We start from the raw sequence: 72,089 nt of genomic DNA, 5'->3' as shown, positions 1-72,089 counted from the left end.
TCTACTCTTGACACTGAATGGTACCATTCCATTACCAATTTAAATATCATTTAAAAATAGAGATGAATCTCCAGTGAGAGCACATTGCCAAATGAGATGCTTGCCAGTGCATGGCTTGTCAGATAGGAGCAGTTGAGAATGGGAGTAGAGGAAGCCAGATACCCCCAGAGAGGCAAAAGCAGAAGATAGCTCTAACAGAATGATTGTGTTTTTTTCTGTCAGACACAAACCCATGAGGCTTTCACTCTGTGATAAAACAAAACATATTGTGCTGTAGCTGTTCCAGACAGAGATGCTACAAGCTCATTATTTTGTATGCAAACACACAAAAAAGAATTCTCCAGGAAGACTCACTAATAGACTGCATGGAAAGATAATAAGGTAATGGATAGGTTGATAAATTAAAGGGAATTATCTTAAGATTGTTACATATCAGAGCTGTTACTTTGGTTCCTGCAGCAGTGCAATTTCCAAATAAGCCTGGTTAACTGTTCTGTGTCCTTTCCATCCTTGTTAACAGGCTGAAGTTTGGTGGTGAGTTTCTCCCATGAGGCAGGCAGACTGATGGTAGACCCAGGCTTTTCAGATGTGAGCAAAGATCTTTAGCTGCAAAGAAAGTGCTAAGGCCTGTTTTCTCAGGCCACAGCACAATCAGACGAGCTCTCTGCTCCAAGTCTCCCACGGAAATAATCCTTTTCTTCATCTTCTGTCCCCTACTGCAAGCACTTCTGTTAATATACCTTGTACTTTTTGCCACTATTTTCTTCATTGTTGAGCTCTTCCTCTCTGTCACAGATCACAGGTAATCACAGCTTCAGCAATCAATTCTTACATGCCTGCATTGTCTATCCAAATCATTCAGCCTTTGTGGAGTGCAAGTCAGTGCTTGTGACAGTTTTTCTGTATTTTTTTGCAACCTGCTTGCACAGAGCAGCTGAAATGTCCCCTTTACACTGATCTTGAAAGAAAGGCAGTTGTTACACTAAGCAACTTCAGCTACATTTGGCTCAGCAAAGAAGATTCCTTATTTCACAGTTAAAGGTTACGCAGGCAGTCCCTAACATCTCTGCCACTTCAATGAGCTGCTAGATGCCTTTGCTTTTGATGGGGACAGAATTAAATATTAATAAAAGAAAGTTCTCCTCTGAGGTGAGCTCAGCTGTTCTAAAGTAACTTTTAAAGCTGCCTTTTTAATCAAGGAGTATACTTGAATTCTGTTGCTGTCATTTTCCACTGTCAAATTCTGAACCTATTGCATAAGTCTGTTATTAGACTGCTTTGTCAACTACTGAACCCCAGAAAACACCAGAATAAATGCTCACATTGAGCTGCAAGGAATAAATGTTATTGTAATTATTACATAAATTTTAAATTACACATGCTATTATAGTATTATAATGGACAATTGTCTGCTGAGGATTTTGACCAAAAATGGTGTCTCAAACAGGATTGCCTTTTTCAGTAACACAGAGGAGTATTTGTGATAAATAGTAAGATCTTCAGTGATTTTTAAAATTTGAATCTGCTTTCTATTTTTTATTACTCTGCGTTGCCTATTCAGCTCTAGTCACACCAGAAGTAACAAGCTAATTTAAACTGGCAGTGGCAGAGAAAGCCATTTTTCATTTGTTTTATTTTCATCTCCATTACACATCTCTAGATGTGTAAAGAAACTGCACTCCTAAATTATATCTTGCATACAACTAAAAGTTCTTATAAAGCAGATGAATGCTAAGGAGAAGCTGGGTACTAGAGCCCATGCAACCTGGTGTGTAGTGTTTGTTTATCATAAAGAAAAAATTGGATTTATAAACTAATTTTACATGGATGAAATTGCCAGCACTGAAATTAGTTTTTAATAAATGGGAAGATCAAGTCCCTATTCAGAAGAGGTAGTTTCATAAGTAGATGCGCTTATAACCTTACACAAAGCTGATCTATTGTCTTGCTTTTCAGTATCAAAAGTACCGTTGCTAGTGACATTCACATCACTATGAAAGAGTGCCCCATTTGGCAAAATGATAGGAGGCAATTGAATGCAAGCTTGTTTATACCCAACAAATACAGATTTGTTCATATTGCTGAAAGAACTCTATTTTTCCTCCCATTAAATCTTGCTGAACACCCTGCATTATTGAGCTCAAAGTGCACAGCTCTACAAGCTTTTTCTTTTTCTTTTTTTTTTTTTTTAGGTGAACCAAAGCACTTTAGCTAGTCTGTGGTAACTAGCTTATGGGTCCCAGTCTGTTGTCTTCCACTGCTGCTAAATGCTCAGTGAAACAAGATAAGCTATTTTGGACATAGCCCTGTTCACAGGCAGTGAATGCAGAGTACCAGATGCTATAAAACGTATCCATTCCTCCCCTCACTCTATTGTTTGGATTGTTGTGCTCTAAAACTGGATGTAATGGTTGGAAAAATAACTGCCTCTTTTCCTTTTCTTTTTTATTTTTCTTTTTTACTTTTGCACAGCAACCAGGACATTGTTTGATTATTAGCACAGATACAAAGAGATGGAAGATTCACACATTTCTTCCCAATTCTTCTTCCCTAACAACACGTTCTTCCTTTAAGCTGAGTATCTGCCTCTATGTAAGGATATTTTTGAAGCTCATGCACCTGCAGAACATGAATCTTCATATACCTGCAAAGTTCTGAAAAAAATTGTCTCTTCTTTATGTTTCCTGTGGTACTAGTTTCACTCTCTCTCTCTCCTTTTCTTTTTTTTTTTTTTGATTCACATTTAAACTGATGGCAGCTGCTGTCCACTTGTAAAAGTTATTGCCAATATACCTGCTGCAATGTGTTCCCTGGCAGTGATGGGTGATGAAGTCATTCTCCCCAGTGGCAGCCCTGTCAAGGCCAGTCTCTCTCTGCAGCTCTGCTTGCGCTGCTGTTACAGAGCCTGAATGTTCACAGCCTTTCTGACAGCAAGACAGGTTGACAAATAGCCCCATGGTATTCTCATTGAAGCATTAATGCTCAGGTCACCAATTCCCACCAGTACACCTCCCAAATGCTTCAGCTACAGGTGCTAGTATGTGAGTTAAGTATATTAATTTTGCAGTGATGCTTATTTTCCAGTAAATAAGGGAATGGTGTTAATTTGTTTCCTCTGCTTACTTCACTTCTGAACCACTTGTCACGAGGTCAAATAAAAAAGAATAAAAATAGGAATTTTATTTCTAGGTTTCAGTGGTTTGGGGCTATTTGAGGAGGAGACCGAAGTCTGATTCATAGAATCTTATAAAATCTTATAAAAAAGAGTCGTAGAATCATAGAATGACTTGGAATGGAAGGGATTTTAAAGATGATCTAGTTCCAGCCTCCTTGCTGTGAACTGGGTTTCCGGCCACTAAATCAAGTAGTACATCAGGCTGACCAGGGCCCCATTCAATCCATACTTGAATGCCTCCAGGGATGGGGCATTCACAGCTTCTCTGGACAGCCTGTGCCAGTGCCTTGTCACCCTCTTCTCCCATTCTGTACTCATATGTGTGATTGCTACAACCCAAGTGCAACACCTTTCACTTGTCCATGTTGAACCTCATTAAGTTCACACTGGCCCACTTTTCAAGCTTTTCCAAGTCCCTCTGGAGGTCATCCCTTCCTTCTGTTGTATCAACTGCATCACTCAACTTGATGTTGTTTGCAGACTTGCTGAGGGTACACTCAAGCCCACTGTCTATCATAGAAACAGCGAATTACAAGGTTGGAGAGGACCTACAGGATCATTTAGTCCAACCATCCTCCCACTACCATTGTTTCTATGTATCTGACAAAGATGTTGAAGAGCACCAGTCCCAAGACAGACCCCTGGGGGACACCACTCATTACTGATATCCATCTGGACATAGAGTCGTTGACCACAATCCTCTGTCTGTGACCATCTAACCAATACTTTATCCATTGAATAGCCCATACTTGAAATTCCTCTCTCTCCATTTTAGAGATAAGAATGTGATGTGGGACCATTTCAAAGATCTTGCATAACTCCAGACAGACATACATTGTTCTTCCTTTGTCCACCAATGCCATCACTCCATCACAGAAGGCCATCAGCTTGGTCAGATACAGTATGCCCCAGGTGAAGCCATTCTGGCTGTCATGGATCACCTCCTTGTCTTGCATATGCCTTAACATACCTTCTAGCAGTATTTGCTCCATCATCTTCCCAGATACAAATATGAGGTTCACCGCTCTATACTTCCTTTCTCCATTTCTTGAAAATAGGAGTGATGTTTCCCATTCTCCAGTAACTGGGCACTTCACCTGACAGCTATGACTTTTCAAACATGATAGAGAATGGCATAGCAGCCACATTACACAGTTCCATTAAAAATCTGAGGTGCATATCATCTGGCCTCAGACTCATACACAATCAGTCTCACTTGCTCTTCTGTAATAGAATGAGGAATTCCACTTCCCTGACCCTTGCCCAAAGGTTTAGGGACATGAGAGACATAGGAAGCCTGACTGACAGTGAATATTGAAGCAAAGAACTCATGGAGTGCTTCAGCTGTATCTGCTGTAGCCAGTTCTCCTTTCCCATTTACCAGAGGGGGTACAGTCTCCTTGGCCTGTGTCTTCTGACCAATGCATTTATAAAATCCCTTGTTATTTTTTACATCCCTCATCATGTTATACTGTTTTAGATTTCTGTGGCTTTGGCCAGATATCAGAGCCAAATAAGTTTATTTTCCAATCCTGAAATTCACTGCAAATATTTCCTTTTCCATCCTGGTGAGTCAGTTGACTTGGAACCAGCTCCTATCATTTGATACATGTAACCAGTCCAGAAACAAACAAGGAACTTTTGCCTTAAAATGTATACATTCCACCCATCACGCTGCCATAATTAGATGTCCAAAAGATGAAAAAGTCACACTAACTCAAATAGCTGTCAGTTCTTAATTTATTTGAGACACATGCTGCCTGAGGTGTGTGCAGCTTTGTTGCATCTTTATCTCTTCAGGCACGAGTGATGGACTGACTTTGTCTGCAACTGCTGTGTCCATCACAACATATAGCCATTGCCTCTGAAAACTTGTAATCAACTTGATTTGTAGTTTCACTGAGAGACTGATTTTTCAACAGTCACAAATTAAATTAACTGATTCTTGAATAAGCTTTATATGAGACTTGTGGCAAAACTACATTTCAATATATCAAGCAAGACACCTCTGAATACTTTCATCCTCTGCCTCACATTTTTGAAAATCTCATTCTGTACATTCATATTCAGAATTGTTAGATTTTAAATATAAAATGCACCACATAAAGGAGATAAATTAGAATTATTATCCCAATGCTGAAAACTTTTTATATGTATGTAATATTACTTATTTTACTTGTGTCATTGCTTCAGTATTAGCAGGACATAAGCTTGCATTTTTATCAAGAAGACACAGCAATAATTCTTCAGTTTTGACACAGAAAGTGAATACTAAAAATGTCCTATTGTGCAGAAAGCATTTAAAGTTACAGGAGAAAATCTGGCTAATAGCAAGACAACAGTCACTTGGGAAGCCCTAGAGATCCATGGAAGAAAAAAAGAGCACAGTGTTAGAGAGCATATCGCGCCACATCATTCTCTACTAAGGTGTGTACATTGGTATATAGGATACACAAGCTTCACAAGGGTAATCTCTGGATTTTCCTGTTTTGGGTTACTTGTTTCTTGATTGAGAGAGGATGTGAAGGTCTCAGTCTGCATAGAGAAGCTCTGTTAAGCATTGTCTCAGTAGTGCAGACGTTAGGAATATGATGCATGATGAGCTGATTAACCAGGCACATAGTTTACATGCAGAAGACCCACTGCAGCACAGCTAAGAACAGCTTCCCTTAGCTTGTTCTTTACTATAAAGTATTGATTTGAAACTCATACAAGGAAAACTCTGGTGAGACTTCTCTGCTGCCTTCAATTATTTATTCTTCTGTAATTGTAGGAGAGAGAGTGAAAAACAGTTTATTCACAGGACAAGGACAGTATTGTCAAGATTCTCCAGTGTTCATTGACAACTACAAGTTATATTTCTTTTTGTCTTAATGTCCTTAATACTTAGTGCCATAATGTCTCATGAACTTGCTAATTAATAGGTACTCATTTGCATTTATATTCTACCAGTTTGGCTCAGATTTAAGCATTATTTTAAGCACAGTTGCTGCCGGGGCTAAATTCCATACAGTTCAAGCACACAGTGTTGCCCATACAGTAGTAAAGTGAGAAAACATGATGAGCAGGAGGTGTTACAGCAAACTCAAAACCTCATTAATATAAACCTGCTGCTGCCTTCCCCCACCTAAAAGCAGAATCAAGATCTAAGTGAAGTATACATAGCTTACTTACCATGCTAGAGTGACTTAGGAGGCATGGGAGATTATTCATAAAGGCTGACTTCAGCCAGTCCTGATTTCCCTAGGTTCTCTCAAAAGCTGCTTGATGTTGGTATCTGAGAAGAGAATAAATCTAACTGTAGGAACTTTCAACCTCCATTTAGTTCAGCAAGTCATTCTCCCTATGTAAGTTACAAGGAAATCTTAAGAGGGCTACTTATCTGTTTAGCTCTCAAAAATGTAAGCACCATCCTCACCCAAGGCAGTACTCCCATTTTACTTTTAGCATTTCTAAATGAACAAGAAGGTAAGGGTCTTGAGGCTGTTTGCTTCTCAATATAAGTGCTACATTACTGTGAAATTTTCAGATTTGCTTTACATAATTTGAACATTGTTTTCCAATGAGTTTTGACTTAGTTACAAATTCTTTGTGCAGTCTGGACAGTTATGGTCTTGCTGCTGACCATGAGCATTACACAGAAGAATAGAGCACTGCAGACAGAAAGAATAACTTATATCCTAAGGCAAATATTCAGGATGCATAAGAAATAAACTTGCACAATCGGTTTCTTACACTGTCTCAGGAGTTAGTCCATCTTCATGTGTAAATATATGTACTTAATAAGTATCCAAATCTAATTTTACAGATTTATCCAGACAGTAGGACCTGTTTCTGACTCCACGTTTGTCTCTTGAGCCATACTTGACAGCTACATTCTCTTGAGTTCATGTCAGGCAGTGCCTAGCCCTAGAGAAACAAAACCCTTGTGAGGATCTGTAGAGTGGATCTTTTTCAGAGAATATTGTTTAGTAATACTTAGGTGAAAATCACCAAAGCCTGATTAAAACCATAGAAAATAATTACCAGTGAACTAAATATGCCATCAATAACATCCAAACAGTTCTGTATTAAAAACACCCTCTGTAATCCAGTAAGATTGTCTTTAAGACAGGTATACAGGAGAGTGGTCAAAGTTCAGGCTTTGGCAGAGAGGTCTGCAATGTGCTCAGGGCTATTCAGCTATTCTGAATATGCAATTCATATTGACTATAATATTGCTTGTAGTAATTTGTCCCTTGGTCCTCAGCCATGGACAATAGTCCCATTGTGCTATTTGCTGGAGGAACACAAAACAAAATCAGCCTCTGCCCCAGAATGCTCATAGTGCTAGCACTGGGCAAGGTTGCACTATCAGGCAGATAGGATGCACAAGGAAATCAGACAGTGCTCAGCTGCAAAATGGCCAGCAGAATCCATGGGGCAGCAGCTTCACTTTTACCAGAAAATTCCTGGGATCCACAACAGTAATCTGGAGGAAAGGGTCAGCCCTCTGGGTGTTCACAGAAGATACAATTTGAGATTACATTTAACAGGTTATTACTGTCTATTATGCCTTCGTTTTTAACTCTGCAAAAAGTAGGTAAAGTTAGAGCCCTTTTTCAAAGACTGTTGTGGAGCCTCATTTCTTAGTGTTTGGATGATTGCAGAGTAGAAAACTACAGAAGTTTCTGAACCAACTACGCATCTCATTTTTCAGAAGCAGGTAGCTAGGAATAAGTTACTTAGAGCTGGCTTTGCAAACAGAAAGAGCATAGCAAACCAATAACCATCCACTCCTCACATAGGTTTTGAGGGCACTCTGGATTATTTCAGCCATTACGTCTGGTCAGAAATGTGAGTAATTAGGGAACATAATCTCCTACACTAAATTATTTGAAATTTTCACCTATCTTGGAAATGTGTGAGATTTGGTGAACTTTGGCTATCACAGACGCACATAATTTTATCAGAAAATCACATTTTTTCAACTTCTTGGGCTTTTCGAGCAGAGAAAACATCTTTTGAGTTGCTTTTTTTTAAGTTAGCCATCTTTTACTCTAGATGGCTAAAAGCCACTTAACTAAAACTGAACACATCCGGGATGCTGTAATGTAATACAGACAATATTAGGTGCCTATGTTTATGCACCTGAGTTGAGCCCTTACTGAAGTGTCCAACACATCCCCACTTACCATAAATTTCATCTGTTATACTGGATTGCTCATTTTCTCTTACACTGTAAACAGATTGTACTATGTTCTTCTGCTCACAGTATGACCTATCTACTTACTTACATTGCCCACACAAGTGAAAATGAAACTTGTTGATACTTCATCTTGATTCCATAAATTGTTCATATTTTTCTTTTTCCTATGAAACCTTCTAGAAGATATTCTGTTCTGATTTTAATAAATGTTAATTGAAAGCAAAATGCGAATTACTACTCTTTCAGAATTGAGCAGAAAAAGAAGAGCAGAAAACCAAATCCAATCACTCATGATGACCATGAACACGAGTATTTAAGACTTTCCAGACAGCTGGCATTATTTTCTCTGCAAATCTATCTTTGTTATAACACACATGACAGCATTATTTAGTTTTAAATCATTGTACGGATGGAGGCAGCTGTGGTGCAGAGAAGTAAATAATGTAATAACCAGTCCACAAATAACACAGCTTGCCAAATACTGGTGACAAACCTTAGAAATTGGAAATGTGTTTCACAACAGCATGCAGGATCACTTTTTCTCTGAAGGTTATCTAAGTACTTCTGCAGCTCTGCTCTGGAAATCATGACGATGAAATTCCTTTCCAGATGGTCGGTGCTTCTTAATATCAGCTCTGGAGAAAAGGCAGAAACAGTGCTATCTTAAAACTTCTGGATGAAGCCAAAGCACAGTCAAAAGTTAAATGCAGTAACAAAGATCAATATTTGTATTTATTTATTTATTTAATTTTCTGATTAAATGTCAGGCAGACTTTATTTGAAATGAAGGATATCCAGAGCTGAGACAATCCTTTTCCTCCTGGACATTGCCCAGTACAAAGGCACTGCTCCATAATTAGGATGTAAAATAAGACCAAGAACCCACAGCCAAGGTCATAGAATCATAGAATCATAGAATCACCAAGGTTGGAAAAGACCTAAAAGATCACCCAGTCCAACCGTTCACCTATTCCCAATAGCTCCTACTAAACCATGTCCCTCAACACAACATCCAGCCTTTCCTTGAACACCCCCAGGGTCGGTGACTCCCCCACCTCCCTGGGCAGTCCATTCCAGTACCATTCAAGGTCATTTTAATGTATGCAAACCCATTCCTAACTAGCTGTCAACAGATAAACACAGAAGAAAATATGGTAGCACTTACTTCAGTGGTTTCTAACTTCCTTTCCCTTTACGTCTGTAAAATGTCATGCAGATTGTAGAAGCCACTAAATTCTCCTTTCATGAATCTGCTCTTGTTTCCATAGCAGTTAAGTTTCCCTGCTGTGTGGAAGGAGGCTGTTAATATTCTCTGCTTCCTTACTCTTGCCTTGAGATCTTGAGAACTTATAAAGATGTTGACGTGAGGCACATTTAGAATTGAATCAAGTTTTACCATCTCTGAATGGAGTCTGGCTGTCACACTGGCTATTGCTCACAAGGTGCTATTTCTTTCCTTAAAATTAGGTGACATATTTGAAGCTTAAATGATATCAAGGCACCTAATCTCCATCACTTTCAGACAAAGTTAATGACAGCAACCAAATCGTAACACAGCTCTGAATACTTCCTCTTTAACGAACTGATGTAAAGTCCTGTGCCTGTGTGCCCTCCCTGCAGAGTGCTGAGGGCTTGGTTTCACTTGAGTCTGTTTAAAAAATTAAAAAATAAAAAAGAAAAAAGAAAAAAAGAATAAAAAAAAAAAGAATCCAAGAGGATTAGTGAGAAGATAACTCATCTTCATCCATAATCATTCATCTTATTGGCAGCAACTACAGTTTTAGAAAATGACACAGAGCCAAGAGCCAACAACTTTCATTTTGAAGATCTCCCTCATATTTAAAATATTAGTATTTTAACAGAAGTATTCAACACAGTTGGATAGTTCTTAGCTTGATTGCATTTACATTAAAATATAACATGGTCTTTGTAAAGTAACCAGATGGCCTAAGGGGAGGGAAAGAATTCCAGAATTGGCAGATTATTTGGTGTCCAGCTTCCTCACCAAACAGAGGAGAAAGTGGCATAACACTTCCTTTCTTCCTTATCCTCAGAAAGCTTAAAACTAGAAGATAAGGGGAAGATACATATTTTTCTCTCTGATGCATGAACAGACCAGTTTATTATTTTTGCAGCTCATGAGTACTGAGTGCTAGATGGCAAATAACAGGAAATTCAAAACTATTTCTGCACTGAAGAAAAGGAAAGGAATTAACAATGTAATGAGTTTGAGTACAAGACTAAACATAATAATGCCAAAGTTTATTTTTCAAAATATTCTTAATCTACAATGTAACTTTCAAGACAATTCTTTAAAGTGCATTGATCTTGTTTACAGGTAACTTTATTCACATTACAGTTTGCTTTTGTGATTAGAAGCTGGGCAGATAACTGCACACAAGTAAACACAGTTTGTATACATGCAGTAGGAATTAGATGTCTGCCAGCAGGGTTTCTGACCACTTCTGTTTGCTGTTTAACTATTTTAGGTGACCATTTCAAAACAAAAAGCAGCTGTAAAAAAGGACTCCAACAGACTATAAAGACATCCCATCAAACTCTGTGATTTCATTCCTGTTTGCACCAACTGAAGATCAATCTGTTGATTTCAACGTTTCAAACTCAGAAAGATCCTGTTAGTTTTTAACTTTTTGGCCACAAGCCTAGCATTACCTTTAGGGCAGTTAGGTTATTTTCTACTCTCCAGCACAGTAGTTGCAACAGAGCTTGGATATGGAACAGCGTGGCACTTGCTGTGCTTCTGAAACAGTGAGAGGAGCTCTCAAACACATTTGTCATGAAATCATGGTTCTGCTCCCCCATCCCAAAGTCCCCTTCCACATAAATTCTGCCAAAGGCTTTGCTTTTAGCCCTTATAGAAGGCTTTGATAAAATAGAGTGCATTTTCTCTCCTCCCCACGGGACTTTTCTTTACTGGTGCAAACTTACCAAGACAGAATCAGAGCTAACAATGCAACTCATTGGACTGTGCAAAACAACAACTGAGTCAGGGCAGGAGTAGCAGGTAAATATGGGCTTTTCTGTTAAAATTGGGACTCACTTCATTCAGTCTGGAATTAGTAGACAGGCTTGCGCAGGGCTCTCTCAAGTCTGGCTGACATGGAGACTTGCTATTGACTCAATATGCACTGAAGATTTAAATGATAAATGGCAAACTTGTCACTTGAATTTTGATTTTCTTAGGAAACATTCTTCATGTGTCATATTTTTAATTAGTGAATTCACACCCTGGATGATAATGGCGAAAAATCATAAATCGTTCCTTATATTAAACCTCAAAATATACTTTGAGCATTTTTTCAAGAAAAAAAAAAAAAAGAGACAGTTCGTTTTCTATATCTTTTGGACCACAGAAAATGTTTCTGCAATACAAATGAAAGTCTCAAAAATGTCTAGGAAAGCTAGAAGCATGAAATAGGAAGTCATGGGAAAACTTCACGTCACTTTGCTTTCATTGGAAGAAACTAATTTGTTGGCACAAAGACATGTGAGTGAAAAACATCAAGTATTGAGAATACATTGTCTAGTAAAAAGTTAAATGTATGCATTTGCTTTCTCATTTCATTTCAACAACGCCATTGTGTAGCTAACAGGTGAAAATATTTCTTCAAAAGGATCATTTCATCAGCTCCATGTAAATGATAATTTTTGCATGCATTATTAGGTATTTTATTTTTATAGTTGTTTTCTATTAACTGTGTCTGTGCTACTTTAGTGGTTGTATCAATAAATGTTCCACAGTTTCCCCAACAACTGATAGACCATGACTTAGCCTTAGATACTACCATCAGCAGGAGCTGTACCTTAACATCAAGTTTATTCTCTTATCTATCTGCACAAAATTTGCTATCCATGCCTGGCTTACCTGCATTTTCTCTGTGGGCAGTCAAGAGACAACAAAGAAGTGCCCACTGATATTCTCATTAGAATAGTTAATCTTAGTATCCTAATGTGACCTATTTATTTTCATTTTGATGATTTGGACCTTGGGTCTGAAGAGATTGCAGGTAGTTTGAGTTATAAACAATGAGCAAACATCAGATCTTAAAATTACTGGGTGCAATGTCTGTTATTTGATTAGTTGTGCAGTTTTACCTAAAAAATTCAGTCTTTTTAACATAGAAGGTACTTCAAGACACTGCAGAAAAAATTAGTAAGGAGACAAATCTGAAAAGTTATCCTGAAATCTGTTTGGTGCCTTAATGCTAAAATTAGCATATTTAAATATCCTAACCCTAAATTCAGTGCATTGGTATCTTTAAAGACCTCCTTTGTCCATATATTTATTTAGAATTTTCTTTTTGTGATAATGCTAGTTTGCATTTGGTGGATATTCTGTCTTTCTACAAATGACACGAAAGAAACAGAAGTTTAGGGGGAACTACAATGAGGATTTTAGATGATGCCATAAATGAAATGCATTCACATTATGCTTAAGTAACACAGAAATTCAGCCAGTTCCTGGTATGGATGTATGATAATATTTTTTTGCTCTTCTAAACAATTTCACTTATACAGCTTGCACTCCTGATTTTTACTCTGTGAAACGGCAGAAATGTTACCTGCAGATCGGAAAAGCCTATCATCAAGGAAAACTTCACTTTAGGAGAGCTGATGCATGCATACAAAAGACTTCTGATTATATTGAAGATATTGGATCAGAGACTATGAGGCAACTATCCTTTAAAGTGCTTGTATATTTGTAAACATGAATGCGTATTGCCTGGGTGCAGGCTGCCCACTGGGGCAAGACCAAAGGTCACCCAATGGCAGTGCCAGAGCCCGCACGGCTTTGACAGATAACTTAATCTATTCTGGGAAATAAACTGTGGGTATAATTGATATCATCGTGTTCTGGCATTGTATAGTTATTTATCATTAAACAAATGTATAAAAAGAGTTTCCATGACATTTCATTTGGAGTAAATATAAGGATATAATTCTTTATATCTTGGTTGAAATAAACATTTCATATAAAGTGGAAAATGATATTAAGAAAGGACTGCCTGTTCCCACAGAATTAATGTTAAAACAAATTTTCCTCCCTTACCTGAATTCTCATGGGAAAGATAGTGTCAAAGAAAGTTTCGGAGTCCATCCTCTCACCTCATCATTTCAGAGGGAAGCCCAATGTTCTCCTGGGCACTGGATCCTCCTCAGTTAGTGAGTCAGTTAGTTCTTCTCAGAGAAAATTTATCTGGCTTTTTTTCTCTTCTGGTTATCACTTGAAAGTGTAGGCTGAGAGCTCCCTTCAGCTCTGTACTGCAATCTTTGCTCTCAATCACTTTGCAGGCAGTTTGGTAGAAGAGATGTGCAGTAGATTCAAGCAGGAGATTGCACTCACCCCGCAGATCTGGGTGCCTGCAGGTGTTCCTGCACACTCAGAATATGCTGCACCAAACTTGAACACTGAGTTGTGTCATCTAAAACATATAAAATATAGATTGTCATTGTATTTCTGAGACAAAGTTGGAAAAGGCTTTGGTTTGGGTGAACAGCATGAACAATACAATTCTTACAGGGAGAAGATTGGATCTCACAGACATTTCTCTACAGTTTCAGAAGAGTGAAGTAAGAAAAGTTCTTTAAATTCAGCTTTTTGCTTTCTACGCAACTGCCTAATGTACAATGCTGAGGACAAAATGAGTTCCATATCTGCTGCAGGATGCTCTGTTGGCTCAGTCTTTGTGCAGTGCCCACACACCAGGAAGGAGCACAGGAACAGCTGCCACTTTCTGATGAGGATAACATGAAAGTATGGGACATGGTGTGACCATATTCATTGACTCAGAGTATTATTTTGAGAGAAAAAGATTGTGATGATAGCAAAAGGAGAGCTGATATGCCTGTCACCTATTGAAAATGGTAAGTTCTCTAATAAATTAAGGGGATAAACTTGTATCTTCCTTCGCCCTACTGCTCCCTCCTGCAGCATCTCTGAATTGTTCACAGGCATAGCGTGCTGCTCCAGCTGGTGTTCCCCACTGTCTCCATCTCCACGTCTTCCTCTGTCAAGCAGAAACTTTCACCCAGGCACACCAGTCAAACTCACTGGAGTGCCTCCCATTTCCAGGCCCCTGCGGATGCAGCTGGCACAAAAATACTCACAGACAGCAGGAAGATGATTCCTGATAGCTGTAGATGATTAAGTTTTGATCACATCACCTCCTTGTGTACTTCCTGCTGTTCCTCTGCTTGAGATTAATGCCTCAGTAACAGAGCTGCTTCACTCTGTGTAGCTCAGTGGGAGAGTTAATACCTGCAGCATATTGCTGCAGTGAAGACAACATAGCCCATAGCCTCACACCTGAAAAACTGTTTTGTCTTCTGGGCTTGTGCTAGAGGAGGTGGGATTGGAAACTCCAGTCAGCCTTCAAGGTTACATCATTTTCTTTGAGACCATGAAGGCATTTAAAGATGGGGTTTTCTGTTTGTTAGTTTCCTCTAGAAGTGAATAATTATCCTATATGCAATTACAGTGCAGATTCACTGCTATCATACTCAGCTTTGGCAGGTTTGCCTCTGCAGCTGTTTTCCATTAACTCAGGAAACACTCTGTAACCAAGACTCCCACCATGCAAATGACCTGTTAAGGCTTATCTGATAAGAAGTAGCAGTGTCACTTATCAGTGGGTGCCAGAGCCTTTCTGTTCATAAATTTACAAGGAAAACGTATCCCATTCAGGCAGAGAGAAGATTGCAGAAGTGGGTGTTTCTTGAACTCTTCATTTACATGGGCCATCTGATTTCCCTAAAATCCCACAATGAGATTTGGAGACTTGATCCAAGTTTTGCTTCCATCACTGGTCTCCCATGGCAGTGGGTTTCTCATTAATATTGAGGAGGAGAAGGTGTTCGGGAGGGGAAAGAGATAATATGGTGTCAGAGAAGATTTTAGCCTGTTTTTTCCACTTTCAAACCTGCATACCTAATTTGTTCTGTTAATTGCATATTAGAAGTGTTGGCACACTGAAACAGCTTTTTCCACGTGATCACTCTGCATATTCAGTGCCTACAATCTCAATGACACTTGAAATCACATGCCCTTAGCTTTAGATATTTGTTATCAAGTCACTGCGCAGACTGGGAAAGCCTCTAATCATACCTGCTTCTTTGATATCAACATTTATCCCTAGCACACTGAGAGCTCAGCTGGCAATATGGAGCAGATCAGGTGTGCAAGATGAGGCAGCCAGGGCCTTCAGTCTCAGAAACGAGGAGGGTAAGTAGGCCTGGCATCTGAAAAGGCCACTTCTGTGCTTTTTGCTGGGCAGTGTCCCTGCAGCAAGGTGTCATATGTTTCAGGACCCTCAGGAAGGAGGGCTGTGAGGAGGAGGAAGGTAGAGAGACACAGCCTGCAGACCTTGGCACGGTGGATTTTTCTGTGTTGACTGGGCAGGTTGCTGCAGCCTGCTGGGGTAGATTGCAGTGCCCTCTCTGCCCTCAGAAACATTTTAGATCAAATTGGCATTGCGAGTGAAAAAAAAGGTCCTGGGGGCTGCTGTGCTGGGTAAAAATAACATTTGGGGCTTACTGTGTTGGAGAGGGCCTGACCTGGTTGTGCAGCTCGGAGCCCCCAGGTGGCACAGTGCTGCCTTTTTACCATCCCGAGGAGACAAAGCAAACAGAAGCAAAGACTGTCATAGCTTGTGAGAAAGTGACCAATTTCTCCCTATTTGTTTTCATCCTGCAGCGACAGCACAAGTCAAAGGATCCACATTAGTGCTTCCTACTGGTAATGCTGACAGAAAGCAGCTACATGAGCCTCTTGAAGATACTGCGCCATTATTGTTGTGCCGCAGGGTGTTGCATGCCTCAGCATGCAGCTGAAGGAAGGGCCATTTTTAGACATTTCAACACGGTGGGGCTGCCACAGCTCCCATACCATCCAGCAACAGCCTCCCTGATCCATCTGGATAAGAACATGCCAGGTGTGCACGTTCGCCAGCAGCGTGTTAATTAAGTATCAAGGGGCAGCGATGGTTGATCAGTGAATGGAGAACACTAGAAGCCAAGCCACAAATCCAAAGCACTGCTTAAAAAAACATTGCCTGAGTAAAAAGCTAAGGTTGTGACTCTTCAGAGTTTGAATTTCATCTCTCCTCAGAAACCATGTCAGGCCAGCTGGGAAAGCAGAAAAGAGGCAGCTAGCCCTGTAGGATCCCAAACATCTGACATGAGTACTCGCCAGGTAGAGCTTTTCAAACACTGAAAAGTGTGTGGCTAGTTTCCTGAAGTGGACATATAATCTGTTTATTTTTTGCAACATGATCAAATGATCCTGTGATTAAACAGCATGTCCAAAATATCCATTTTATTCTACATACAATTTTAAGAAGGATTCTGAGAGGATTTTTTTAAAGCTATAAACCTAGGAATTTTTCCTCTTGTTATTTATTAGCAGTTATATAAATCAACATAAAAGTATAAATTATCTCAAAGTTATTCCATCCATATGCAGCAATACAGATTAGAGGCTGACCAGCTGGAAAGGAGATCTGCAGAGAAGGACTGGGGTTTCCTGGTGGTCAGCAGGGTGACCATGAGCCAGCAGTGTGCCCTTGTGGTCAAGAAGGCCAGTAGTATCCTGCAGTGCATTAAAAAGAGTGCAACAAGCAGAGTGAGGGAGGTGAGGCCACATCTGGGATAATGTGTCCAGTTTTGGGCTCTTCAGTTTAAGAACATCTCCTAGACAGTGTCCATTGGAGGGCCACAAATGTGATTAGAGGCCCTGCACATCTCTCTTACGAGAAAGGCTGAGAGACCTGGGGCTGTTCAGCCTGGACAAGAGAAGGCTGAGGGAAAATCTTATCAATGTTTATAAATTTCTAAAGGGGGAATGGATATCAAAAGGATTAGGCCAGGCTCTTTTCAGTAGTGTTCGAGTGACAGGACAAGGAGCATTGGGCAATGGGCACAAAGTAGGACACAGGAAGTTCCAGATGAACATGAAGAAAAGCTTTACTTTCAGGGTGACAGAGCACTGGAACGGGCTGCCCAGAGATGCTGTATAGAGTCTCCTCCTCTGAGGATGCTCCATTGCCTCCTGGACACTTTCCTGTGTTCCTAGGAAGCTGCTTTAGCAAAGGATTGGACTAGATGATCTCTGAAGGTCTCTTCCTATCCCTTCAATTCCGTGCTTCTGAACTGATGCAATATCCTTAGATATTGTGGGAACATCAAAGTTGTCACTGACAATTTTCGCTGCAGAACTCACACAAGGTTCAAAATTCATTAAACTATGTAAACTAGGTAAAACTAAAACTCTACTTAGAACAGAGGCATACCTGCTCCTGATTTGGGTACTTCAGGTGTCATCCTAGCCTTGTGGTCTGAAAAGCCAAGAAAGGCTCCAGTCCTTGGTATATCTACCTCAGTTATGCACTTCTTATAATTACTTAAACTAATGCTTTCCAGCCAGAAAACTGCAGAGAATGCATTAGGAAAATGAGAAAGCTATTCCAAATGATACAGAATAAAATACTCACTTTTGCAGAGGTTTTTTTTTGTTTGTTTTTTTGTTTGTTTGTTTTTTGAGTGACAAATGTGAAAATTCAAACTTTTTTTTTTCTCTTTTCTTTTTTTAAACTAAATTATGAGCACATACAGTTGGCTGACATAGCTCTTTGCTTCTGCTACTCTATCAGCTCTTTCCCAGACCCTTTTTTTGTGGCAGTGTAACATGGTGGGTGAAGTTAATCTCATGTATGTGATGCTGATAAGCACAGCTAAGCACCCTTTTCTCCTTTTAAAGTCAATAGAAAGCAAACAGTTCCTATTTCTCCCTGTTGATTCTTAAAGCAGCCTAATGTGGCTGTCTCAGAGGCAGGCATTTATGCTTGCTGATATCAAGAGCTAAAATGTACTAATAATACAATTACAGTGAAGTCACATGCAATGACTGTTCAGAGTCAGCAGTGACTTTGTGCTTTAAAAGTTTCTAGATTGCTGGTTGAAAAGATTTTGTGGTACTAATCATCATTGTCATTTTGCAATATTGAACACGCTACCAGGAAACTGTGACACAGAAAATGGCTTTTTGGGACAGTGGCCTGAAACCCATTTCTAAGCAGGTACACAGGTAAACAGAACAACACAAAATATTGGATCCTACAATAATAGGTTAAGCAATTGGTTGAAAGGCCTCAGACAGAGGGTGGTGGTCAATGGCTCTATGTCCAGGTGGAGGCCGGTAACAAGTGGTGTCCCCCAAGGGTCTGTCTTGGGACCGGTGCTCTTTAGCATCTTTATTAATGACATCGATGAGGGAATTGAGTGCACCCTCAGCAAGTTTGCTGACGACACCAAGCTGAGTGGTGCGGTTGATACGGTGGAAGGAAGGGATGCCATTCAGAGGGACCTCGACAGGCTGGAGGGCTGGGCTCGGGTGAACCTAATGAGGTTCAACACGGCTAAGTGCAAGGTTTTGCATTTGGGCCGGAAGAACCCCAGGCACCCGTACAGGCTGGGAGGAGTGGTCCTTGAGAGCAGCTCGGCAGAGAAGGACCTGGGGGTCCTGATGGACGAGAGACTTAACATGAGCCAGCAGTGCGCTCTGGCAGCTCGAAAGGCAAATGGGATCCTGGGCTCCATCAGGAGAGGGGTGGTCAGCAGGGACAGGGAGGTGATTGTCCCTCTCTACTCGGCTCTTGTGAGGCCCCATCTGGAGTACTGTGTCCAGGTGTGGAGCCCTCATTACAAGAAAGAGATAGAGATTTTGGAAAGGGTCCAGAGGAGGGCGACTAAGATGATCAGGGGGCTGGAGCACCTCCCCTATCACGACAGGCTGAGGGAGTTGGGCTTGTTCAGCCTGGAGAAGAGAAGGCTGCGGGGTGACCTCATTGCAGCCTACCAATACCTGAAGGGAACCTACACCCAGGAGGGGAGTAAACTCTTCAAAAGGGCTGACAACAGCAGGACTAGGGGAAATGGATCCAAGTTGAAGGAGAGAAGATTTAGGTTGGATGTTAGGGGGAAGTTCTTTACAAGGAGAGTGGTTAGGCCCTGGAACGGGCTGCCCAGGGAGGTTGTGGATGCCCCGTCCTTGGACGTGTTCAAGGCCAGGTTGGACGGGGTCCTGGGCAACCTGATCTGAATGTGTACGTTTGGTGGCCCTGCTAGGCAGGGGGGTTGGAACTACATGATCCTTGAGGTCCCTTCCAACCCGGGTGATTCTGTGATTCTGTGATTCTGTTTGCATTCAATTCCCTGGAAAGATATTACCCTATTTCAAGCTCTGTTTCTTAGCAGTAAGGATAGAGTGCAGTACTGCGCTGCAACACCAGGCAATTCTGAACTAATAGGAAAAATCAGATATTTAGCTGTGTTATCCACGATTTCATGCTTGGTCAGAGGTAGATGAGAAAGGAATCCCAAAGACTACTAGTCTTGTTTTGAGATACTAATGTTATTAGTTTGGTGGAGACGTAGTGAGGTTCAGCTATTCCCTATTTTCTCTCTGTCCTAGGTGTTACATTACCATTTGAGCTGTAGATGCTGTTTATCCTGATGTAGGCTAAGATGTCTAAGGGAATTTGAGAGACCCTGTCATATTTATCCAAAGGAGCAGCTGCTAATGTGAGTCTACTAGAAATCTAGAAGCATAAGTCACTCATGAGCTTGTAAACACCTCATTTCTCCCAGCACGGTGTCAGAGCACTATACCTTTAACCCTTGTCTCTTAAAGCAGGATGTCACACTAGCTCAGCTAAATGCACAGTAAGTTCATTCCCTGTTCCTTCTCTGTCAACAACTAATGTTTATTCCATTCTGTGCTTCTTTTCACAGGAGGAACATCTCGCAGACGTCAATAAAATATTGATCATGGTAACTTTTAGAGTGAGGAAGGTATATTTTCCTGAGCCTTAAAGTGACACAACTGAGACACAAAGTAAATGGGCACTAGACATGAGTTCACTCTTTGAGATTAGGAAAGAACATAAATCTCTAAACTTTTATTTCTGTAACTTTGTACATCTATTTTTTTACTCACATCACCTAACTGCAAGGTATTATCTAAAAGTTGAGAATCTTTAGGGACAATAGTCCATCAATCCATAAGTCCTGAGTGCTTTGTGTTTGCTGTATCGCATGAGGTACAAGGAGGTGGGCAGTTCATCTGCTCCTTCCTTCAGTGTCATTTCTGCACACACAACATTTGCAAAGCTCCTGGACTTCTAAGTGTTTGCAGAGTCAAAAGTTTATCCTGCTTATAAGTAATGCGCTGTTTACGTACTAAGTTCTGTGAGTAGGAATAAATTGAGAGGGATGGTATTTGTGTGTTCTGCAGCTGAGAGGCTGAAAATTACGGACACGTTCACCAGAAAGACAAAGTCATGTGTCTGCAACTGAAGAGGCAATTCTCTTCTGTGGTTGTCATGACAACACTAGCTATGTAAGGAGACATATCAGAAGAAAGATCATTTGCACTGTGCTCTGTGTTTCAGAGTAGCAATATATCCTCTCTACAACAAAACTGCTTTGTTATAGGCAAAGCTTATGTTTCTGAAGCAATAAGTAATGCTCAGAAAGCTGCTCGCTAGAAAGAAACAGTTTATGGTGAAAAAAAAGCTGCAAAACAAATAAAACACCTCATCTGAAAACTATTCATAATCTGAGGATCGTTGGGACCAAGTTCTAGTGAATGTGGAGATGATTTAAAATGTTCAAATAAATTCTCACTGCATATGTATCATCTAGTTTTGTAAACAAAGACAAACTCAGGCTCAGTAACATCACAGTATGTAATAAAGTACAAATAAATTGCTAGTCTCAAAATAACAAACAAACTACATCACCTTAAAAATTTCAGCACATGGCTGAAAGACAAAAAAGACCATATCTACTACTCAGCTAAAAACTGAAAGAAAATCATCCTGTGATTCTTCAACCTATTCACCTGGACAAAAGATAAAATTAGCAAAACAGTTTTGTGGTTGCATCTGATCTTGTTTTAGATCTAAGATCCTTTTAAAGGAAAGAGGCCTGAGGGAAAGGGGGGGGGGGGGGCGGGGGGGGAAAGCAGTAAGCAACCATACTAAATCAGTAATTCCTTCTCCTTCCAAGATTATAATCTTCATTAATGGAGAAACCTTTCACTGCAACCAAATAGTAATGCAGTATGAGGAATGACAAATATGTTAATCTCCATACGAGCCAACAAGATTGCAAATGAATTGAAAGAAGTCCATATCTGCCCAGATAGCTGGAACCATACATCTTGGAAAAAGTTTTTCCAGATGTGCACTGTTCTTCTGAAATTCATCTAGCCAACTTTTGTAGCAAAAAATATTTAATTACATTTTCTGATGGTAAAAAAATGCCTATAGTAGTTTAACCTGTACAATTTCTCTGCCATTATAAATCAGAGGGAAGGTATCTGCGACTCCAGTGTGTTCTGAATTAAACGTTTATGCCTACTATCTACTACTGTTGGTTGAAATAATTTCATCCATCAACAGAAATAGAGTTCCTGGACTGTGTTCAGGCCTGGAGCCACCATTACAAGAAAGAAGCAAAGCTGTTACAGTGGATTTGTAGCTGCTGGAGAAGGACTACAAAGATAATCAGAGGGTTGGAGCACCTCTCATGAAAAAAGGCTGAAGGAGCTGGGCTTGTTCAGTCTAAAGAAGGGAAGGCTCCAGGGCAACCCTACTGCAGCCTTCTAGTACTTGAGAGAAGATCATAAACAAGACAGATTTTTTTTACCGGTACATAATGATAGGACAAGGGGAATGGCTTTAAACTAAAAGAGGGGACATTTAGGCTAGACATTAGGAGGAAATCCTTTACTGAGAGGGCAGTGAGACGCTGGCACAGCCATCCAGGGCTAGTTGGATGGGGCCCTGGGCAGCTGGTGGGGGGCAGCTCTGCCCACGGTAGGGGTTGGAGCTGGGTGGGCTTTGAGGTCCCTTCCAACCTAAGCCATTCTATGTATGTTGCTCCAAAAGTAATGCCTCTTGTTTTTTGGGTGGAAAATACAACAGATGCAAAGAGCACAATAGCCCTACTTGATAAAACAAATTCTGAGCCACAAAGTATTTTTCAACATAGTCACCACAATTAGCTGTTCATGCTTTCCAGTAACATACTAAAGCCTGCATGCTGCACTTGTAAAAATCTGCTTGGCCATCTAGAACTTGGCTTTCATGTTGTTGTCACTGCTGAAATACACCACCCCCCCTCACTGTGCTCACTCCCACTATTTGGTCTCCATCCAGGTTCAGCAAGTGTCAGTGTCAATGGGTGCATTTCTTTCCACGTGGAGGAATTTATTGACACACACACTTAATCTGCATTCCATGTCAGACGCCATTTTGTCAGACTCTCCGTCTGCTGCCATCTGTCACATGACAACAACGTGTAACAAAATACTTGTGGTAAGGTTCAACCTCTACTGCCATATCACCAGCATTTGCCTCTGATGTCATGGATCAACATAATAAAATAGGAGGCATTACTTTTGGAGCATCCCTCATGTGATTCAATGATATGATGATTCTCCTTCAAACCCTGTTTTTCATGTAACAACTGACTTTTTGCACTCAGGATCTTCGACCATATGAAGGACCCCAGTATCCTACTCCACAATGTCACTACTTACTCCCTTATTGTGCCTACTGTCCCACTAACTTCATCTCAGCCCTTTTCAGACCACACACATTTAATCTCTTCTCCTGCCTCTCCCTCTGATGACCCCTTGGTATGCTCCTTTCTCCACTTTTATTCCTGAAAAGCTAGCAGAAAAGAATGCAAAGCAAGGTTAGATTTCCCGTGAAACGCAAAATAGGAGTTCACTGTCTTAGCTCATAAAAAGAAAATGGAGGAGTAATAACTGTGCTTGGAACAGAATTACATGATTGTTTTTAACTTGAGTGATTCAATTAACTCTTAAAATGAGAATTACCCAGCAAATTGCAGAAGGAAAATTATTCAAGACTCAGCAGAGCAAGTTGTGTGTGTGAAGAGTGAAATTTATGGACTTACGTCTATGTCACGTGTACTGTGCTCAGCAAACAAAGGGATATTTTACTTCTAAAGCTTTAATGTACACAACAATAAGATCTCTGAGACACATTTAGCAGTTGATGGACCAGAGTGCCTTCAGTGTTCTCTCTTTTTTGCGACCTGTAATATCTCTCCTTGTTATATATAAGCACTTAATAGAAATGCATGGCATTAACTGCACAGCATTCCTGTAAAAGCAGGCAGTATTAGCTGCTGCCAGTTTTACACAAATGGGACAAAAAGAAGAAGAACACAAAAAGTAAATGCCCCATCAAAAGGATTCTTTGAAAGGTATGTCCTCATGACAATGAGAAATTAGGAAACCAAGTAGGGTTTAGACATAAGAGTCTCTTCCAGTGTCATACAAGAAGCCCTCAGCAGTCCCAGGAAACAGTTTCAGGAATCTAACAGTCTGACAGAGATCTTTACCCAAACTCATCCTTCCCTAAAGAAAACCACACCTTCAAAGATTTCTTAGTAATTGCTCTTTTCCTTTTACTCTTTCTAACTCATATGCTCTTCTCTGCTAACATTTCCCCCTTTCTATCCTGCAGGTATGGAAATGAAGATAAAATAGCCTATGTTTCTACTGTGAGGGGAGAGAAGGTTGTTGGAAGGAGATTTCCTGTTTGTCACCTCTGTAAAGCATCTTCTCTTTGCATTTATAACCATGGGCTAAAATTTTAAAAAGTCACAAAATCTTTAACCAAAAAGTGAGGCTTGCCAGAAGCACTTCACACAGCTCTCACTGCAAGGATTTTAACCATTCATCAAAGAGAAATCTCAGACAATTCTGTGGAGAGTTGTCTCAATCCAGCTTCTCATTTGCCTTCAGTATGACTCACTCGCTGTATTGTCATAAATCATGCAGTCAAGATGTGGGAAAAAGCATGTCTTATTCTAACAAGAAATATGGATTTTAACATCTTCATTCACCTACATATCTCTGCCATTAGAAATAGTTAAAATGGGAAAGGAAGAATGGAATTCAAAAACTAGTCTATGCCGAAGTTAGTAGAATTTGTTCCTCTTGTACAAAAATAAGATGTAGGCATAATGCAGTTGAGAAATACTATAGCCATAAATGTGAATTTATTCTCAAGTCAGGCAAATTTAGATATGGGAAAAAAAAAGATAGAAGCTGTTATCGAATGTCCTGGGGACACAAAAAGTACCTCAGCCTCTCCAGAAATAAAATACCTCCAGGATTCAAATGTGCTTTGTTCTCATTACCTTGAACCTTTCATCTTCCATTAGACTTCTGCAAAGTGAAAGAAGAGTTTGAATGAACCTTTTAAATCAAAGCGGTAACCTTTTACATCCACTTGAAATAGCTATGAACACCTGCTAAATTACTGCAGACACTACTTTATTATTGCCACTAAGAAAATCACAGCAGTTTGCTGCATATGCAAATCAATTCAGCAATTATATTAGGAAATGAAATTCTGTTGTTTTCATAAATTTCCACACTATTTTAAAGCATCAATTTCATTGCTTTCTAGACATTTCAGGAGACATAAAAGTAAGAAACAACTTAGGCAATTAGACCTTTTTCCATCATTCTTGGAGTGAGTTATGCCCCAGTTTACTGAGTTTAACAACAAAACAAATTCAGAAGTGCTGAAATGCTGTGGAAGGCCTTGCAGTTCATATCTGAGCTTGGAGACTTCATGTGTTCACCACAGTTAGTGATTTACTTGCACACAGTACACTGCTAAATGTCTTTCAGATGACCAAGACTTTGCAAGATGACCTTATACACATACACTTATGATGTCTCTAAGCACTGTACTTTGCAAATCCTCATGACTTTCCAAGATATAAGGGGCAATAGCAGCCATGACCATGTTAGTACCCAGCCAATTGTACTACCTGCAGCCTCTGCTGCTGTCAGTGAGTAGATGAAGCCTGCCTCCGTCTCTCCACACTTGTATGATACAAGCACTGCATTATGAAGCAATGTGGTGACTCCTGAGCTACATAGAAAACGGCAATTTGTCTTGCCCTTTCCTTCACTTACTGTCCCTAACAGGTTGGTACCATCTTAGGTTAAATGATTATATTGTGTTTCATCATTTGGGGCAGCAGAAAAATGCTAAATAGTACCAAATTCAAGACAGACCAAGATTAACCGCTGCAGAATCTGCAAGCTATGGCTCCTCAGAGTACCTCTTTGAAAGTATGTGACACCTGTGACCACAGGGGCTGCAGTGGCCTTCATATTTCATGTCTGGCAGCTGGGATTTACTTGCCTTCTGTTGCTGTAACTTTATCTGTGTCCCACCAACATCCCATCTCTGCATGCCATTTACAAGCACTGCCAAAGTGCCAGTGTGACTGATATCACTCTCACAGAGTAGTGTCCCCTGGAATTCTAGAGTAGCTTTTTAAATATCTCTGATATTTTCCTTACTTAATGGCCATTTTAGTAATGGCACTGGAAAGTCACACTTCTCTAACTCCATATTCTGTGGATATCTGTGTTGCAATACCAGCTGTCCTTACATTAGGATTAACCAGTGATGCCACAGTTTGTCTAGGGTTTATCCACATCCCATATGATGTGCCCATCCATCTTTCTTACCCACACTTACCTCCTTGTACCTACATTTTTCCAGGAAAAATAATCCTGGCACGCAGTTGAAGAATGTTAAAATGAGCTTTACCAGTCCCTTGATTTGGAAAATCAGAGGACTAGGAGAACATGCCAGGAATCAAATCCTATGGGCCAATTATACACAAAACAAAGAGTAAAAGGGCAATCTGCTCCCCTCATTTGTCTAAACAGTCTTCCATTAGTGCATTTTGTAACACACTAGTAGGAGACAAGGCTTTGTGTTGATAGTGTTCTTTTCTTGTTTTAATCAATTCACAGGTTTCACAGCCTATAATTTCATAATGTTTTCCTGCTGTTAGAAATTTTTTCAGCTCAGGGCTTCTAACTTGAGGCTTAGTGCCAAATATCTTTTGCTTTCTAAAAGCGTGTCGTCTGTAAGACAGCAGCTGACAGATATCCCCCAGGATAAAAAATGCCACAAATGGTCTCATCTGTTCCAAACCTTTTCCTGCAAGTCATTTATTTCAGACAATTCACTTTTCATCTCTTATAAAGCAAAGGCAGTTTCTGCATTTAAGGGTCAGTCAAAATAATGTTAAATTGGGTTTTTCAGCATTTACTGCTGTGTAATGTAGCAGAGAAATGTCTCTACTAGTCTCTGTTGGAAGTTAAAGCCCTGGAGGCACTTATGCAGATGAATGTAAAGACCCTTGAGACAAACCACCAGTGAACCTGGATAGACAGCATGGGCCAGTGACGAATAGGAGGGCAATGAATAGATAAAAATGAATATGGGAGAAGAATTATACCTCAACTTGACCAAGCATCTGTACTAATCAGAACATACACAGAGCTAAGGGACAAAGAGCCATAGAGAATCTTTTTTCTTTGCCTATTTGTTCATTTTATTGTGTTTGTGGTGATTTTTCTTTTGTTGTTTCTGTATGTTTTTGTTGTATTTAGCGTTTCTAGTTTTTATAGTGTGTTTTTTTTGTTTGTTTACTTGTTTTTTTCCTGGTTTGATTGGTTGTTTTTACTAGAAGATTGGAGAATTGAAACTTCTTTTGCTGCATGGTAGGACTCTGTGTACAGCTTACAAAAGGAGGGCTACAGAGTTCCTCTGTCCTCCAGGGCTGGACACACTGACACTACCACAAGAAACCTCAAAATTAGCATTGGATCATCCAGATAGGTGACCAGAAGCTGCATGACTCTACTGGGCAGGGGCTACAGCATTCTTCTTGCCATCCTGTGCCTGTGTCATCCCCAGGCAGGGAAGTTAAATAGAACTTTGAAAACTCAGGATTCAGCACCTTCCAAGTTTTCGCTCAATTCCTTAAATTCTAATTGTCAGAGATAATTTTGTGTACTCTGATCCAACAGAGACTGACAACAGGCTGAAGTTTAGGATGTTTATAAGAGAACCAAGACTTTCTCCAAATCCAGTCTCCACTCCATGTTACTATTATGGGCCTACATTCACATTTCTCACTAAAAATAAACATATTTGTTTTGCACTGATAAAGCAGATGACATATTGAGAGGTAATTAGCGGTTCTATACTTCTTAGTCAAATTGTTTTCATTTTATATATATATATTGGAAAAAAAGGCAATCAAAATCATCTTCATGAAAATGTTTGTCTCTCATCTGTCATATGATTTCATACTGAAATTATGCCTCCAAGCAAAGAGCCTCATGGCAGAAAACTGTTTGAAAATCTAAGATGTTAACACATATGTATGAATCTTGCAATAATCTTTCTGAAAACATGGAAAGCCTCCAGAAGAGCTGAGTTCCAGTCTTGAGTTGTTAGTCTGCTACTTGATATAAAATTTGGTCTGTTGCTGTAGCTTTCTGTATAATTATTTTGCTGTATAATTATTCTATATTTCTGTATGATTATTTTGCTAACTGTCCAAGGAAAGGTTATTCAAATTCCCTGAAACCTATTTTGTTTAGCAGAAATGTCATGAACAAAAACACTAGCTGAAGCCCTATGAAAGCAAAAAATATCTTTTCTGCATTTTCCTGTACCTGCAGAGCTGGAGATGCACGTACAACTCAGTAAAATTAGTGCAAACCTGCAAACATGTACTGCAGGCTCAGTCTCAAGAGCAATTTTTATGCTGATGTCTACGAATGAATATAAGCTTGTTTGCATCCCTGTGACAGAGAACTACTGCAGTAAGTCAGGTGACAAGTTACCGTAATGACCCATTACACACAGAGAAAATAATTTCCTCTTTCCAATTAAGTTCAGACTTTTCTGCAGGGTGATAATGTCAAGAAAACACCAATCTTAAAACTGGTGTATGCTTCTAATTTCTCCATTGTGCAATGGAGGAAGAGTAGCATGTTTAGTATATACTACACTAACTCATCTCACTGAAGCAATTATATTTTTGATATTTAACTATGTTATTAGTATGAAGTAAGCTGCAACCCAGCTTCAAAGATTCGTCATAAATCCTGTACATAAATGCTTGTAAAAGTTTTTGTTCTGGGCTCCCTTTGTTTCTCTCTCTCTCTTTTGCTTTTTTTTTTTTTTTTTTTGTCAAACACTTTCTTCTATTTCTTCTTTCAGTAGTCTTTTCAATAGTAAATAGGATTTCAGTCTCACACTTCTTTTTCTTGGGGTCAGTATTACAGTCCACAGTGAGTTAAGCGTCCATGTAGCTTTTCTTCTCAATAACAATTTTTTTTCCCTCACTCAATGGGAATTTTATCTCTTACCTCTGCGTTTACACCCAGACCTAGCTGTGGCAAGAAGTAATTAATTTTAGACAATAGGAAAGTTAGGTAAGTGAGAATGAGAGGTGCTTCTGGGTCTCTTGGCACTTGATATGCATCTGTGCCAAGGTGATTCTCACTTGCCTGCACCAGCAGAGCAGACTCCCATACCATTTCCTTCTTTTTTCTCCTTTAAATCTTTGTGTTTCTCCCCCCCAAGAAGAGTGGCCAAATCCAAGCTTTTTTATATTCCCTCCCCATCTGGTTACCACTTGTATACTATCCACCTGATATAACTGCAGTGTCATTTTCTTATTTCAGAAAAATAAAAGAAATCAGGAGGTAGTGAGCCCCTGCTCACACCTCTTCCCACCCAGTTCTCAAAGGGCTAACAAAATCTGCAAATAATGGTGAAGAACTTAGAATCAAGCTCAATGAATGATTGACTGATTAGAAGATATTTCCATTTAAAGTTGTGATATTTCAAAGCACAGAAATCACAGGCCATATACACATAAAGACTAAAACAAGAGTTTTCACACAACAGAACTGAAAAGATAGTTATGGCATATTCTGTATACACACCAAAAGAAGGAGATTAAAGTAACTGGAGGGCAGCAATTATGCTCTTTGAAGCTTATCTAACTGATCAGCTGAAATTCTCATCTGTAGCAAACACTGTGCCAATCTGGGTGTCTTGCTACAATGATGTGTAATAACAGTATCACCATAACGAAGGGCAGTTAACTGCCCTTAACTGGTACATGACTCATTATGTTGTGACTAGAGAAGCCTGTGAACATCTTGTATTAATTTTAGCAATTTAGAATTTTCTTTCATCAAAAAAAAAAAAGAAAAAAGAAAAAGGAAATTCTGAGTACAATTATGAGCTAATGACACTTTCACTAATTTTTGGATTTGCTTAAAAGCCTTGTTCAGCTCCTCTGTATTTCAAAGGCTACATGTGTTTAATTGAATGTGAAGCCTGACAGCAAGATCTTGAGAAGAAATCATAGCTTTGATGTGTCAGTGAAACAAAATGAAACTCAGTGAAATTATTTCTCATTTACATCTGCTTTAATGTCCTTAGTATTAGTCCCATTGTCCTCAAAAATTAACATGAGAAAGTAAAAAGAGTCAAGCACTGAAGAAAAAAAAAAAAAGAAACAATTTAATTGGAAACAATAACGATGTGCCCTAAATTCAACCTTCCATCAGTATCATGTCCCTGATTTTGCATCTCAGTGTGGTTGCTTAGATAGGTGATGTGTGTATAAGCAAGCATCATTTGTCCTTAAATAAATGCAACAGGCTAAAATTAATAGGCATCAATAGGAATAATCACTCTTACCTTCCATCTTGGGGATTGTTTTATGCCTAGTTCAACATCAGAAGACTGCACAAAACCCATCCTTAATTTTGCATGATCTGCCCCAGTTCCAAGTCAAATTTTTGTGACTGAAAGTCTCCAGTTCTGATGCCAAGGTCTGGGACAAAGCTATTTCCTTCCTCATCCTGTCAAGGAGCTTACCTTATAAAACTTACATTATAAATACAAACCTCTACTTGTAGAGGAATTCTGCTTCAATTGAATAGCTACAACAGCTCCAACCCGGAAGACCAAGAGGATATTCTGTCTCAATAGAGGCACCAGTTCCATTTCATAGAATCATAGAATGGCCTGGGTTGAAAGGATCCACTTTAGTCATCTAGTTTCAACCCCCCCTGCTGTGTGCATGGTCGTCAACCACTAGACTAGGCTGCCCAGAGCCACATCCAGCCTGGCCCTGAATGCATCCAGGGGTGGGGCATCCACAACCTCTTTGGGCATTTGAACTTCCATTTGATATATCCAGTGCTATATGAGACATCCACATGGGACCAAATTTGATACAGGATCTCTGGGAGACCTGGACCTTTCTGCTCTGCTACTTACATTGAGGAAGCTGAATTGCATTCACAGACTAATAATGCAATTACATTTTTGTTTCATTATGCAGTGGATAACTTATCCAGTATGTCTGAGAAACTTGAATAGAATTCCTCTTCTACTAGAGAGGATTTAAACTCATTTTTCACATTCTATTACTTTAGGCACTAGGATACATCATTGTCTAATCAAGATTAATCTTGAAATTCCTCCAAGAAGTTATTGCATCTTACTTTGTTGGGCCAATGAGAAATAGTAAGCGTACATGATTGTACCTGCAGTGCAATATGTTTCAGTGGCATGTAGCTTGTTGCAATCAAATCTTTGTCTTGTACTGCTAGAGGATGTTCTCTGTGACCTGCTCCTTCTTAAAAAAAAACAAACAAACACATTGGTTTCTGGTTTGGAATTAGTGTATAGGCAGCTGACAAAGAAAAGAGATGTTAAGACAATTAATGTTCTCTGTTCTATCAGCAATTTAATAATAAAATACATGAGGTCTCCTGGAAGAAGAGACTGAGGTAATGATCCTAAAACCCTCACTGCTGCATTGTCACAGTCATAGAGGTAGGTGACAGAGAGTGTTCAACCTTCTGAAGGAAAGGTTGGACAAGAGTTCTTCTATGTTACTGCAGAAGTGAATGTTCTCATTTCACTGATGAAAAATATTCTGCTATGAAATCTAACCTTTCTGGCTTTCTTCTAAGAGTAATTGGGAGAGCAAACAGATATAGATAATCAGTGAAAGGTGATTTAGGAAGTTATTGTCTTGAAGCCAAGATGGCAAATGTGGGGAGTGATATAAACAGTGCTATCATGTCATATGTGATATGCTGCTAAGCATTCCATGAATGCAATGAGCAGTGTGTTTTCCTGATGAATGTGAAGATAAATCTAACTCACCAGCTCATCTTCTGTTACCAGAAGTGCTTGTATGGATCAGTGTACTAAAAGCAAATCTGGACTTCCAGTGAAAGAAGTGCCTTGATGTTTTGAGAAATCAGAATAAAGAGAAAAGTTATATTGCTTATGTAGACATTTCATATGATATCATTTCATATCATAAATCAAAAATCAGTAGTGATTTAGATACATGTACCATATGCATGTGGCTGTGGATGTAAAAGCACATAACGAAAGGCTAGGAAGGTCATCTTCAGTGCTAGTAATGTAAAACAGATTAATGTTGCTTCTTAGATACTGTGCTGTGTATACCCCCACAGTTTGTTGCCTCAAAACCTAAGTATGATATGTTTATGTCATGATTTGTGTGCACTGTTTATTATCTGTGCTTCCATAGTACTTTTAAACCTCCTCCAGGCTTTCACAAGACTCAGTAAGTTGTTAAATAGTGCTCAAACACAACAGATTGACCTCTTTCTCAAAACTATTTATCTAATATAGTATGTGGCCTAGTTTCATTCCATTTAATTTAAGGCACAAAGACAAATCTCCTTCATCTTCCTCCATTCAATTGAAAGACTAACATACAACAAAGAAGTAAGTGCACTCACATACAAATACCCAAACTCAGTCCTATCAACAAATAGGTTTCTATACTTGAGCATCTAATGCAATCAAGCAGGTGGAATCTTCCAGTGAAGATGCCTACACTGATAGCAGAACTATCAGTGCCCTAACACACCACCTTCGGGTTCTTGCCTTGCACATTTTTTATTCCTTCAAATGTGGAATGAAATGAGGTGAAATTTCATTCTCTAGCATTAGTATAAGTTTCTCATCTTTGTCCAGGTCTAGGGGAATGAAGGAAATGGCTGATTTGAAAATCTAGTGCCCTTGAAAAAGGAGATGAATAGGTGTTTTACTGGTTTGGACAGAGAGGGAAAGGATGAATTTCAGGGATTGGAAAGGAGGAGGGAGATGACAAATGACAGGGAAGTAAAAAACCTCCTCAGCATTTTTTTTTTTATGCCAACAAAGAACAAAAGTAGCCAGTAGGGTTTTGTGCAGCACAAATCTGCAAGCAGTAAGGTCAGCAATAAGACCGAGTGGCTCCTGAGGCTAAATATCAATACCTTTTTTTCCTCAGCTCTACCATAACTTGAGGAGAGAAAAAAATCCTTTTCTTTGAGCTGTAAATGAGTTTTTGCTGTTGTTTTTCTCCTCAGGATCTGCGTACAGCTTAAGTGAAGGTTTGAAACAACAGAAACCATGAGGTGAATTACAAAAACAAAGAAACAAGCAAAATCTTATTCTTCTCATGCCAAACAGCAAAACTTGTGGTTGTAAGCAGTCTCCCAAGTAGTAGATGCACATCTTCTGCTGCGTGTAGAGTCTGAAAGGTGTAGATAACTCTTGTGTGGACACAAGGCATGCCATCCATCTACTCAGTAAACAGATAAAGCCCTAAAGTTTTTCTGGAAACCAATCTGCTGACATATAGAGGCTATAACACCATTCAGAGTAAATTATAGCTGTAGTATTAAAACTGGTCTCTGGACATCTTCCACTTTGAAATGTCAGTGTAGCACGAATCTAAATTGAATGTAAAATTTAGCAAAAAAAAAAAAAAAAAAAAGTACAGAATAAAAGTATAAGTATTTAATGATATTTTGCTTTTGGCAATGAAAATAGTTTAACGGTGAAAGTAGTGTCAAAACACAAAGTGAATTACAACAGATGGCAGTTTCCTAGATTAAGATATCATCATTATAATAGTTTGACCAAAATTTAGTTTCTTTTTCTTTAAAAAAAGCAATATAAATATTTTAAATGCCATTTAAGCAGACTAAAAAGTACCTGTTTTTATTATTACATCAAGTTGAGACAGAAGGGCCTGAAAGTGATAACGAGAGCTAGCAATGTATATGTTACAGATGAAATGGAGATAGCTCGAATGAAAGACATGAGGCCATGATTTCTGCATGCATGTTCTGGGCTCTGAGATGTTCATTTTCTGAATTTTCCGACTTTTCCACAGAGCAACTCCTCTCTGGCAAGTGTTTCCTCCTAATATTTGTAGCTGATGAAAATAAATGAACAAGTACAAGTCTCCAACATACTGATGAGTATGAGTTGATTGTTGTGGCACAGGAGGTTGCAGAGGAGCACTGTGTTGCTTAGAGTAATGTTCTGCATCCATGCTTCCTTTTGCAGTGCTTGTGGAGGTTGAGAACTCTTTTTTCCTTTGTAATTTTTTTTTTTAATTCTTTTTCCTTTGAAGTCCTAGTTTCCTAGTTACTGCCAGCATGTTATTAATGTGTTCAGCCATAAGGTATTAGTAGCAAATACCAGGTCTTTCTGCAGTTCCAGAATGCGTATTTCTTCATCTGACAACTTATACCACCAATACACAACCTTGCTCTGCTTTCTGCTCCCTCTTCTCCTTCCCAGAAGATCTCCAGTCAGTTGGTGGGGAAAAGAGAAAAAATCCTGTAGCAAAATGACATGAGAGAAGAGACAAAGTAAAGATTTTGCAGGCACCCCGAAGGATGATACTTGTTCATGCAAATACTACCTGCAAAGACACCTCTTGCAGAAAAAGGATTACAGTAGAAGAAAAGGAAGATAATTTCCATTGTGCAATCAAGTGTGTGCTGGCTGATAACATTTTCTCTCTGAGAGCAGTACTGGGGGTGCAATCTAATTGTCCACACATGCCATGCTGTTTGAAATGCCCTGGAGTCTACTGTATCTGCTACAGCTTTTCTTGTAGAGAATCATGGATCTTCCATAGGTCCTGTGACAAACCTGCCAGCTTGTGCACGTATCTCAAACACCCAAGGACATCTTAGTTGACATCATATCTTGCTTGGAAACAGCTGGTTTACTCCTCTGCCCCTACTAGGCACTGGCTTACTCACAATGTCTCACTCTACTCCTCCTGTCCTCTGTGCCCAGGAAACAATATAGCAATAAAAGGTAGACATTCAGCATCTCCAGAGTTGCTCTAAGCTATCACAGACAGGTAGGTCTGACACCAGGGGAGACTTGTGCCATATATAGAAGCTCAGGCAGAAATGGCCTGTTGACCAACTTGCTCTAGAGAATTACATTCCAATTATTCCCCATTAACTAAACTGGAAGCTTAAACACAAAACTCAAACATATGCAGATATACATATTTAGTTTCTTTAAGTACAAGTCAAATCCCACTCACTGTGTCTTACAGATCCCAGGTTTCTTTATCACCCTTCTTCCCATTTGACCAGAGGAGTGTGTTATACAGACAGGACTGATCATCTGTTCCTCAGTCTGGCCTCTAGCCTTGCTCTGCTACAAAAACACTGAGTCTCTGACTCTGTGGCACATAGACTGTATGACAACTGATTTAGATGACAGTATCTTGTTGTTCTAGTTGTTTATAGTTACTATTGGCCTCAATTTGGGAAAACAAAGAACAGTGGGTAGGCAAAGTGTCATGGTGGCAGCTAATATGTTCCTGGTTTACTCTTCCTGCAACAACCACTGTAAATGACTAACACAGCTGTCCTGCAATATTCACAGAAACAAAGCAGGTCACAGCTAGACCTCCAGGACTGCGCACCCCCACTGTGAGCATTTATTCGACTTAAGACCGCCTTGGTGCAAGTGTGAAGTGGAAGTGTAGCTGCTTGCACCCATTTATATAGCCAGGACTTGGAGCCACTAACTGAGGCCTCTGGAAGAGTATTTCTATCTTTATTTTACTTCTGTAAGAGAGATCCCAGTATGAGATGCCAGTTTGTAATTTGCCACAGAAAAGTGTGTATAAGAGAACAAACAGAAAGCTGGGAAATGAGAAAAATTAAGATGTGGCCTTGACATGTCTTTTACTGTCTAATATAAAAACAGATGCTCTGGAATGAACTCAGGCTTTTCCCATATGCACAAAAGTACACATGAAGTTAATGCAAAGAAGACATATTAGCAGTGAAAATTTTAACTTTCTCCCTGGTGAAACTCCTTCATAAGCATACTGACTGATCATGGTCAACTTGATCTCCACAAGGTCCTCCAGAGCCTTTTTCTGCAAAGCTGCACTGTAGCTGATAAGCGTTTAGCATGTGCCTGGGATATTTCTCCCTGGGTGCAGGACTTGCCATTTACCTTTGCTGAATTTCACAAATCCTCTCTGGTCAGTCCTTCAGCCTGTCAAGGTCCATTCAAATGGTAGCACTCCCAACTGGTGGACTGAATACTCCTCACAATTTTGTATCATCTGCAAATTTGCTGAAGGTCCACTGTGTTCCAGGTCTGTCCCAGGTTAACTGTCTTTGTTAATCCAGGTCATTAATGAAGATATGAAATAGTGTAGGCTCCAGTATCAACACCTGGGAGGTACCAGCAGTTACTGAATTGTGTTTGGATGGTGTGCCTCTGATCACAAACCTCAGAGCTCTGTAGGTCAGCCAGTTTTCAGTCTGCCTCACTACCCATTTTTCTAGTCTGTACTTCACTGGTTTGCCTATGAAGATGTTCAGCACAGGAAACAGTGCTGAAAGCCTTGCTAGATCAATATGAACAGGGTCCACTGTACTTCCCTTCATCCACAAAACCATAGACATTTTGTATATATAACCTATATAAGGTTATGGTCATATAAGGCATGATTTTCCTTCCATAAATCCATACTAAGTACTCCCAGTCACCTTCTTGACCTTCAAATTTTGGAAATAGTTTTGAAATGCACCTACAGTTGCAGAAAGAAATGGTTCCACATCCAACAATTTTGCCTGGAGGAGTGGATTTTACATGGAGGAGTGGGATTAAAGAATCAGAATTACAAGCCTGATTTTGCCAAGTGCACAACTGCCACGGAGTTATGAGTATTCATAAAACCATAGAATCAGATTTGTAGTTTCAGAGAGTCACAGAATGACCTGCCATGGGCAGGCCCACCAACCACTACACCAGGCTGCCCAGAGCCACATCCAGGCTGCCCTTAAATGCCTCCAGGGATGTACCATTCATAATTTTTGATTCACCATAAGTCAGTCCTCATCCAACACTTGCAACAACATTTCATATTTTCTGTTGCAAAACCATCAAGTAGATTTTGAAAACTAGCTAGAAAATCTTGCAGATGTAGATGCTTCCAAGTTTCCTTGTGCAACACATGAAACAGGACTAATAGTCAGACTATATTTAATATGAAAGCTTGTTAAGGCCAACCCAAGACATGAGGTAGCAGTTAGTGCTTCAACAGCCCAGGCAACACAGAAAGCCAATGCAAGAAATACAGTAGCACTTGCTAGGCAGGCTTCTTGATATGTTTGGCATTAGCAAAAGTATACCTGCCTCCCACAGCCTCCCAAGTGATTTTATCTTCTGTAGCTGACTCTGAATAACTTATAACTACAGTGGATGCTTAGTTTCCTCATATAAAGTGTGGTGCAGACTTTAGGCAGACAGACATGCCTTCAGTGTAAGAGGGTATGATTTGCTATGTTTAAACAGACATAAGTAAACAGCATGAGCTAGGCCTTGAATGATAGCAGAGAAACAAGGATGCACAGGCTTTCTTGCTATTGAGTTTATTTTTGATCAGAGAAACAGCACTGATGATCTAATCTATCCATTCAAAAGTCTTTAGCATCAATACAGAAAGAACAGCAATTTAAATCTGTCACTGACAACTGCCCATTTTCAGTTCTAGCCAACAGTGTAACTCAGGAAAGAAGAAATGCAGGTTTATATTGACATGAAAGGAGACAGCTTTTGTAAATTCATGGTAACCACCTGTCCCTCACTATAACTGAACAGCATTAGCTTTCAGATACAAATGTTCATCTCTTCAGTGACTAATGTAGATTTCATCACTTCCCTTATAGTAAGTGGTTTTATTTTCCCTGCAGGGCCAACACTAATGAGTTTATTTAATAACAGGAAGAACAAAATGGAATAACTTTGTATAGTTTCTACGTCTAGCTGACTTGAGTTTGCTGACAGAAGAATTGGTAGGAAGCTGCCACTTTCACTGGATAAATATTAAACTTACGTTGGCTAAAATATATTTGCTCAGCAGTCAGCTGTGTGACTACAACCATACACAACCATACCAGAGCTAACAATGACCTCTGCTAAAGTCAGGTGAAGACAGCAATGTGGCTGTGTAGACCTCGGCACAGACTAGTTACAAGCAGCAGTGCTTCATGTCATGCCTATTACATCTCCTTGATTCTTAATTCATTTTATGCTGTGTTTTTTTGCAGTTATTGGAGACAATAGAGACAGTACACAGGGCACAGAGAAAGTACAGGAGCAAGTATTTAGCTTAAGTTTTAAGTCTCAACCTAGAAGCAATTTCCAACCTTCATGTTTGCTCAGTCCTGTCCTCATAGGGTAAGTTGTTTCAGCCTCAGTGAAATCTGAGTAAGTTTTACACAGTGATTTGTGAATTATTTAGGAATCAAACTTAATTTATGGTGATAACAGATTCTCAACAAAAAATATTTTCAACTCTGTTGCAAATATTGCAAATATTTCTTACCAGAACTCTTCAGAGAAAAGCTTTTTGGAAGAGCAGCCTATTGCCTACGCATGCCTGAAGACAATATCGGAAATGCACAAGCAGGTATGCATGTCACTGGCCATGGGATGTACATCAGTTCCTCTAGATCTGACATATGCTTCATTTTCTACACGCATGACACAATATGCTGCTGCAGTGCTAAGGACACTATAAGCTGCACAGTGTTAATACACAGAGCCAAGTGAGCTCTAACACACAAGGTGGTGCTGCTGGGCTGCACAGCGCCACTCCTGCTACTGCAATGCACAGACCATTTTGTGAGAGAAAGCCTCACTCAAGAAAAGCTTTCTTTTTTGATTTTCCACTTTCCAAATACTCCACCCTCCCAGTTTGAGCCAGCTAGGAAATAACAGTCCTGCTTGTCAGAGATGGTATGAGTCTGACTTTTGTCTTTGTTGAACTCTTTAGGATTTGTGACACTATATTCAATTCTGTCCTATGCACCTTTTTCACTAGACTTCAAATACTACACAGGTCTGTCAGTGAAATAACCTGAGGTAAAATTTTCAAAGTGACTACATGGAATGTCACAGTACACATCCCAAAGTTCCAAATCTTTTTCTTTTTCTTTTTTTTTTTTTTTTTCTGTTTTATGTAAGTGAGATATTAAGTCGTGAGCCATACAGACACGTCCCCACATTTGTTTCAGAGACTCTAATTCAACTCCATGAAATCAAAACAAGAGACACTTTACAACAACACTTCTGCTACCAAGAGTGAAATTCATATTTCTGTTTTAATAAGCACTGACGTAACATGCAGTGAGATTTAGGTATGTTAAAAGATTGAAGTAGTAGATGTATCTGATATGTAATGTTACTATTTGCAAAAAAGAAAATGTAATGTCTGAAAAGCCAAGCATTTGTGGAAATAATATGTGCATACACTCCTGAACTGGTTCCATCAAGTAATACCAGTTGGTGGCAGCTGAATTAATTGCCATAAATTTTCAGATAATAACTGTTGAAATCTATACATTTACATTGATGTGAGCTGGAATAATTCTGGAAATCACTGAAGATCACAACAGCAACACACAGAAGATGGACCAGATTATTTTGTTAGCCATTAAAAATGAAAGAACACGGAGAATTAGAATAGCAATGAACATGAGCAGAATTTTCTCACTAGCGTACAGAATGCCTCACAGTCCCCAGGAGAGTTCTTAACAAAATCTTAAGTACAGAGTGAATCACAAAACATTCATTATTTCCTCTAAAGTATAAGTTTTCCTGTATTTTGATGTAGTCTGCCTGACTTCATACTGTTGCTGAATCTGGCCAGAGAAACTCTTAACAATCTCTTTTGCAGATAATGAGTTTCTAGATAATCAGAAAGAAGTAAAAGTTTGCCATGTTTTGCTTAATGATCAGGGTAGTTATTAGTTATGCTTTGAAGAAAAGGAGGTTGCTTACAGACTGATTGCATTCACTGGTGAAGTTAAATAGGCATTCCTTTGCTAGAGTACAAGCTCTGCATTGTTGATGATAACCTGAAACAACTTATCTGTAAACTTTATCAAAAGAATTCTCTTCCTTAGTGAGTCCAGCATGGCTGGGCAGTCTGCTCACTGCAGTTATGAAGAGAAGCAAGACTTATGACTTTCTTGTTTCTAAGGGCTGATTTTAAAATTAATGGTCAATTTGTGATCTCAGTAGTGTTGGCATAGAAATCTGCAATAGCTCCTCAGCATCATCAGGGTTTATTATTTAAACCACTGTTGTTATTTCCATGTCACACTGTTGGTGATAAGATCAAAATGTTGTTCCTAGTCATAGTGTCCTGAATTCTGGTCTTCTGGTCTTTTTTTTCTTGAAAAAATACTTTCCTTCCCACGTTTTCCTTCTAAAGCAGATCCATCTCTATTTTCATTTGTGCTAGCAAGGTATCTTTCACCAGACAATCATGTCTGGTCTAACGCTACAAGCTCTACACACGAATGAACTCCCACACACAGACAATGTGTAATAAAAACAAAATAGTATAGCACCTGGTGAAGCAGTGTGCAACATAAAGAAGATAAAAATTCCTGCTGCTTTTTTTAAGAAGCAGTCACTTTTGCTTTATGGACTACATTTCTGCTTTACAGAGATACTCCACAGTAACTTACTTGCTTCTCTGGAAAGTGCCTGCCCTTTCATTTGTTGTGCTTTAACACCTCTTGTTTTCTTTACAGTGTGCTGACTGCTAAATTGCCTGATGATCCTCATTTTAAAATAATGGCACCTCCATTTTTTTCCTGAAGGAAGGAAATAATAACGATAATAAAACCCATTTTATTCTCTCGACCTGTGCATTTTTCCTCTACCAGTGGGCTTTTCTCTGCAATTCCTACTGTAAATTTCCACTGTAAATCCAACCATATACTGTAGATGGAGCTTTAAGTTTTGCCAGGAAGAAGTCCACTGGCATAAGCCTTAGAGATGCCCCAGTAGCAAAAGTACGGAGGATGTCACATGGAAGACAGGATAGGGAGTGGGATTATGCCAGATGTGTTTGTGGTTTGGATTCATTCCTTTGCATTTGTGTCTTACAGATTAGCATGCAGAAAAAAACAGACCCAAGAAAATCTGGTCTCCAGCCCCTCTGGAATCCTCAGAAAATAATGGGAAACCCTTAGAGCAGGAACCCAAATGTATCTCACAAAAATTAGAGGCAACTTTTCAGGTGTTTTATTGAAGAAAACAGTACAGCAATCACTAAGCAGAAGAATTACTATGAAATAAGTGAAAAAGATTCCTGCAAACCAGAGTCTACACAAAAATGAAAGGTCAATGGCAAATTCTAATTAGCATAACATTTTTAATGGGATTAATCTTACCCATGTGTATCAGCAGCAGATGCAGGCTTACAAAAGAAAAACTCTAAGTGGGAAAGAGGTTAATTATGTAGGTAGGCATTACAGGACCACTTATAACAAGATTCAGAAAAATGCTTTTGTGAAAAAGTGGAATTGTCATATTCATTTAGAAGTATACTTTTCCAGATACTATCTTCTCGTTAGAAAAAGCGTTTCTAAACATGCTTACCTAAGCTTTGCTGGAAAGTTGGGAATCAGGGATTGCTTTTTTTCAGGGAGACATAATGCTGATCCAGACTGACACAAAATGCTTTTCTCTGTCTGCATTCTACTGCCCTCTCTCCCCCTTGTACACACATACATCTCTACTTGCCCTGTAACTCGCAAGCCTGCCCTGTAATATGTTTGGAAACTTTTTTTTTTTTTTCTCAAATACACTTGCTGAATTATCTTTATCCCAAAAGCATTCTTTATTTGAATAAAGGGAGACTTTACTGGGTTCATTTCCCAGTAGGGTGTCACAACTTGTCGAAGGTTGCAGCCTCTTTTTTATCCCTACTTCCCAGCTGCAGTTTCACTACCTCTTTCTTCATTGACTGAAGTTCTTGGACGTTACAGACTTACTGGTCCACCTAATAAATGTTCTCCCATGTATATCACCACCTTGTGTATCACACATCGCATGTATAATTAATGCTAACATTATATTGCCCAGGGTGAAGAAGCTAATATTAATTAGCCTATTAAACCTGCACAGTAAATCTAAAATTTCTAAGTTCAAGTTGTCCATTGACCACTGTAACTTCTTTTGGTTTCAGCTGGTTCTTCTTCCTGATATACCTTATTTATTTGGTGAGAGTTTCAACTAGTTCTTCTTTCTGATAAGCCATATTTGTTGAGAGTTTACAAAGTTAGTACAATTGTCAAGCAGAGAGGAATTTGCAAGCCTCTGCACAACTTGTTTGCAAGGACACCTTGTTTGCAAGCCTCTTCTATCTCAAACAAGTAGGAAAGGAGTACAATTTTAGGCCAAGGGAATTGGGTTTAATCTAGAGAAGTGATTTCATGTCAAGCAGCACTACTGCCAAGATGATGTGGTAGTCAGGGGGTTGAACCAGATGACCTTCATCATTGCCTTCCAAACTCAGCCACACTTTGTATAGGCACCTCAGCATGGAGGTAGGTAGAAGAGAGTTGCAGGGTGCTTCTCTGTAAAATGTAGCTGAAAACACTTAGGAATTACCTAGCTAGGGTGTCCAGATGAAGATATTAAGCTCTGAATTAAAATGCTTGCCAAAGCAATAGACAGCTAAGTCTTTATTTTTGTCTGTTTATCTATCTATCTATCTATCTATCTATCTATCTATCTATCTATCTATCTATCTATCTATTAAATTAGAAGAATGGTCCTTGCATTTTGCAAAAAGCCTGTGAGGTAGTGTCCTTGCATATATATCAGAAAAACTGGTTTAAGTTTTGTATTCACCCTCAGGCAATACACATCCTTATCTCCTATCAGCAGAGGAGGAACAAGCTGGAGATTATCTGGGGATGAGTGCACACTCCCTCTCTCCTACTAAACCGAGTGAGAAGCGTACCCTGTGCAGTACCTGGGTCACAGGGGGGAAGAACTGGTCTTTGCATTAATGGTGAAGGGATTGACTGAATTCCTTCCTGTCACAGCTCCATGAATTGCCCATGATATTTTTCTTCACAAAAACACTGTGTGGGTGTTTTATTATCACTTAAAGTCAGTGCTTTTCTTCAACCTCACTGCAGGGAAGGGCCATGAAAGACATTTGTGTGCATATAGCTGAGCTATACAGCCTGTTCTTCCAGTAATGCACCGGTGATCACCATCCACTTCTACAGCAGCAGCCCTGGCACCTCTGTCAGCAAATGCAACTTTTACACCCAGCTCATGCTGAGATGATCCAAACATACATCCCAATCTCTGTAGGGAATGCTGTACTCACCTGGAGTATATAAATTTAGCTTACATCTATCTCTATTATTAATAGACATTTTAATAAATTGCTGTAGCCAGCTGGAGTAAGTCCACCAGGTGAACAAGCTGTCTGAAACAATAGCTCATCCCCAACTACTGCCTTCTGTTGGGGTGCTTGTATCTACCTATTTATGTCTATAGTATGCTGGTAACATTAATCAACCCTCCATCAACTATTTATAGGTGTTCCTCTTATGTAAAATTGTCATCTGAAATGCAAACAAAGGTTTATCATCCTCCACTGCACTTCCAGCTTGCAACAACCTGTGCCTCAAAGTTTGGACTGAATGATGGCCTCCTAAGTATATCGGGGCATGGACTTTCCCTTCCTCTTAAGATCATTAAGATCACTTGCCACAGAGAGGCAAGTTTTCAAGCCAGTTCCATGAGGCTCAGCATCAAAGTGATGGTTTGCGTGTGCAATGGCAACATTTGTTAAGCACATCAGTTTATAATGAAGTTAGAATAGTGGGAGCACTACATTAGGAAAAGGATCCATATAATTACAACCACTGCGTAATTCTAAATGCACTTTTGCCTGGAAAACCACTACTCTCCGATTGTATAATGTCATTACTGCTGCCTATTTCATTTTAAATTACAATTATCACTATTTTTTTATTCCAACTCTTCAGAAATAGAAAATAAAATCCCATGGGATAGAAGCAGTGCAATTTCTGTCAGTGAAATCAGATCTGTCTTTCTGTTACATGTAGAATCTATGATGAAAATGGATCTTTTCCCCATAGCATAAATAAAATGTAGTATCAGTTCATTTGTTATCTATTAGATGTGTACATAGTGTAGCATCTTACCAATGATCCACTTTAAAGCAGCCTTATCTTCTAAAATCCTCTTTATTCTGATTATTGGACAAGCACAACAGAAAAGAGGAGAAAGTCATTCTGAAATCCTTCTTTGATCTATTTACAAAACCAATTTGCAACAAGGTAACTCCAAATTGATTTCAGGATTTAATCATCATGGAGACAAACAACATCAATCAATATTATGTGTTACAAAAACTCCCAAATCTAATGGCTATAAAGATTAAGAGTTCAGAAATATTCTCATTTCTTTACTATTTGACGTTATGGATCATAAATCATAATTATCAACTATAAATCCTAATTTTTCACTGTAAAAGGAGACTATTTCATTACAAGATTTTAAAGACTGCTTGCAAAACTGTAAGTATACCAGAAAATGTCCTGTTTTCTTTTCTAAAAATGACTCATCTGGTTCTCTTTTGCTTCTCTTCTCCTATAGTGTTACTTACAGTCAGCCTCTCCTCTTGATGACACAGTCAGTCTGCTGTATGGCATTATGTGTCCAAAACTTGTGAATGTAATGACACCAGCTACCATCTGATCATCCTGTACAAATTTTGACAGTGCTTGACATATGTTTAGATTATGTTTGTTTTATGAGCAGGTTTTGTGACTCTATGGTGTTTAAATATACCAGTAGTATCTTACATAATGAAGAGTTATCTTAACATTTTAACAACAGAATATGCATGAGAGTAATGCGACATTATGTCAAGATAATGAGATGTTACAGACTTCATCCAGCCACCTCAGCATTGTACCAATGAACTCCCAGATTTAAGCATCAGTCAAGATTTCAATGTGCATCTGCAAGACTATTTCCTTGGCTCAGTTTTTAAAAAGGTAAGTTTGTTTACCTGTGGTCTGCTTTGTTCTCTGCTGTGCTAGTAGGCCAGAACTGTTCTGTCTGAACTGCAGTGACCCTCTCTGGCCTACAAAAATGATCAAGTCCTGCAATGTCATAACTATGCAGAATGATTTATAGCAGCCTGTACTAATTATGCAAGAGGTGAAGTAGAAAGAAACATTTGCATTGCACAACAAGAACAGACTAGACTCTTCCATGTCAAATATCCATGTGCTTCTTACCAAGGAAACCAAGAGGAAGTTCCATGTTTCATGATTCTATGTTGATACCGTGTGTTCACAGTAATCTCTTATGCCCAGGATTCCAGAGCACATACGCATGACCATGCTCATCATGGAACTTCCCAACACTGCCTGTCTCCATACCTCCATGAGCCCTCTGCCTGGTGTCCAGATTTCACAGACAAAGCATGGGTGTATCTGGTATAATCAGTCTTATTTAGCAGCTAATGAAATAAATGACAAAACTGACTGTAACAGGAAAAGTTGCAGGGAGGGACGTATCTCCCAGGGCTTGGAGTCAAACTATGGAAATTCATGTCTTTAAACTCAACAGGAATCTGCACACTATGGAGATCCTATTCACAACACACAGCTGAAGGAAAAGGATATGTCATGACACAAAGTCAAGACAGGAGGGATCGAACGGAATGTCTGAAAGCAGCAGGATCAAAACCTTGCCTTTACCTATAAGAAAATGCAGGGGTAACTTAACCCATGAAGACATGCCTAACATGGTGTGGCACAACTCCTGATGTCATAGCCACACTGTCTAACATTTCCAAAGATGAGATACCACTTCCAAACTGCCCATGGAAGATGACTTTGAAGGGTGTTAACCTAAACTGTGCCAAGATATTACTGAGGTCTGTGCTGGCTGACCCTGGACAAAACCAGGAGTACACTGACAATTAAGCCCACTTAGTGGTCCGTATTTATTTTGTCAGTATAGCTACATTCTAAGAGGCCAGGTATTCCAGGTGGTCTAGTCCAAAACCTTCCATGCTAGTGTGAAATCAGTGCTGTGGAAAAGTTAACTGTTCTATAGAGAAGAAGAGTGCAGACCCTGAAGCCTGACTTCTTGAAGACTTACATGAGAGACTTGTTTTAAAGTCCCTCTATCCTTTAAAGACTGTACTATTAAGATATTATTAATAAATATGACCCTTTCTTATTAAATATTTATCTTAGGCAGGTTTGGACCTGAGATCTCACCTCTCCTAGATGGGTACTCCTACTATCATTACTTTATGCCTTGATTATAAAAGAGGAGAGATCAGACATGGGCAATTTCATGCATTAAACATGTAAACTGTGTAGGGCTGCTGAATATATATGGCACCTTTTAGGCACTTGTGAGTCTCCGGTGGGGGAATGAAAGTTTAAATCACATAAATCTAGGAAGTAGATGGGCATTAATAGAACTTATCACCACTGCCATTTCTGTAATAATAGAGTGGTTAATGAACAGCCTTGTGCCTTACAGGAGGTGAATATATTGGCATGACCTTTAAAATAGCCTCAGTCTTCCAAGGGATTACCTTATACTGATTCCTTCTCTGAGTCGTGTTCCCCCTAAACCTGTACCACTGACAACATGCAAGCACTCACCCTCCAGTAAGAATGTTCTTTCTTGCCACTATATTTTTTCATGCTTTAAAAGTTTTGCCTGTGCCCAAGAAACCTATACCTGATGAAGGAAAAGCAACAAAGCATCAAAGTTAAGAGTTAAGTCTTCATAAGAGAGCAGCATTTGTTACCTGCATATGCTACATTAACTCAGCCAAACGATGAAACTGTGGCTCTCATGGCTTCAGACCCAGGAAATGCAATGCTACAGAATGCAGAAAACCTATTATTTCTTAGCACATATACATATGGCACATTTTTTGATAACTAAATTTTATTACAACCTTCTATGGAAAAACAAGTAACTGTATGTCTCCTTTATAGTTCCCTATCCTTCATGCAGATGTCTACTAGAACATCTTTACCTGAAGATAGCTTACTGGTGGGAGGCACAGAGCTCAGATAATCACTCTGCTTCTGATTACAGAAGCAGTACAGTGTCAAAGTTTACGATGGGATTTGATTTGTAAGTCACACCTTGCAGATGTTCAGTAAGGCCTCTTCTTCCACACCATAAGCATGACATGGGGCTCAGAAAGGATTTGCAAATAAAACCTCTCATCTCATTTCTCTATGGGAAGCAGAGTCTCTGGCACTTTTCTGAAAGGGAGGAAATGCCTTGTCCTGTGTTTTTCTGGTGAACCAGTGGTTGTGTTCAAAAAGTGTTTTGTTGGAGCTTCATTTCCTTGCCTTTAAATACAAAGTGTGTGTTGCAGTTAATGAAACAAGAATCCTTCACTGCAACAATGTAAAAGACAGCAACATGGCACACACACCTCTTCTGCCATAACCTTCTGCATGGTGACCATTGTCTGGTTGTAATGTCAAAGAGGTCATCCTCATGTTAATGAGGGAATACCCCTTAACACTGACATATTTTTGTATGCTTATTCTAAGTACAATTTGGGATACTGGTCTTTCATTTGACTTTTATAAAGGAAGTGCTTTGGAAATTTTCAAGCAAGCATTTCAGTTATTTTACCGTATGTTTTAGGGACAAACTCATCTGTTAAACTACCAATTATTAATAAATCACAGTCATTCATTCCTTAATGTCCATTTAAATATCCTCTAATGCTGCTTTTACCTTAAAAAAAAAATCAATAATGGTCTCCACCAGTTCCCACTGTGATGGGCTTCATTGAGTGAGCTACTCCTACCTGTGGCAGTATTTTATTTCATGGCATGTGTCTAACCTTCATTTCTCAACAGGAAAGTTTGTGTGAGGCAGAAGTCTGTGAAATTCACATTCTTATGATCAACTTCTTCAGCTCATTGGGTATTCTACCAGGTTTCAAATAGGAGCTCTAGGAAATAATGAAACAATAATACGCTGGTTTGCACTTAGTAGGTGTCATACAAGGTTCCTAATTGCTTCTGGTTTAGCCTCTGGAAAATTGCAGATATTAACACTCTTTATAAGCTCTCTATTGCAACTCAAAGTGATGAAAATGGGTAAGATAATTTTTCTCATTGAATCTAGTAAATGTAATTTTGGCTACATAGTTACCAAGGGAATTAACTAGAAGGAATACGATTCTTATTTCCTAATGTGCTTTCTAACACATGCAGTACATCTGAGAAGAGCCAGACAAGATTCTCGGAAGATATTTATACTCTAAATTCCATTGCTTTAATCAAAGAGCAGAGAATGAAATTGGAGTCCACTACTTTTGTATCTTTATGGATCTGAATTCTAGACCTGGGTATTTGAGGAGAAGTGTATAGAGGCAAAGGGGAAATCCATGTCCTACAGTGTCCAGAGTTAGACATGAAAGATACCATTAGCATGGTGAGTCTTCATCTCAGATTTCTCTAACATTGAAGTCCAAAGCCATTCTCTTCTCAGCTCCACAAGCCTCGTTCCTACAGATGCTGTTATTTCTTACCGCATAAAGGGCGGTGCTGATAATTTAAGTCACCAGGAGGACTGCCACACAGAGGTAATTGCTATTACCTTACTATAGGCTTGCCAATGATCTGTGTCTCTTAACAATTCTTAGCAGTAGTGAATCTGAAGTTGGTCTTAGAAACTGCACTTTAGACTTGCACTGGTTAGACTTCACCTTGCAAAACATACCTTCAAAGCTTGATTAGCTTTGATTAGCTGCAATGCAATAGAAAATTCGGGCACAGTGAATACTGGGACATTGATGTCATGACAAAACACAAATTCTAATCACAAAGATTTCAGAAGACAGTTGTGCATGATGTTCCTCTACTGTTGTGTCTGTAAGATATCAGCTAGATTTATACTGCACTCCTGAAACTCTCCATTAATCAGTGTGCTTTTCCAGCCTGAATAATTAGGAACATCAACTTCTGCCCAGTCTATACCAGCTGAACTCAAAATAGCACTTAAAAACACATTTCCCTAATTAGAATGTCTCCTAATTAAACCTTAAATATTTGCAGGTCTTATCAGACTCTAGTATAAATATTAATGAGGTATAGTTTGTGAATGCACAGAATTTTAGAGAGCAGTTGTGACTTTCAAATTACCCAGTGCACTATCTGGTACACAGTACTGATGTGCTACTCATCTGCAAAGTTTGCAAAGTTATTTCTGTAACTGATAAACCTTTAGAGGCTTGGACTGTATGAGCTCTGCAGCTTATGTTACATAAATCTTCCACTTTCTTGCTCAGCTTCACCTTGAGCCCATTACTACAGTGAAAGGCTACTGCTCTATCTCAAGACTACTATTCATGATTTATCAAAGTAAAATGCAAAATTTAAGCTAAAATGAAGCTAAAGATTTCCTAATTACATATGGGTGAACCCAGCAGCACTTAACTTAAAATTAAAAACACCAAAATATATAAAATCATATTCTCTGCATTCACTAACTTGCCAGGTTCCTAGGGCGCCTAGGGCATCAACAGTCATTTTTCCTACTATTATAAACATGATAAAGGGAAATGAAATTTAATAAAAGCACAGAGATCTGGCCCATAAGAAAGCCCTTCCATTTGAATGCACTGTTTATTTTACCCCCTTTTCCTGATGCAGAACTGTATAAGTCCAACCTAAATATGCAGGTTTAGCCATGTTCACCATGCACCAATTGAGTTGCAGTTATGGCATTTGGCACCCAATGGCAGGCACTTCATCCAGCTCCACCCTCCAAGCACTTCTTTCTAGAGTCTCCTCCACATCTCTCCCTTAACCTTGTATCCCCTCCTGCAGGGAAGCCCACTGAGTCTCTCCGCTATCCCAGATAAGCACCTGGGACAGTTTCAGCTTGCCCGGTTGATCTCTGCTATCCTTATACATAGGTAAAGTAAGGTAAAGTCATCAGAAACGGAGGATCAACATCCAGACCCATTCACCCTGAGTTTGGTACCTCTGTTAGAAAGGTCTCTGTATCCAGCAGAGAGAAACAGGCAGCTCTAGAGGTTAAATTAATCAACACGATAAAGAGGAAGCCTGAATTTAAACAGAGATGAACCATCTGTTCCATGCAGGAATTTGTCTTTAGACATATGCTATAGGAATGATTAAATAAATTTCTTATAAGATCAATTTATTTTTATCCTTAGCCTGAAAAGATTAAAAATTATAATATATAGTAAAATTATTCTAGCAGTCCATTCATGGGGGATTTCTCTGGGATAACACAGCACAATACCTAGAGACTGATCTTTGAAAATCTAAAAAAAAAAAATCATAAAAATGGAGAAAAGTGAATGGAAATTGTTGACATGAACGTTGGAATTAAGCACAAAAATATCCAGATCTCTGCTTTCTTTCACGTTGTTTAATTCCCAAGCAATAAATGATTTATATCTACTTTATAGAACAGGATGAATCCTGTTATCCCATACAGAATATAATGCCTACAGTCAACTGTTCAGCACTGTAGAGTGAAAATGACTCTTCAAGCAAGTTAGTCCGCAACATCTACAGACAGTAGCAGCATAACAACAGTACGGAGATTATATGAAAAATAAAACCACATACAAAGTCTGCCATAAATTTCTAAGATATAAACACTCTTATCAAAATATATTAAAAAAAAAAGAAAAAGAAAATATAGAGGGAACTTGTTTTAAAATAATCTTTGCAAAGACACCAGCTCATCTCAAAAGGGTGTAAGAAAGTATGAAAATTAGACTCAAACTCCCAAACTTCACACTTGTCACACAAACCACATCAGCTGTGGGAACTCTTCTTCATGCTCCATGTCCAAAGCCAAAGCCTGGTTATTTGATCTCGTTAGCCTCCTTTGAGAAGTTTTTTCTCCAATTGCTGGACGTTTTCCCAGAGCTCACAGTACACACACAGAAATACACAGTTGTTAGATGCCTGCACAGTAACTTCGTATTTGGAAGTTAGAAAATACATAGATCTTTTCATGGCAATTTTGTATCCTTGGTGAAGTTTTCACAGCTCCCAGAAGCGGCTAAATTCATAGAATCATGGAATGTGTTGTGTTCAAAGCAACTTTTAGAGGTTACCTAATTTCTCTGCCATGGGCAAGGACACCTTCCACTAGTACATGTTTCCCAAGGCCCCATCCAACCTGTCCTTAAACATTTCCAGGGATGGGGCATTCAAAAGTTTCTCTCAACATCTTTGATAATCACAGGTTTCCAATAGTCTAAAACTAGAAACCTGCTCAGAAATAGCTTGTTGGCTGCAAAGAGTGGCTGGGCACAGTAACATACCATTCCCTACAGCAGCTGTGATTTCTGCTCAGCACCATCTTCCTTCAAGCAAGATGTCACTGCTGTCAAGGGATGTTTCTCCAGAGAAAGGAAAGTCAAAATAATTCAGCTGAGCCAAGAACAAACCACAAACAGGTTAAAAAGCAGATACAAACAAGAAATATCCAGCTGTCATTGGACATGGTTCAATTTCTGCTGGGATATTTATCTGGTCAGTGCTTCAGGCTCAAGTCTACCTGAGCTCACTGATAAGCATGCCTGTATTGAAGAGGGGGTGGAATCTTGAGTTTGTTTGAATAAATGTTAAGCCTTCCATACCAGGTGCATCTGTAGCCCAGCTGTGAACGTTTAGGAGTGTATTTGCTGCTGTGCAAAGAGAAGGTGATAAATTAGGCAGCAGCAAATGCAAGGATACCTTTGGCTTTCCAGTTCAAAGCCATGCACACATTCATCACTTTCTGCCATATTTTCTTCCCCAGGCACAACAAGAGCGAGGAGCTGAGGCAGTCAGAAATCCTGTAATGATTTCCTGGTACCTGTGGACACAGATGATGACTGCCCTGTGCCTCAGCTCTGCCTGGAATCTGAGGCTGCTGGAGAAGCAAAATGAGGAATTATGGCACTAGCCAGTTAAAAAAGCTCCCCTTGAAAAGCCCAGGGCTTTTCCTTTTATAAAGGCAGGAGAAAGAGCCTGCAGCAGGAATTTTATGTTCAGTAGCAAGAAACAAATATTTTAATAAAGATAGTGTAAAAAGCATTTTAATACTAATAGCCAAGCAAGTTAACTGAGGGCTACAAGCTCTCAAGTGATGTTGAGAGCAGACCTCAGGAAAACCCCTGCCTTTCCAGATACCCCTCCATGTCTGGCAGCAGCTCACCTCTCCCAGGTGTCCTCTCTTCCCCAGCAGTGCTAATGATCCTTGCCCCATGTCCAGAATCCACAGGGCCTGATAGTGCCAGGAAGCTTGGCCTGCCTGGGAACCCAGAGCAGCCATTGGCAAGAAGATTTACATTTTACCAAGGGTTTCCTCAGTTGCTTACTCTTGGAGATTTGTCTACAGGGCCTTAATCTAAAATGAGAGATCATTTCAGGCTTTTCTAAGTTTCTAGCTAGTCTTTATTCAGGGATGAATTCCTATCAAGGAAATGAATAGCAGAGTGAGACGATGTGTTTCACTGACATTTTCATGAGCCAGCAAGAGAGTATCTAAAGACTTTAAATATTAATAATCCTCCAGATCTTCAAACCTGATTTTCCCCTAAAATCCGCATCAGCTCCTTAATCAAAGCCTATGTAACCTATTAGCATCTTATTTTAAGCTGAATACTATAATAAATACTGTATATAAAGACTACAGAATGACTGGGAAGCCCCAAGACAGTAATTCCAGAATATAGTAGAGTATGCAATTACCTTTAAAGATCTCTCATTACTGCATTGCTCTGCTACAGCATGCATCTGGATTTCACACCACCTTAAAATTTAAGGAATTTTAAAGTGAACTGACTGAATTAACATCGAGATAGAATTATCAATGAAGTAATACAGTGGGTTAATGCAGCCAACAATGGACCTGTGTGCCATTCACAGCCAGGAACATTGACATTTGACTTCCAGACTAACTTTGCCTGCACAAAAATCATGCAGGCCTAGTAGTAGAGGTGGTGAACAGGAGATCTTCTGGCAGTTCTCAAGTATATCCTTCTGTGACCAGATCTCTGAATAGCTGTGCAAAACAATCCTCACAGTATTCCTCTGTAATATTTCTTCCCCAGTCACACTTTTAGGCCATAAAGAAACTTAAGGAGAATTTTTCCAAAGTGCCTTAAGATTGGTTTCCATTGAGGGTTGTCTAGCAAAGGGAGAAGTTTTTAAGTAGGAACCAGACAGTGTTTTCCAAAAGTGCCCATGCTTCTGACTCCTCAAGATGGCCATGTAAGATAGGCATCCAAGGATTTGAACTTTTGCAAAATGGGACTTCGATTGAACACAGACACTTATAAATACATTTTGTCCCATTACTCTACTCCAGCCTCTAGCCTCCAAATGTCTCCAAAGCACTCCTTGGCACTGGGTATTTAAATAGTATCATTTCTTATTAAGTTCCAGGAGGGCAACTGATGTAATCTCCTTTTTGGTGACATCTTTGATTAATTCATCCTTTGTCATCTGTAATTTTTGGCTTAAATCTCTGTAAGTGAAATCTCATCTTCATTGTACTCAATTATGACATTTTCAGTGCCTTGTAGACATTAGAATTTCTTCCAGTGTATTAACTTGACACTTGATTCAGTCTCAGCTCTTCTTCCCAAGTGCTATCAGTGTTTTCAGCTACTGCACCATGATTATCTGGAAGAAAAGTAGGACTAGGAATAAGAGGTGTATAAAATTCCACAGTTGTGTCATTTTGAAGAATCACAGGCATATAATCCACGTCTGAACATTACCTGTTTGAAATGGGAAAGCTGACAGTCAGAGCTGGATCACTGAGGATGATTTGCTTGTATTTCAAGCTTTCATTCAAAGAGCTCTTTGCTAGAATTTGCAACAAAGCATTGTTTATTTACATACCCTATATGTTTGAGACCACTAATCACAGAAGAAGCCTCTACAGATAAATGCTATACAAAAAAGATAGAAAAGTGCTGAGATCTAGCCCAGTGACTTGGTAATGTGGGACAAGTGATAATACAGAAATGTAGATAGTCTGGAGAATACTAAGGTAAAGTAAATCAATATTGGTCAGCGTATCACACAGTAACGCTGACGTGCTGGTAATCCAAAATCCATCAAATGCTTCTGTATTCATCAAGTTCAAGAGAAAATTAAGGAGGAATTTTTAGGAGAATATGGTTTGACTTTGTGCAGAGAGAGCATCCCAAGTATGCAAGGTCATGTAGGCGAAGAACATCATTTGGAAGCATAAGGACTGAAATAAAGAAGCTTCTGAATTCTCAGTGAGAGGTAACGCAGGAGTGAAGTAGGTCTAAAGAAACCTTAAACAGTGGTTTAAAATGCCATTCTCTACCTTTGGGTATGGCCCCTTGTTCAGGGGCTGCATTTCAGCTTCAGACAATTCCCAAACCTTGTAGGCAGCAGCATGATGTGCCAGACTCACCTGGGGGCTCTGCAACCTGGCAGACATAAGTGATGGGCAACAAGCATGGGAAAAATTATTTTTGCAATAGAATTTCTATGTGTATAGAGTCGCAGCAAGACAAGAGTGCAAGAGTAAAAGGAATGTTATTGTAAGTGCTGAGAAAGAAGAGCAGGAGCCAGAGGAAGAGAGATTCTGCAAGTAGAACCCATGATTTTGAAATAAACCTGGGTGTGAGAGCCTCAAGTGAGAAAGTGGCTTGGAGCAGTTAGCAAGTAATGGGACTATCAGCCATCTATATGGTACCTGAGAAAAGGAGTTATGGAGGAGGAAGACAGAGGCTGATCTTAGACGTGTTGAGCAAAAGATCGTAATAGAACTTCCGAAGGGCTGATGAGAGACAAACTAACACTAGAGGTGTTAGTTGGGCTTGTGAGTTTGGAGATGAGGGCTAGTGAGGAGACTACAGGCCAGTTACAAAACAATTTTTATCTATAAAAAAGTTTTTGAAAAATTAGTAACTAGCATTAGAAATTCAATAATTCCTTTACTTACTGGAAGTAAATTATCTTGCTGGAATTAATTTTCTGTAATGACAGTTTTTTTCTTTTAACAATAGAAGTACACATATTTAAGCAGTTTTTATTCTTATGAAAATTATGTCCTATACATAAGTGTTACCAATTCCTGCCTCAACACTTCCTCATTTGATCCTCATTTCTTTATTTTCCAAAATTCAATGAGCAATCAGAGGGGATCAAATTTCTTGTGTTTGATCAGTAGAACTCTGCATGACAGAAGAAAGTCAGATTATGCCTTGTTTGTCAGACTTTGTTTCAAAATGAAGAGCTTTTTTGTATCTTTAGCCTTAACAGATACACTGCTGTGGATTTAATTTCCTTTGAGTTAGAATCAAGATTTTATAAGGAAGGAAAAAAAGAACACCAAAACATCCCCTCCTATATTCATGCACTTTAGAAATAAGAAATTGCTATCATGTTCTTATCATGTTCTTCTTTCATGTCTAAGGAGGCTGTGGATGCCCCATCCCTGGAGGCATTCAAAGCCAGGCTGGATGTAGCTCTGGGCAGCCTGGTCTAGTAGTAGGTGACCCTACCAACAGCAGGGGAGTTGTAACAGGGTGATTTTTGAGGTCCTTTTTGACCCAGGCCGTTCTACGATTCTGAGCAGCCCTCAGAAAATGCATCATATAATATAATAAGTAACACAACTTATTTCAATTTTTTACTTTTTCTTATTTAATGAAGAGATCAGACTTCAGATTGCAGTTCTACATGCTCCATCTGAAAATTGGCCAGTAATGCATTTTGTCAATGAAAAATGGATCCACAAAGAAACAAAAAAGTGGATGAATTTTTGGCAGTCTTGAAACCTATTCTCTAATTCCTGTATCAAAACAGAAAACACAACTGCGCATTTTTTGCGCTAGGGGCTGACCTGCAGGAGAGGATCTCTGCAGAGAAGGACCTGGGTATCCCAGTAGACAGCAGGCTTTCCCTTTCCCTTTCCCTTTCCCTTTCCCTTTCCCTTTCCCTTTCCCTTTCCCTTTCCCTTTCCCTTTCCCTTTCCCTTTCCCTTTCCCTTTCCCTTTCCCTTTCCCTTTCCCTTTCCCTTTCCCTTTCCCCTTTCCCTATCCCTTTCCCTTCCCCTTCCCCTTTCCCTATCCCTTTCCCTTCCCCTTCCCCTTCCCCTTCCCCTTCCCCTTCCCCTTTCCCTATCCCTTTCCCTTCCCCTTCCCCTTCCCCTTCCCCTTCCCCTTTCCCTATCCCTTTCCCTTCCCCTTCCCCTTCCCCTTCCCCTTTCCCTTTCCCTTTCCCTTTCCTATCCCTTTCCCTTCCCCTTCCCCTTCCCTTTCCCCTTCCCCTTCCCGTTTCCCTTCCCCTTCCCCTTCCCCTTCCCCTTTCCCTTTCCCTTTTCCCTTTCCCTTTCCCTAACCCTTTCCCTTTCCCTTTCCCTTTCAGTTTTCCTTTTCCCTATCCCTTTCCCTTTTCCTTTCTCTTTCTCCTTTCTTTTCTTTCTTCTCATGCACACACAGTCACACACACACAAACGCATGTCATGTCATCAGCTCCGTGCACTGGGTGCCTGAAGGCCAGATATAGCTCAGAGCCTCCTGCTACTTGCAGAGAAAACAGGGCTCAGGGTGACAGCTCAATCTGCAAATGGTGTAAGAGGCTGGAAGCAGCATAGGGTTGTACAGAAGCCTCCACTGAAATCCCACTACCCCTTTTTGGATCCGCTTAAGCTTGCAGTTTTGAATGAGATCTGGAGATGAGAGACAGTGCTGCGGGCGTGCAGCCCCTCACACAGGCTCCCGATGTCCATGGAAGTACTGATGTATGTTAAAGGAAATAACATTTCCCTAATCCACCTTAAAATATCATTTCATTCTTCTTCGTATGCTTCTCTTTATTTCCATGCAAAGATGGTTCTTCTCCAACAGCCCAAACAGTGAGCAGGAGTGCTGAGTAGCTCCACGGACATGCTTTGTCATGGACGAGATCTAAATGCTCTCTCAAGTGATTCCCAGGCAGAGCTTAGGAGTCACAATGCTGCAGAAGCCTCTTGCAGGAGGCAGTTTGCAGATAGAAACCTCATTTTTCAAGGCACAGAGGAGTACATTTATTTGCTGCTGTTCATTCTGTACACAGACAATAGCAAAGCTGGCAACTTGCTCAGGCACTTCAGATCTTCCAGAACTGATTTTCCGACTCTCCAGCTTTCTACTGGCTGCATAGGGAACGCTGGTGCTTAACTTGGATGCCCAAACTCTGTTGACATCTCTGGAGTGAAGTCACTGTGACTTCGGTGACTGAAGCAGGTGGTCAGAACCTAGACTTTGATTGGAGGCCTATCATAATACAGCCTTAAACCTCTATGTTCTGACTCACTCATTTATTATTTCCTTGCCATATGTGATAGATAGGTAGAGGATATTTTTGTGTACTGCTCTGGGAATTTGCTTCTCTCTAGAAAACCTGACTAAGTACACAATTATATAATAACATAAAAAAGCAAAAGTTACAGATATGCTCAAATTAGACAAAACGATTAATAAATGATGATAAATAAAATGGTAAACCAATGATTAAAAGCTTTGAGAAATACATGCCATAAAATGCACGAGAACAATAAACTCCTAAACAACATTAACAACCAAAAACCCATTATCTCCTCAAGCACTAATATTGTCCTAAACAATTTAAAAGTAGTAGTAACAACATACTCAAGAAAGGCAAAATCGCACTTAGGTGAATTAGGCACTAATACCACCTTCTTGCACAGGATGCAAGCATATAGCAGTCCCTGAAAAGCTCTGAAACAATTTTCTTGGAAACTGACAGAAAGTTAACGTGGCCCATGTGGAATTGCCCAACTGCATGTTGGCATCAAAAGAGCTTGGCCAGCACGTCGAGGGAGGTGATCCTCCTCCTCTGCTCTGCACTGGTGAGGCCACACTTACACTGCTGTGCCCAGTTCTGGGCACCTCAATTAAGTGAAGTTAAAAGACAGGGACCTCCTAGAAGGAGTCCAGCAGAGGACGACCACAAGGATGACTGGGGGCCTCCCATGTGAGGAAAGGCTGAGTAACGGTGCTCTGTTCAGCCTGGGGAAAAGGACACTGAGAGGGGATCTGGTAAATATTTATTACTATTATACATAACTGTTATATACAACTATTTATAACCAAAGGAAGGTGGGAGGCAAATGAGTGAGGCCAGGCTCTTCTCGATGGTGTGTAGCAAGAGCACAAGGAGTAGTGGCCCAAAAATTGTACTGAGGCAGTAAAGCACACTGTGAGCAGGCTTGCTGATGCCACAGAACTGGGAGGAGTGGCTGACATGCCTGAAGGCTGTGCTGCCACCCAGCGAGACCTAGACAGGCGGAGAGTTGGGCAGGGGGAACTTGAATGAAATATAACAAGGGCAAGCGTAGGGACTTGTATCTGGGCAAGAACGACCCCACATACCAGCATAGGTTAGGGACTGACCTGTTGGAGAGCCGCGTAGGGGAAAGGGACCTGCGGGTCCTGGTGGACAGCAGGGTGACCATGAGCCAGCAACCTGCCCCTGTGGCCAAGAAGGCCAATGGCACCCTGGGACATAGTAGAAGGGGCATGGTTAGGAGGTCAAAAGAGGTTATCCTGCTTCTCTACTCTGCCCTGGTGAGACCGCATCTGGAGTATTGTGTCCAGTTCTGGGCCCCTCTGTTCAAGAAGGACAGGGAACTGCTTGAGAGAGTCCAGCACAGAGCCACAAAGATGATGAAGGGACCAGAGCATCTCCCTTACGAGGAAAGTCTGAGGAAGCTTTGGCTTGGAGGAGACTGAGAGGTGACCTAATGAACGCTTCTAAATATGTCAAGGATGTCTGTCAGGAGGATGGAGCCAGGCTTTTCTCAGTGACATCCAGTGACAGGATAAGGGCAATGGGTACAAGCTGGAACATGAGAGGTTCCACATGAATGCTAGAAAAAAAACGTCATGGTGGTGGTAACAGAATATTGGAACGGGCTGTCCTGAGAGGTTGTGGGGTCTCCCTCTGTGGAGACGTTCAAAACCTGCCTGGACACATTCCTGTGTGACCTAATCTAGGTGTTCCCAGCAGGGGGATTAGATTAGATGAGTTTTTGAGGTTTCTTCCAATCCCTGACATTCGGTGACTGTGATTCTGTAACTGGTATGGAGAAGAGACAGCAGCTATTGAAATAAAGACTTGGTAAAAAAAAAAAAAACAACTACTATTTATTTATGTATTTATGTATGTATGTATGTATTTATTTATTTATAATAAATAGTACAATTTTTAAGCTCATCTTCTCTTTTCTCGTTCTCTTCTCTCCTTTTCTCCTTTTCTCCTTTCAAATTTCCCTTTTCATTCCCTTTTTCCTTCCCTGCTCCTTTCCTCTCCTCCCTTCCTTTCTTATCCTTTCTTCTTTTTTCTATTGGCTCCATCGCTGAAGACAAAATTCTCTTATTCTCCTCCACGTCTCACTAGAAAAAGTAGAGTCGCAACTTGAGGCTATTCACAAAAAAGAAAAGCTGCCTCCTCCCTACATCCCTCTGCAGCAACAGCAAAGGCGGGAGTGCCAGTACCTGTCCGTTGGCCCAAGCGGCCGGGAGAAGTTGCTCATCACAGCCTCTGTGTGATGGCGGGTGAGGATGACCACCGCCTGGCACAGGAAGGGCAGGAACGTGCTCTGCTGCGCAAACGAGGTGATGCTGCGCAGGATGTAGAGGATCGGAGGCACCTGAGAGAAGAAGGGGAGAAAGAATGACTTGCTGCATCCTGCACTCTGCAGGGCCTAGCCATGGACATTCAGCGCATGAGCAGTGCCTGCTCCCTTGACGTGCTGCCAAGTCCTAAGCCTGAATTTCATGCCAGCTACCCTGGTCTCCGTGCCCTGAGCACAAGGGGCAAACGGCACAAGTCATAGTGCAACAGCCAGCAAAAGTCCAAGACACGTGGCAGAAAGTCTCTTACGTTCCAACTGAGGTCCTTCCCGTGCATCTGCAGGAAGGTGGTCATCCACTTCCCAGCAGCACGCACACGCACTCCGTTGGCTTTCCGGATCGTCTCCTTGATGGCAGTCATGAAGTCAACGGTGCGTTCTAGGGGGAAGTTCCTGCACACGATCTGCAGAGAAATGAGAAGCGGGAGAGATCCCATCACTGCTCTGCTGCAGCTGTCTGTACCCTGCTGCTGATACGGAAGGCGGTTGAGCCTTCTCTCAGCTTCTGCACCCATGGTGTTTGCTTACATGCAAAGCCGACCTCCCAGCAGCCACAGTCACACATGCATGCAAGTGCACTCACACACACAAACGCACATCATGGAGTCAGAGCCTTGCACTGGGTGCCTGAAGGCCAGACGTAGCTCAGAGCCTCCTGCTACTTGCTGAGAAAACAGGGCTCAGGGTAACAGCTCATTTTGGAAACAGTGTGAGAGGCTGGGAGCTGCACAGGGTCGTGCAGAAGCCTACACACAGAGATCACACCACCTCTTCTTGGGTCCACTTACCATGGCCATTTTGGATGTGGTCTGGAGCTGAGAGGCGATGCTGCAGGCGTGCAGCCCTTCGCACAGGCCCCTGATGTCACCCGTCTCGATGTCTGTGTTGGTCGCTTTGGCTGGAAAGAGCACAGAGAGAAAAGGGAAGTCACGCTTCTGGAAATGAAACTGCTTTCCACGGGGGAAAGACAGAGGACAGGGTGGGGACAAGAAGAGAGCTGTGCACGGTGCCTCTCCCTCCTGTCAAGAGGGCCCAGCCCGTGGGGCTCTGGTAGTGCTACGGAGGAGGGCAGAGGGCTGGAGCACGCCTGCTCCACTCACCTTGGATTCGCAGAAGGGAGCTCAGACAGGTGACGGCCAGCTGGCGGGATGCGGGCATGGGGTCACAAGTCAGAGGCGCCAGCAATCCCACCAAGGAGCCAAAGTGCTCACAGGCATCTCCTCTCTGCAGGGGTGAGAGGCAGGAACAGAGCTGTAGATGGCCCCAGCTCTCCCCAGCTTCTCCCATCTGTGCCTTCCCACCGTGACACAGCATGCACAGCTGGGCAGAGCTCGCCTTCAAGCTCTGGGGCGCTGGGGAGGGAGCAGGGGGCATGCGGTGGGGCTCTTTACTCACTTGAAGCTCTTCACAAACAGCCAGCAGCTGGGAGCAGGTCTGCAGGGCCCTCTCGCGCTCCCACACGTTGCTCGATACCATGCATTTCTGCAGGACCTGGGGTAGAGCATCTGTCTCACTGAGGATGTCTTTTCTTTCCCTTCCTGCCACCCCTCTCCCTGTCCCTCCTTTCCCAGCACTTTCCCTTAGGGCCTGCCCTGTTGCTCCATGTGGCCTCCTGCCTCACTGAGCACCGGCACTGCCGCCCCGCTCTCTGCAGTCACTCCTGCCTCCTAACCCAGGAGCTTTTCCTCGGCTGTGGCCTCCAGGGGCTGGCTCCTGCTTTCCCCCTGCAGGGCCCATTTCTCTGCCCATTTCAGCTCGCAGTGAGCTGGCACGTCAGCAGGAGATTTCTCCCCCTCTGATCCTCCTCTCAGTCCCCAGATCTCTGCCCCCGCTATTGACAGGCACCATGCTTTCTCCCTTGCCCCACAAGTACTCACATGGACTATGTTCTGAAAGAAGCCGCCGCTGGGCTCTGTCTCCAGCAGGACCACCATGAGCCGGCCCAGAGCTTTCAGTGCTGTTTGCTGAAGCTGAAAGCAGAAGACGGGAGTGACGTGTAGCATCACGGCTGCTGCCAGAGCAGAGGCTGTGTGTGCTGAGGTATGTAGGGTTCCGACCGAGAGGTGGCCGGGAAAGTTACGGCAGGTTACCTGCAGGTACTGTGCTGCTTGCTGTGACTTCCTGATCTTCAGCATCTTCTCTGCTGAAGGGTGTGTCACGATGTTCTTGCAGCACAGGACCAACATCTCACGCATGTCTTTGCTTTCGAAAGAGGGCTTCAGCTTGCTGAGAGGAGGAAAACAGGAGAGAAATCAGAAAGGCTCTTTACCTCTCCAGAGTGGTTCAGACAACATCTGAGTTTCTCCTAATTGACAGCTACAAAGCCAATACCCCCCACCCAGCTCATGTTGCTGAGCACTGCCTTCAGCTCCAGCAGCGCCCACCTCCTCCCCGGCAGCAGTGAACCACCTCCCGCTCTGGAGGGAAGGAGACCCCAGCTCTCCCTCTCTTCCCTGCCAGGGGACAGGAGCACCAGGGCCTTTCTCCCTGCCCAGAACCTCAGCTTTGCTGCGCACAACAGCCCAGCCGTCTCTCCTGTAGATGTGGCTCCTCCCCCCCGACCCCTCCGGGCCCTCAGGAGCTACCCAAAATGGGAATCACCATCCTGACTTGCAACCTCAGCCCTTACCTCAGCTGCTCCAGGGCCAGAACCACCTTGAGAGGCAGTGGGGAGACAGGCATGCCCGAGTAATACTTCTTCATCAGGTCCTGCAAGTCCCAGAGAGACAGTGTCAAAGTGGGCAAGGGGCACACAAGAGCTGTTCCACCCGGCCCCGAGACAGGCACAGCTGCCACACACCAGCCCCATCACTTTCCCATGGAAGCGCTGCAGGATGCAGCAGCTGGTGCACCCAGCCCGCTGCCCAGCCGCTGCCTGCCAGCACCCAAGGTCCCCACCAGCTGGAGACGTGTGGCTGCTGGACACCTGCATGCCCCCAGGGAAGCGAGCCTTGTGGCGCAGCCCAGAGCTCCTCTGCAGACAGCCCTGTCTCCAGGCACTCACCATCAGGATTTCCAGCAGCTTGCTCTTCAAGGAGGGGTTAAAGCTTGCAGAACCACCCACAGCTTGGAAGGCAGAGCTGCAGTCGGTGATGCTCTGCACCAGCGCGAGGTTGTTCTGCAAGTCCTGAGGAGCAAGAGAGAAGAACATTCTTTGAACTGCGGGAAGGGACAAGGGCTGCAAGGGACACACGGGGAGACAACACTAAGGGAAGGGCTTGGATCTTTATCTGGGCACAAACCCTTCCCCGAGGGACCTTTGGAAAGGAAAGGCCCATCTCAGCATCCCCCCATGTGGAGAGGCTGCAGCTGGGCGCTCAGACACCCTGGCACGCTTTGAGCTCTCACCCGGCAGCTGCAGCTGTAGAGCATCAGGACGTTGCCCACGATGTCTCCCTCCAGGTGGGCGAGCAGCTGTTCCTTAGAGGCACGCAGTGCCACGCTGCCGTGGGCCAGCATGAGAGCGCTGCGTGTGGCATGAGCTCTCGTGCTGTCCAGCTCCATCTGTGTGGGAAGAAATGCCTTGAGACACTCGCTAACGGCCCCCAGTGCCCCGCGATGCACCTGGGCTCCCAAGGCAGGAGCTGCAGGGAAAACAAGGCAGAAGAATGCCAAGATGGAAACCCGTAACGCTTTACCTTCTTGCGCCTGGAAATCCTGGCATTGCGGCCTTTGCACAGCCTGGACGCAAACATGGTGAGCGTGGCCAGGACTGTGTGGAAGTTGTTCTCAGCAGCATGGCTGAGAAGAGAGACGATTCCCTGCACAAAAGAACAAGGGGCCGTTGGCACAGGCCTGAATCTACAGGTCCTCTGCTGAGCAAAATGGCAGCAGTGCGGAGGTTGAAAGGCCTGGAGCAGGGCCAGGAGAAACCCTCTGCCCCAGGGCCAGAGCAGGGATGCTCGCAAGAGCTGGAGGAGAGGAGAGCTCACCTGGGCCTCACGTGGCTCCTCTGCATTTGCCTCCTCCAGGTGCTGCAGCAGCTTCTCCTGCACGTGGAGGACTCCCTGACAGGATCCCAGCACTGTGCCCAGAGCCTTGTACAGGAACGACTGCACGGGAAGGGAAGGAAGAAGCTGAGATGTGGCAGCAGCTTAACGTGCTGGGGGAGGGCCAGGTGGGAAGGAGCCAAGCTCCCTGGCGGTTGCTGAGAGCAGCTGCAGGGCCCAGCTTTAGCCATCCCCGGGCAGATTGCAGGGAAAGGCCCTCTGGGAGGCATAGACTGGAGAAGCAGCATCAGCATCCCGCGTGGGCAGAGCACCAGCCGCAGCCCCAGCCCCAGCTGGACACCTGCAGCTGCACCGCTGGGTAGAGCCGGGGGGAACTCACCTTTTCTGCAGAGCTGCTGGCAGAGCTGCTCAGCCGCTGGCTCAGCTCACAGCTCAGGGCCTCCATCCATGCCTTCTCCTCTATGGTGTCCAGCGACGCCTTCAGGAACTGTTGGAGAACAGGAGAAGACAATGTTCCCTTGCCCTTTGCCTCTTCCCTCACTCCCAAGTCACCGCAGCCCTCTGGGGAGAGGTGCCTGGAAGAACAGTGCCTCTCCCAGCTCCCCCAGCGTTCCCTCCATTAAAGCTGCCTGCCCTCTTCTCCTAAGACCCCCCTGGGCTTGGGACAGAGCGGAAGAGGCAGCGCCACAAAGGCGTGCGGCCGCTCCGCAGCAGCGCTTGAGAGGCTGCTCCTGCCCCACAGTGGCTCACGTGGGAGCGGGGCTGCTTGGGGCAGGCAAGCACTTCTCTGCACCGCGCCTCCCGGCAGTGCTGTACCTTTAGCAGACGGCGCTCAAACTCGGCAGTGTCCGGGAAGCTCTCATCTTTCCCTGCACAGCAATAGGAAGACAAAGACCCTTACTTGGGATCAAGGCACAGAAGAAGAGCTGCTGCAAACCTGGCTTGGCCTGGGCACTTGACACAGCCAAGCTGGGACCTGCACCCCCTCCACAGTGACCTGTCCCTCCCCACAAGCACTGCCTCCACTGGAACAGGGAACTAAGTGTGCTCCAAGGCTGCTGTCTGAGGGGACATGAAGGGCCCATCCATGTCCTGGAACGGGCAGATCTCTGGTGGGATGGGTCCCTGGGCCTCAGGGCTGACTCCCAGGAATGGGAAGAGCAGCAGAGCAAGAACTGGGCTGCAGGCAGTGCTTCCCCTCTGCCATGCTACAGAGCTGCATTTTCACTCCCCCCCTTCCCTTCCCTGCCTCTGCCTCTTCTTCCCCTCCAGTACTTTACCTTCAAGACACTGCAGCAGCAGGGGGATCTCAGTAGCCCACATGGCCCCCACAGCCCTGTGGAACCTGCCGTGGAGGTTTTTCATCAGCAGTAAGGCAGCAGCTTGGAGTTTGCTGCCTGCTACAGGGCTGCCTGCCACCACCTGAGCGAGAGCAAGAAAAAGCAGGGTCACTTCTGCAGCAAGAGCAACGGCTTCCCCCCAGGATGGAAGCAGCTCGGCTCTGCTCTGGCAGGCAAGGAGCAGCCAACAGCTCTGCCCATGGCCACGCTGTTTCCTCCTGGCTGCTCGTAGCACCGGCCTCTGGAGCATCTACTCACCAGCAGTCGTGCCAGCAGTGTCTGGGGCGTCAGCAGTGGGCCTGCAAAGAGAAAAAAGTGCTGAGTAAGACTCCAAGACACTGCGTGCCCAGCCATGCACACCTCCGCTGTCCCTTCTGGGTGCTACCACAGGTCAGCAGAGCTCACTGGGGGAGTTTTTGCTCCTACCCTGAAACATGGAGCTGACAAAATGGGGATCCAGGTGTTCTATCGGCCGTCCTGTCAGCTCCTCTCTCTCAGCCAGGGCACAGACACAGCGGGAGACTGGGATCAGCATGCCTGTGTACTGCGCTGGCACCACAAACAACAGCAGCCGCGGCCACAGGAGCTGTAGGGAACGAGGCAGTGGAGCAGGTCAGCATTCCTGCCTCTGCTCGGAGATGAAGAGGACTCTGTGAATTTCCCCGAGTCCTGTGTGCTTCAGAGCACGTTGGAGGAGAGACCTGGGGTCTTGGAATGGGACGAGGAACACGGGGAGCAAGGGCAGGGAGCAGCAGCAGGGCAGAGCGTGACTTACTTTGGACATCCCTCTCACAGAGACGTCCAGTGATCCCAGGATGTCCATGCACAGCTCCTGGAGAGCTCCTTCTTCCTGGGCTTCCCGGGCAGAAAGGTCTCCGGCTGCCTGCACGACAGTGGTGTTGAAACACTGGTTATGCTCAGCTCTCAGGAGCCTCTCGGGAGGCTCAGGTGCGGCCCCAGCGGTGCTTCTGTATAGCAGCCTCTGAGCAGCACGGGTCTTCCAAAGGAAGATGCTGCCCACTGCCCTTACCCTTCTTCCCGTGGCGCGGCTGAACTCCCTGAAGATGTGCCCCACCACATCCCAGGCTGAGCAGCTCCGGGTGTTCGAACTGAGCAGATCCTTGATGAAATACAGAATAGCCGTCCTCACCTGCAAGGGGTCAATTATGGGTGTGATTTTCCTGGTCAGAAGGCAAAGGGAAGCCAGCTGCTCATCGGGGCAGCCCTTTGGGCATGAGCAGAGGCAGCAAGAGCAGTGGAGAGGCTTTAGCTACTGAGGTGAGGGCCAGGCCTTAGCACCAGGCTGTGCACTTTCCATGCACAGCACAGGGACCTGCCCGCTCCACTCTGCCTGCTCTCCCCACAGGAGCCATCATGACCGTGTGGCCAATGCCCCAGCACCTCTCTAGTCACCCCAGCCGTGCCCGTGCTGGCAGCAGCATCACCACCCCGACAGCGCTTTCCTTTCCCAAACCAGCTCACCCGGATGCTGGGGTCGCTGCACAGACGCTGCACAGCCTCGACGACCTGGGGCAGCATCTCCGTCATCATGGGCTCTGCAAGAGATGCACAGAAGCATGAGCGGAGCCACAGCGCAGATGGCAGAAGGGAGCCCTGGCAGTGCCAAGGCGTGGTACTGACCAACCCGTGGTACTGACCATCAGAGCGAGCCAGAGCACCCAGCAGACCCAGGGCTGCCACGCATCCAGGCTCCCAGTCATCGCCCAGCTGCGACTGCAGAAACAGGATGGTTTCCTCTGGGCAGATCCGGGCTGCAGGGAGGAAATCCCACGCTATGTTAGCAAGAACCTCACGCCCATGCCTGAGGTTTGTGAGAGAGGTTTTGGCCAGGGCAGCGCCAAGCATGGCCAAGGCTCCTCTCCTTACCCTGCAGCATGATGCAGTGGGTCAGCTGTGCACGATCAACCTCGCTGTGCTGCTTGCTGTCGTCATAGAGCTGTGGGAACAAGGTCCATTTGATACAATCACATCAACACTGAGGACGGAAAAGACACTGTGCTGCCCGCTCTCGTCTCCCTGGGCACTCTCGGGAAGAGGACAGGCAGACAAAACCCAGCCCACCCCACGGCATCCCCGGGAGTACATGCACGGCTCTGGAACAGCCTTGAGCATGCAGGAGCTAAGGCTGAGCCGCCTTATTCAGGGGCTCGGAGCTTTGCAGTCAACTTAGCCACAAGGGAAACTGCTGTGGGTGCAAGGATAGGCTCCCCTTACCTGGTAAAACACGGCACTGGTGACGTCCAGAAACTTGTCCCCTGCGATTACAGACTGAATGCCCCCTAAGGCCTCCAGGAAGATAGTCAGGCTCTGCAAGAGAGCAGGAGAGGAAGAAAGGGATGAAGCCACATCTAGCCACTCGGGAGTGGAGAAACTGTTTCCCAATTGTTTCTCTGCAGGGAGAAGCTCCTGCACAGGCGTTCTTGTTTATCCTCCACCACCCAGCAGCAGCAAGAGAGTCTCTCTGCTCTCAGTCGAGCCGTGTTTGGGCATCATCTGCAGGCATTTCCCACCCAGCAGCCCACTTCTCCCCCATCAGATGCAACTGGCTGTGGTCCCCCCAATTGTTAGCATAGAGCTCCTCAGGCACTCAGAGCCCCACCACCCAGGTGGTGGTGATGAAGTCTCCCATCCCCAGGAGATGAGCCCCAGTGATTCTTGGTTCCCTCCTGGCTCCAGTCTGGGTTGTTCCTTCTCTGACTGAAGAGCTCAGGAAGCCTCAGACCTCCCTTGAACACCCATTCCTTCTTTCTCCAAGGGCTCCCCACCTCCTCCCTGCATCCCCCTGACCCCTCGTGGCATTTGCACGGGCCCCACGTCTACCCTGAGCCCTGCGCAATGTCTCTCACCTTGGCCACCCTGCAGGTGTCTTGGATCTCCTGACACGGGTGAACGAGCCAGAGGAGCTGCTCCCAGACCTGCTCTTGCTGCTGCTCCTCTTGCAGGAGAACCTCCAACATGGCAGCCACAGCCCCAAGGACGGCCTGTTTGTCCTGGAGAGGATGGCAGAGGCCCGGCATCAAAGACTGAAGGTCTGCCCTTGCTACACAGAGGGCTTTCCCTTCCCCTTCCCCTTCCCCTTCCCCACACCCCCAAGCCCAGCAGGAGGTGGGCTCGCTCTGGAGGGCAGGCAGCTTTTCCCCATACCCTCATCCCCAGCTCTTCCTGCCACAGTGCTGTGACATGCAGCTGCTCCCTGGCACAGAGCCACTTCAGGGCCCTTTGCAGAGCCAGCCCACTCCCTCTCATCACCCCTCAGCTCTCAGCCCACTGGGCACAGACAGAGCTGCCGACATGGGTGCCCCTGCTGCCATCCTGGGCTGGGGATGCAGCAGTGCTCACCTGTTCCTCCTGGCAGTCTTGCCAGTTCCACACCACAGAGAAGAGCAGCTCGTGAAGGTTTTCATAGGTCTGCTCTTTCTCCATGGCAGTCCAGGGGCATTGCATTCCTGAGGACAAGTAATTCTTGACTCCATCCAGCCACTGTTTCAAAACTGAAAAAACAAAATAATTTTAAAAAAAATCAATAACTTTTTTTTAGTTTTTTTTTAAGAGAGTGAGAGAAAACGGAGTCTGTGAGAGTCTGCAGCAGGGCTGCTCTGGGGCCGGCACTCACCAGCACAAGCGATGCGCAGGATCTGGCCACTCTTCACCTGGCCCACCACACTGCGCAGGCCTGCCAGCATCAGCCACACAAAGGGGATGCACTGCGGAGCTGCAGAGAGGAAGGAGAGGGCCACAGTCAGAGTCCTGGCAGCGAGGGAGGAGGGGCTGCAGCCCTGCAGCCCCCAGCTCAGTGCAGATCACACTCAGAGGACAGAGACCCCCTTCCCGGTTGTTTTAGATGTCAGGAGGTTGAGGATACTCTACCATAGGTGCTGAAGAGTTTGCTCAGGGTGATGAGCACCGACTCCTTGCACATGTCCCCCGCGGCCTTCAGGTGGCTCTGGAGCTCAGCCATCACCAAGGTGAAGTGCGTCCGAGCCAGAGCCACCAGGACATTGCTGGCAGCTGTCTTGACATTGCTGGTCACGCCCTGGAAGAGAGTCACTGGTGACGCGCGGCCCAGGAGACTGCCTGAGGCCCTTGGAAGAGCAAAGCCACCACCATCCGCCAGCAGAACACCAGCGTGGGCAGGCGGTTCCCTTTGCCCTTGGCAGTGAGCCCTCACCTGGGCTGCCGTCAGGTCCCGGGACACCTCTGCCAGCAGCCGGTTCACCACTCCGCACGGCGGGCGGCTGCTGTCTTGGCACAGGGCGCTCTCCAGCTCACAGTACGCCTGCGCTCGGTCACCCTGGGGACAAGGATCAGTCACGCTCGCTTTGCCCGCTGCCACCCATCGCTCGGTGGATGTGCTGCCGGGCCTGGCACCCACGGCACCGTGGCCCTGGGCCAGGAGGGCAAGGGTTGGTGGCTGGATGTGCCCAACTCACCTCCTGATCTTGCAGGCGCCGAAGCAGTAAGGTCGCGGCGCAGGTAGGGACAGGGCTCGACACTCTGCTTCTCTCCCTGCGACGCGTACGCCTGGGCACGCAGCCCACACAAGCAAAGAGACCTGGAAGGAAAGAGCAGAGCAGCTGCTGCAGGTGTTGCTTGGAGCCAGGGCCGAGCACCCGGCCAGCTGTGGGGGGAAAACGCTCCTCCAGCTCCACAGCGCGAGGCTGCGTGTGGTTGGCGGGGGCAGGGGAGGGAGCTTTCCCCTTGCTGGGGTGCTGGGGAAACCACGGTGAGCAGCTGCACTCGGCAGAGCAAGGACAGCGCTGCTGGCACGTCCTAAACAGACACTGGAGGCACACGTGTGCCCGGGCAGCGTCGTGGTGTCCAGAGAGGTGGAGGGACTCACCTCGAAGGGCTCTCAGCCTCTCCATGATAGCAGGATGCCTCCAGGTAGACGCAAAGCTCTCTCTGGTTCCACTTCCTGCGGGTCCCACAAGCGGACTGAGCCACCGCTCCCACCGCTCCACAAGGGTGGATGAGGCGGCCACTGTGACACCACACTGCAGTGTCACCTCACAGAGAATGAATGACACGCCCCGGGCTGGGGAGCAGGCAGGTCCCCAGGGCAACCCTGCAGGCCCTCAAACACAGCACGTTTGTGTGATGCAATCGGCTCTGGGGTTCCGGTTCCATGCTGACGCAGGGAATGACCTCAGCGGGTGACGGAGAGCCCCTGCCAGGGAGCAGCTGCTGGGCACCGTTGCCCGGCGTTGTCTTAGTGACTGGGGGCTCCACGCCGGGAGGCACTGAGGCCCCCATCTGCTGCCCGACAACCTCTCCACAGAGCTCTGCTGTCTACTGGGCCACGTGTCAGAGATGTTAAGGAGATTCCACCGCATCTGATCAAACAAGAACTCCACCTTCTGGTTGTTGTCATTCTAGTAGGGTCATGGGAGGCTGGTGTGCGGGCATGAGATGGAATGCAACTGAGCAATTGGGGGCAAAGTTTTACTGGGGGCAAGTTGGCTGGATTGATTACCAGAGTGTTAAAACACATTTGATGGAGGAAGAGCATGGAGTTCCTTTTTAAATGAGGAAAAAATTAGGCTAAAATTTATATGCCTTCATGAGTGCTGAACTGGCAGCTGCAGATCTGACCTTTCTAAGCCAGGTTTTCGCTGCCGATAACAGATGCTTTTATACAGACCTAGAGAGTTAGTGCGGACAGCGAGTCTCTTGTTTCTCCAAATAACACTGTTAGCTATCCCATCTCTGGAATGGAAGACAGCAGGCTGGGACAGTAAACCACAAATTAACAAAGACGCAGTGGATTGGTGGATGGAGTTGATCCTGATAAGAGGACCAGCCAGAGCCAGGCAAGCATCCTCCAACTCCACTCAGGCCAAAGAGTACACAGCATGGAAGACAACGGCCTTCATCAGAAAGACCACCAGATGACCAGGGAGAAATGCCACGCATGGGTAGAAGAACTGAGACTAGGGGCAGTGAAAAATGTCAATCATTCTGAGGACTCACTGTAATAAAACAATCTTTTCTTGGATATCCAATGCATATGTGAGCAGCTTGCTTTTTAAGCATGTGCCTTTCTTGACCTCTGGTAAGCAGGATAGGAGGCAGTACCCCCCTTCATCCAGCATAGATGTGCAGCGCTGAGTGAACATGCCTGCTTTATGACTGCCCTGTGGTTATAGACTTTGATTCCGTGAGTCACTTGCAACAGAGAAGGGACTGGGAATGATGTCTTCTAAGTAAACTGTGGAGAGAAACCTCCACTTGTCCAGTGGGATCTTGTGAGGACTCATGGAAGACAACATTGCCAAGAGCCTGGCTTAAACCTTCCTGCATCCCTCTAGAGATTCCTGCACCCTCTGCTTCCCTACAGTGCCTGTACAGCAATGCACGCTGCGTGGGGAATAAACAGGCAGAACTAGAGATCTGTGCGTGCTTACAGGGGGGTGATGTCATTGCAACCACACACGAGACATGGTGGGACCAGAGTCTGTTCATCCTGGGGAAAGGAGGGCTGAGGGGGGATCACATAAATGTTTGTGAATATTTTGGGAGTCCTGGTAGATGAGAAGCTGGACATGAGCCAGCAGCGTGCACTTGTGACCAGAAAGGCCAACTACACCCTGGGCTGCATTAAAAAAGGGGAGGCCAGCAAGGAAAGAGGGATGGTAGTCCTCCTCTACTCAGCGCTTTTGAGGCCCCATCTGCAGTTCTGCATCCAGTCTTGGGGCCCCCAGCACAAGAAAGGTGCAGAGCTCTTGTATTGGGTCCAGAGGAAGGCCACTAAAATGATCAGAAGGCTGGTGCACATCTACAGTGGAGTAAGGTTGAGGGAACTGGACTTGTTTAGCTTGGAGAAGAAAAGGCTCTGGGAGACCTTATTGTGGTCTTTAAATACTTGAAGGGAGCACATAAACAGAAGGGGAACAGCTGTTTATGAGGGTGGATAGTGATAGGACAAGGGAGAATGGTTTTAAACTGATAGGGGAGGTTCAGGTTAGATATTAGGAGGAAGTTTTTCACTCAGAGGGTGGTGATGCACTGGAACAGGTTGCCCAAGGAGGTTGTGGATGCCCCATCCCTGGAGGCATTCAAGGCCAGGCTGAATGTGGCTCTGGGCAGCCTGGTCTAATGGTTGGTGACCCTGCTGTGGTTGAAGGGTTGAAACTGGATGATTTTTGAGGTCCTTTGCAACCCAGGCCACTCTATGACTCTATGTTACTAAAAAGGTGATGCTTTTAGATTTGCAGGAGGAAAATGCAGATTCCTGGGGACTCCCTTCCCTCTGAAGGGCTTTGAAGAGGAACACTTGAACACTTACACTGATGCTACAGCCACCGCACTAAAGCCAGGATTGATACCCTCAGCTGCTGTGCAGCAGCTGCACTGAAAAGCAGACTTTAGCTCCTCAGTGCATTAGCATTTTTGTTTGCTGTTTTTGGGCTGTGCTCAGGCAATCTATGGGTGCAGTGACTTATTTGCATGGGACAGGAGGAGAAATAAACCTCTACCCTGAGAATTTATAAGATTTTGGTTTTTCTCTCAAACCTGCTCAGTGCTTAACACATGCAA

The 72,089-nt window shown here is 43.0% G+C and overlaps 1 protein-coding gene across 1 annotated transcript; it reads right to left on the bottom strand.

The window, feature by feature from the left end:
- Positions 1–58,784: 58,784 nt before the first annotated feature.
- Positions 58,785–67,510, bottom strand: LOC128076459 (maestro heat-like repeat-containing protein family member 2B). The gene is made up of 25 exons (XM_052674142.1): positions 67,400–67,510; positions 66,768–66,860; positions 66,420–66,489; positions 66,191–66,304; positions 66,015–66,088; positions 65,563–65,682; positions 65,308–65,415; positions 64,959–65,118; positions 64,791–64,831; positions 64,473–64,614; positions 64,009–64,061; positions 63,572–63,679; positions 63,175–63,294; positions 62,881–63,003; positions 62,591–62,746; positions 62,247–62,369; positions 61,872–61,951; positions 61,333–61,468; positions 61,120–61,212; positions 60,638–60,724; positions 60,343–60,466; positions 60,031–60,140; positions 59,494–59,646; positions 59,106–59,260; positions 58,785–59,003 (listed from the first exon to the last, which is right to left on the bottom strand). Exons 1-25 carry the CDS (start codon positions 67,508–67,510, stop codon positions 58,952–58,954), a joined length of 2,706 nt encoding a protein of 901 aa, XP_052530102.1. The 3' UTR covers positions 58,785–58,951.
- Between the last annotated feature and the right edge of the window lie 4,579 nt (positions 67,511–72,089).

The sequence above is a fragment of the Tympanuchus pallidicinctus genome, unplaced genomic scaffold (assembly GCF_026119805.1).
Source record: "Tympanuchus pallidicinctus isolate F22 unplaced genomic scaffold, pur_lepc_1.0 scaffold14, whole genome shotgun sequence".
Classification (NCBI taxonomy): domain Eukaryota; kingdom Metazoa; phylum Chordata; class Aves; order Galliformes; family Phasianidae; genus Tympanuchus; species Tympanuchus pallidicinctus.
Note: the sequence above shows the minus strand (reverse complement) of the source record. Positions and strands in the feature narration are given on the sequence as shown.

Bases quoted from the DNA above. Each gene is read 5' to 3' on its own strand.
- LOC128076459 (XM_052674142.1), bottom strand. From the start codon at position 67,510: ATGTTGGAGGTTCTCCTGCAAGAGGAGCAGCAGCAAGAGCAGGTCTGG. The intron at 59,647-60,030 runs GTAAGTGGACCC...ATTTCTCTGCAG, and splicing joins CCACATCCAAAATGGCCATG to ATCGTGTGCAGGAACTTCCC. The intron at 59,004-59,105 runs GTACTGGCACTC...TACTTTTTCTAG, and splicing joins CCGCTTGGGCCAACGGACAG to TGAGACGTGGAGGAGAATAA.